At 42.5% G+C, this 72,089-nt stretch overlaps 1 protein-coding gene across 1 annotated transcript; it reads right to left on the reverse strand.

Annotated features, from left to right (window-relative positions):
* Positions 1-1,924: 1,924 nt before the first annotated feature.
* On the reverse strand, positions 1,925-46,478 carry LOC143783234 (CUB domain-containing protein 1-like). The gene is made up of 8 exons (XM_077271652.1): positions 46,442-46,478; positions 44,037-44,390; positions 31,822-32,181; positions 24,980-25,207; positions 22,449-22,838; positions 11,593-11,961; positions 4,819-4,903; positions 1,925-2,523 (listed from the first exon to the last, which is right to left on the reverse strand). The coding sequence occupies exons 1-8, from the start codon at positions 46,476-46,478 to the stop codon at positions 2,082-2,084; spliced, it is 2,265 nt and encodes a 754-aa protein (XP_077127767.1). The 3' UTR covers positions 1,925-2,081.
* Positions 46,479-72,089: the final 25,611 nt, after the last annotated feature.

Here is a 72,089-nt window from a genome sequence, read left to right on the forward strand (position 1 = left end):
TATTGATGTGTTTACCATTCGTTGTGTTATCTAATTAGAGTGACCACATCTCTATTATGAGTGGGGTGGTCTGGTATTGTTAGGCAATTGGCTTTTTTAAGTGTTTTTAAATTGTTTTTGGCTTGTAGTTTTGAATCAATAACATTTTCCATTTTTTTTCTAAGAGATCACTGTTTATTGCATACCTTTTTTCCTCTCCTTTTGATGTGTCTCCAGGATGAAGCTGATTTACAAAGTGTCCACTATGATCACAGCTTCAGTCCTGGAGCAAGTTCCATTTCCACAGCTTATGAGTGATCATGTGCTCTCCTCCCTATCTAGAGCTTACATGTGCCACTTTCCCTAAATTTGTATGCTTATTCCATGCTCTTCTTTTGGATTTGCCTTTAACGAGCCTTGTCATATGACTTAGGATAAAAGCCAAACCAGAATCTCAATTTGCAGACATGTTGTTTCAGGGTATTGCCCCTCATTATTGCAAAGCATAAGATCTAATTTGGCTAGGTGAGAGGCTTAAGACTGAGATCTAAGGGTTAACGCTTCTCCTTTTGCAGAGTGACAAGCCAGGCCTGGTATGTCAGAGTGAGGAGACTTCTATGCCATGCATGCTCATCTGAAAAATTAAATAAATGCCAGTCACCTAGTCAAATCAGATCTCATATTTGCAGTGACAAGGGGCAATACCCCAAAACACCGTGTCTGCAAACAGATTTTGGTTTGGCTTTTATCCCAAGTCATACATCAAGGCTCGATAAAAGGGATGATATTGACTTGTAGGATGGCTACATCCAATAGGTGGCACTAGAGTCCTAGTTCTCTTCTCACTGAACAGGCAATTTGCATATCTCAAACAGTGGAAGATAAAGGGAGAAAGCAGAAAGTTACAAAATACTGTAGCAAAACTTGCAGATGTGTGTCAGATTTTGCAGACCAGTTAGCTTGGTGAAGGATTTACATACGCTCTACAGTAAAAAATTGGTGGGAAAGTTTTAATGAACACTATTTAAAAAGTTGCATAAAATTTTGCATTGAGGAAACAATAACAATAAAAAAACTAAACGCAAAACATGAACAATACATGTGAAAAGTTAAGGCAATTGCAGGTGAGTATAGTAATGTGTTGCCTATCGTGACATTTTAATGGGCCACCATGCTTACATGACGGATTTTTACTTATGTGTGACTTATCAATACACAAGCCCATTAAACTGGAGACGTAGTGGAGGAACCAAGCATAATGGTAGACAAAAGCATATTGAAAAATGTATTTTGGAATTTTAAGAATATAATTTACACGTATATGTAAGCATGTCACACTTCAAGCCATTGACTCTTACAAAGATTCAGTCAAAGTAAGTCTTGAACAAAAAAATCCTAAGAAGAAGATGCGGAGCAGAAACCACTCAGGAGAACATAAGGTGATAATTGTTCTCAGGTCTTTTACACAAGCATTATATGGATGTCAAACTGGTCAGCCCATCGTGTGAATCTTGCCTTTACCTATAAATATTCTTTTCCGTTCACCAAATCATGTTGAGTTCTAGAAGTTTATTCAGGATTTCAATTTTTTTTTTCCTTCAGCTGAAAAATGAGTAGTCTACTGATAGAAATGGCTCCTGCCATAAGTTTTGCCTATTATAATTTGGAATATCACGTTAAAACCAATTCATTTTAGATATTAAAGTGGGATTAGTAAAACATGGTTGCTTTCTTCAAAAAACAGTGCAACATCTGTTCAATGGTTGTGTCTGGTAGTGAAGCCCAGCCCTATTACAGTAAATGGAGCTGTACTAAAAGACACATCTTTAGATATTTCACTATTTTATAAATTAAAAACAAAAATATACAACGTTTTGCTCCTTACGGCTTTTACTCGCTGTTCGTGGTGCCTGGCAGCTGCTGACTCGTACATTATTAACATTTCTTAGCGGACTGTTCTGTAATAACCGTAGCACCATGCTGTCCATAGGAGTCATTTCTCTGCTACAGGGTGCTCCCCGGATATAACGTACGTCTCCTGTGGATTGACTCCTCTGAGTCAAATAATAGCAAATAAATAATAGATGTCTTTTTTGGACTCATTAAATAGCTGTAGAGCCACTTCTTGAATCATCTATGTAGGGTAAACTAGTATCCTCATTTTCTACTGGCTGCCTTGAAATTGATTGAGAGAATACGTAAATCTCATTATCTTTCATTGAAAGAGCAAGGGGTTTATCCATTATATCTCCAGTCACACTTCCATCCTTTATTTCTTCTTTGGTGCTTCCATTAGGGAACGTGATTGGGGGAACAGGAGGGGCATCACCCATGGCGCCCTCAAATGGTCGATACACGTCAACCTCTGGGTCCGTGCCAGTGGTTTCTTGTAAGAGGTGGCCATAGACCATCGTATCATCAATGACTGCATAGATATGGGACTCGTTAGTCTTTCTTCCCTTCTTGAAAATGGCTTGGCGTCGAGGTGCTTCTGTGTTCACCTTGGAGTTGTATATACCCACAGGAGATTCAGTCTGCTTTTTCCTTTTAAAAAAAATAATCAAATATCAAATTTAAAAATACTTTGGCTTTCATGAATTATGATATTTCTACCTAAGTTTATTATATATGAGGATACAATAAAATAATGGCTAAAAGGACCTTTCAAAAATAGATAGTTTTAGATATTTTATTCCCGAAACACCAATGTGCTCATTTTTTTCCATCTTGAAATACATTGTAAACTAAACTTCATACTGTAGCCCCCTTAGTAAAGACCACAAAAAAATGTAACTAATCTCTCAAACAAGGATTTAAACCAAAAATGAGAAAAAAATAAAAATATACTCAGGGGACAAGTGGGAATAAATCTTGGCTCTTTCGACCTGGTGACAGGTACATTTTAAAGGGAACGAAAAATGCCTTTAACAAGCAGATGTGGGGTTAATTGGCAGTTTGAGGGTATGTGCACATGTTGCGGTTTTTGCTGCGGATCCGCAGCAGTTTTCCATGCGGTGTACAGTACCATGTTAACCTATGGAAAACAAAAACCGCTGTGCACATGCTGCGGAAAAAACCACGCGGAAACGCTGCTGTTTATTTTCCGCAGCATGTCAATTCTTTGTGTGGAATCGCCAGCGATTTTACACCTGCTCCATATTAAAAAAAACGCAGGTGTAAAACCGCAGAAGAATCCGCACAAAAACTGCAGAAAATCCGTAGAAAATCCGCGGCAAAAACGCAGTGTTTTTTCCCTGCGGATTTATCAAAATCAGTGTGGAAAAATCCACACAACAGTCCACAGCGTGTGCACATACCCTAATAATGTTTTGAACATGCTCAGCGCCCGCATTTAGAGCCCTACTGTGGGTAATAAATTAAATTTCCCCGGGCAGCGTTCGACATTCAGCCATGGGGGTAGTGTCAGCGTGGGGTCAGTCACCCCTCTGTGTATAGAGAGTCTGCTATAACTGCGCCCCTGGCACTGACTGACAGCAGACCCTAAAGCTAAGCCGCTGTCAGTCACCGTTCTCTAAGCACATAGCGGTGACTGAACCCACTCCGCACCACCCCTATGACTGAATGCCGACTGCTGCCAGGGGCATTCAATCCTGACAGGTGCTGGCTGTATATTTTGTGTTGAGGCTGAGAGTTTTCATTGTGTGACGAGATGTCATTTTTACTGGTACAATTTTGGGCAATACAATGTTAAACACAATGTTTTGATCTTTATTTCTTGCAGATGGGACATTGAGTGTGAAGACAAAAAAACATCATTTTTGCAGTTTTTTTTCTCTATAGAGTGTATACTGTAAGTGATACAGCAACATTATGTATTTGACTCTTTTTGCAGATTAAAATATTTTTTATTTTTTTACTTTAAGAAGGGGGGGTGGCAAAAAAAAAAAAAAAAAAAGTATTGCAGTGTATAGCGAAATTAACAATCCCTTTTGAACCCCATCCACAGGTGGACCTTTATAGGGGTACATACAGGAGGGGCCTTAGGTGGGCACCCTACTGCTAGAGCAACTCATTGGCATCATGTGATCCAGACGAAGAGGGGCTAATGGGCACCAGAACGTACTCCTACACCAACATTGACACCAATTTAGGCATTTAAGTGATTGAACAGCAGCAATTGTAGCTAGCTCTGATCTCTGATGTTAGAGGCAGGTGCCGACTGTATAGTGCAGCCAGCACCCGCCAGCTCCAGCAGCATGATAATTATGTTGTATAAATGTCATAGATTTTCATGAGAGATTTTACTGCAGATTTGCATTGAAATCTATGGCAGAATTTTTTTCTATTTACAATAGAAGTAGCAAACTGACTTCAGGACATCAAAGATCTTTGGAAAACAAAACATATGCCAAACGTAATTAGTCACAGGCAAGAATACGAGAATACTTTACTTGCCCCTATACCAAGATTTTATGAGGTAGGAATGGTAGTAGGGTTCCCCTGGCTAATAGGATATAGGGATGTGTGCGGGTGTGGAGGATTTTCCATCACTGCTCGCTACTCATCTTTCCAGTTACAAATGGAGATTTATCAAAACTTGATAAAATTACAAGTGGCATTCCCTATCCCATTTCAGAAGTTTAAGAAAATTAGACCTGTAGATGAATTGGCACTTTCTTGTAGTAGTTTTGATAAAACTTCTAATGAGCAGTACATATATGTGGCATGCCATCCAACATTAGTAGCACCACACACTATTTAGCATACCACAGATTTACACTGACAATGTGCAGGTTCTGGAATATTTTGAAAGTTGTAAATATTTCACTCTCATCTGACAGCATACAACAAATATATATAACCATTAAACATACTTACTTATTTTTGATGCAGCAAATTGTCGCGATTACGGCCAAAACTACAGCGATCGCTGAACACGCTGCAATCAGTATGATTTTTAAAACTGTAGAAAAAAAAATAAAAAGATACACAAGGATTTCATTTTTTATTATAGAAATTATATTATTGTCTGACACTTAATATACGATAGATATCGATGAATAATTTATTTGAATTTTAATGTATAGTTTTCTTTAATGGTCATGGTAATTTCAGAAAACTTTCCCTTTTTTGCACATTATATAGCAAATAAAATAATCTGCAAAACACTTAAAACTAAATAGTTTGCCTTAAAGGGAATCTGTCTGCAGTATTTTTGCTATGTAATCTGAGAGCAGCATGAGGCAGGGGCAGATACCCTGATTCTAGCAATGTATTACTTATAATTGCTGCACCCAGTAGTCAGTGTTCTCTGCTGCAGATCTAGCAGAGCTCAGTTGTTGAGCTGTGTATAACCCCGACCACACCACCGTTTTCTGTGTACATTGTACAGTCACTGAAAACTGCTACTCAGCAGTGGGAACATTGTTGGACTGGGAGACTGATACAAATGGGACAAGATTGATTGTATGGATGTAATAGATAGGTATCCCAGACATATATCGTGATCAATATGATTTCTTGCTTTAGAATATGAATACAAGGTTATTACAGGACAAACTATGGCTGCAGAAGGAGAATAGTCTAGTTTAAACTAGCTTTTATTGTTCACAAAAAAGGAGTACAATAACCTTGAAAAATATCAAAATAGTTGATAAGGCTACTTTCACACTAGCGTCGGTACGGGGCCGTCGCCATGCGTCGGCCCGATGTACGTTGTGAAATAAATGCACAGTGGGGGTAGCGGATGCAGCTTTTCAACGCATCCGCTGCCCATTCTGCAGTCCGGGGAGGAGGGGGCGGAGTTTCGGCCGCGCATGCGTGGTAGAAAATGGCGGACGCGATGCACAAAAAAAGTTACATGAAATGTTTTTTTGTGCCGACGGTCCGCCAAAACATGACGCATCCGTCGCACATCGGATGCAACGTGTGGCCATGCGTCGCTAATGCAAGTCTATGGAGAAAAAAACGCATCCTGCGGACAACTTTGCAGGATGCGTTTTTTCTCCAAAACGACGCATTGCGACGTACGTCACACGGTGCTAGTGTGAAAGTAGCCTAAGACCCTTGGAAAACGAACTAACTGCGCATGACCTTAAAAGGTAATCACGCGCTAGAAGCTTCTGGAAGTCTTCATTGCGCATGACAGTGCGTGATGAAGTATATAACTATGATTTTGTGAAGCAGACGTGCTGGCCGTCTTCATGTTTTCCCGGAATTTTCCTCCTCACTAAAATCGAGGTCCCTCCGATTGAGGAGTGATGCTATAATATCTAGTGTCGTATTGATGCTTATTAATTCCTATGTAATTTGTTATACGTTTATGACATGACTCTGAAAGTCACTATATATCCTTTAATTCATGCTTAAAATTGCTATTATATATGAATAAAATACTTTGTTTTACCACAAGAACTGTTCTCAGTTGTGCCTAACTTGCATGTTAGTGAGCGAGCTGTAGGTGTAAATGGAGTTGGTAAGACAGACTCAAGGCCAATTATCCAGTAGTGATAATCTCATGCTGACAAAACACTGATTGTATTGAAACAGCAAAACACAGCTTAATAAATAACACATCACTGTAATCAGGGTATCTGATTCTACAGTATGATTCTCTCAGATTATATATCAAAACCTGTTAACAGGTTTGTATTGAGATCATCATGCTGTAGGGGAATAGAGCCTGATTATAGTGATGTGTCACTTATTGGGCTGTGCTTCGCTGTTCCAATACAATCAGTGTTTTTTCAGCAGGAGATTATCACTACAAGACAACTGTCCTCCTGCCTCTTAAAGTACCTTCACACTAAACGATATCGCTAGCGATCCGTGACGTTGCAGCGTCCTGGATAGCGATATCGTTCTGTTTGACAGGCAGCAGCGATCAGGATCCTGCTGTGATATCGCTGGTCGTTGCTGAAAGTTCAGAACTTTATTTGGTCGTCAGATTGGCGTGTATCGTCGTGTTTGACAGCCAAAGCAACGATGCCAGCGATGTTTTACAATGGTAACCAGGGTAAATATCGGGTTACTAAGCGCAGGGCCACGCTTAGTAACCCGATGTTTACCCTGGTTACCATTGTAAAAGTAAAAAAAACAAACACTACATACTCACCTTCTGCTGTCTGTCACACGTCCCTTGCCGTCTGCTTCCTGCACTGACTGAGCGCCGGCCGTAAAGTGAAAGCACAGCACAGCGGTGAAGTCACCGCTGTGCTGTGCCTTACGGCCGGCAATCACAGTCAGTGCAGGAAGCAGATGGCAAGGGACGTGTGACAGACAGCAGAAGGTGAGTATGTAGTGTTTGTTTTTTTTACTTTTACAATGGTAACCAGGGTAAACATCGGGTTACTAAGCGTGGCCCTGCGCTTAGTAAACCGATGTTTACCCTGGTTACCCGGGGACCTCGGCATCGTTGGTCGCTGGAGAGCTGTCTGTGTGACAGCTCCCCAGCAACCACACGACTTACCAACGATCACGGCCAGGTCGTATCGCTGGTCGTGATCGTTGGTAAATCGTTTAGTGTGAAGGTACCTTTAGTCCAACTACACTCCCACCACTGATTAGCAGTTTTCTGTCAATATATGCAGCGCACCAGAGTCTTGGTCGTTGCAGTAGTGTCATTCTTCCACCAGGGGGAGTGATATTACGTCTGAAGGCAATAAAGGAGCTCTTCTGTACAGGTATCACAACCACACACACAACACACTTTATACTCCAGTCCACCAGGGGGAGCAAAGGTTCTATCTACTAGGCCACTCCTCACAGATAGGTAAAACTGGTGGGTTGGTTAGGAAGTTAGTAAGAGCCCGACGGAGTTTGGCAGAAGCTGGCTGGAGTGAGGTCCAGCCAGATCCAGACTGCGGTCTGAGGAGGACGAGGGTCCACGGAGCTGCGCCTGCCCCACGTGCGGCAGCATCCAAAGAGAGAGACATTGAAGGGAAGTGTGTTGCGGTGAGTGAGAAACGAAGGTATAGCAACAAGTGGATACCAGAGAGGCTAGTGGCCGGTGGCCGGAATACCGAGGGAGCGGCTGTCTCCGGGCCTTGCTCCGGAGACCGGCAGGACAGTCAATTCCAAGTTGGCTGCCCGACCTTAATACCTAGGAAGACACGGTGGCAACTTGTGGGGGTCAGGGCCTCTCTGGGGTCCCTATAAACAAGCCTCAGGCCATCAGTCATACGGGTTTTGTTCTATCCGACTAAGGGGAACAGTGAGAGGAGTAATAATAGTGAGGACCTCATTAGAGCTTATGCAAGTAGGGACATACTGTGTTACTGTGCGCATAGGAAGGCTATTGAATTCCACCTGGACAAGGAGACTCTGGATTTGCCTTCAGACCGGCTGGACTCTGCCTACCCCGTGATCTGGTGCCTTGGACTGTGGACACTGAAGCCTTCAGTAAAAGGTAAAGAGACTGCACCCTTGTGTCCTCGTTATTCACTGAGCCTCACACCATCCACCATCTACACTCTGGGAAGCCCTGGGGATATACTCACCTGTGGGGAGGTATACCATCAAGCTGCCATAACATCACCCCAGCGGACCCCTAAGCAGCGTCGGTCACCCTGACCGAATACCACAGGTGGCGTCACGAACACTTCCCCTTTAAAGACCTTTCCCTATTCCCATAAAGACTATTCCTTTTACTGGACACCCCTGAGGGCCACGGACCGGGTCAGCCACCGTGACATCCCCTGAACCGAAGGACCCGGTGCCGAGTACCCCACGGCCCTACTGGGGGCGATCCAACTATAATTCACAGGAAGCTGTGGGGATATATACACAGCTCTTTTGAGCTCTGCTAGATCTGCAGCAGAGAAAACTGATGCTATCACTACTACTGCACCCAATAAACTAAGTAGTAAATGGCTGGAATCAGAGTCAGTGTTCATATATCATGCTGCTGTCAGATTACATAGCAACAAATCTGCTGACAAATTGCCTTTCAGAGCGATTTGTCTCCCATCTGTAACTTGAATTACATCTGACAACACAACAGGCAATACATAGCATCTCTAGCAGCACTAACGGAGAAATGGATAAAGTTGACCAGCGATTTCTCATTTTTCCAACAAAATTTGCAAAACCATTTTTTCAGGGACCACCTTATGTTTGAAGTGACTTTGGGGTATTTTCTGTTATATTCACCCTCCATAGTGATACATTCTAAAAACTGCACTCTCCAAGATGCCCAAAACCACATTCAAGAAGTTTATTAACCCTTCGGGTGCTTCACAAGAACTAAAGCAATGTGGAAGGAAAAAGTGAACATTTTACTTTTTTCACAAAAAATTTACTTTGGAACCATTTTTTTTTATTTTCACAAGGATATCAAGAGAAAATGGACCATAAAATTTGTTGTGCAATTTCTCCTGAGTACGCTGATACTGCATATGTGGGGGTAAACCACTGTTTGGGTGCATGGCAGGGCTCAGAAGGGAAGGAGCACCATTTGACTTTTTGAACGCAAAATTGGCTGGAATCAATGGTGGCGCCATGTCACATTTGAAAACCCCTTGATGTACCTAAACAGTGGAAACCCCCAATTCTGGCTTCAACCCGAACCCCAGCACACCCCTAACCCTAACTTTAGCCCAACTCTAACCCTAATGGAAAAATGGAAATATTTTTTTTATTTCATTATTTTTCCTCCCCAACAAAGGGGGTGATAAAAGGGGGTTTATTTACTTTTTTTTTTTTTATTTTGATTACTGTGATAGTGTATCACAGAACCAATAGAAAATTTTTCCTATTGTTGCCAGGCGTCTGCTGGCAGACCTCAGAGGGTTCACTGTGCATGCGCCTGCCATTTTCTCCCACAAGACGACGCCGACAGCCCAGGGGACTTCACGGGGGCGTGCAGTGACACCACAGGTACCGGAAGGGGGGGGGGTGATCGGGGGACCCTATTTCTTTCTCCTCTGATGTACAATCACATCAGAGGAGAGAGAAATTAAATGGAAAATGGGGCTTTTTTGCGGTTGCTGTTATATCGGCGATCGCAACACCGGGGTCGGTAAAAATTGACCCGAATCATGTTCTCTGGGGTCTCAGCTACCCCCGGTAGACGAGACCCCGGATAAGTTAGAATGGCCCACTCTATCAATATATAAAATTAATCCGATTGGTAAACGGCGTAACTAGAAAAAAAGTCAAAACGCCATAAATACATTTTTTGGGTCACGGCAACATTGCATTACAATGCAATAACAGACAGACAATCAAAACATCGTATCTACACCAAAATGGTACCAACAAAAACGTCAGCTCAGCAGGCAAAAAATAAGCCCTTGCCCGGCCCCAAATGCCAAAAAACTGGAGACGCCACAGTTCTCGGAAAATGAAGCAATTTTTTTATTTTTTAAACTAAACTTTTGAAAAAATTTTCACCACATAAATAAAAAAAGAACCTATACATATTTGGTATCTATGACCTCGTAATGACCTGGAGAATCATAATGGCAGCTCAGTTTTAGCAATTTGGGAACATAGTAAAGAAAAACAAACACAATTGTGGAATTGCACTTTTTTTTGCAATTTCACCGTACTGGGAATTTTTTTCCCCGTTTTCCAGGACATGATATGGTAAAACCAATAGTGTCATTCAAAAGTACAAATCATCCCGCAAAAAACAAGCCCTCACTTCGACATATTGATGGAAAAAAAAAAAAAAAAGTTATGGCTCTGGGAAGAAGGGGAGCAAAAAATAGAAAAGCAAAAACAAAAAAGGGCTGCGGCGTGAAGAGGTTAGATTGCTGTTCATTCTGGGGCTGACCAGTCAAATGGGTGGTCCTAATCAGCGATTGACAGCTGTACATAGATCAATAATTACAGTAAACACTAACACTAAATAGAACCACCCACTTGACTGAAGTGCCCAGAAAAAGCTGAAATTTAAATATGTAAAGTTACACTGAATAATAATCATCCACTAAACATACATTATTCTGCTCAACTCCTCCTGCTATTTAACAAGATGCCTGTATATTGGACTGCATGATCTGTCACCAGGTTTTTGCTACCCCGTCTGAGAGAAGCATGATGTAGAGGCACAAACTCTGATTCCAGTGATGTTACTTACTGGGATGATTAGGGCAGTTTTGATACAATTGCGGTTTTATCTACTGTAACTCTACAAATTCACTGAATGCTGAGCTCTGATTGACAGCTTTCTGTGTACACTGTGCATAGGCAGAAAGATGCCAATCATTGGTAAGGGCGGAGTTATAAAAAGCTCATGAATATGGAGGATTACATGGCAGCAGGTTTACGAGTCCTTTGGTTATAATCTCCTCCTGATCAAACAGCAATTTTATCCAAACTACAGCAAGCAGCCCAGTAAAGTGACAGCTCTTCATAAAGGGTTTGTCTCTACGTCATATTATTCTCATTTTAGATGGTAAAAACCTGGTGACAGGTTTGTTACCTATACTGGAAAATACTGTATCTATCGGCTATTACTGGTCACAGAATTGTTGCAAGTGTTGCACTGGCTTTCTTGACTTTGCCTTTAGACCACAATCTGCTGGACCCTCCTAATGTTGCAGTTCTGTCAATTTCTTTAATGGCACAGCATGAACATGGGGTACAAATGTGATGCATCAAACTCTTAGACAAACCAATGCACTTGATCTTGTGGTTTTATCATACCTGGGGACACTTGGCTGAAGGTAATAGACCACGATAGTTTAAGCTTCTTTGATGATGACCATGGTTTGCAGTTGGAAATGTTCACCCAGAATGCAGAGTACATCTCCAACGCACCTGGTAGTTGTTGATCTTCTCTTCGTTCTATGCCTGACCCATCACCTATCTCTTCTTTTACTTTGACATACGCGTGGTTCCCTTCACAATTTATGTCCATCATGTCTTGTCCAAATTTTAGCCTCGCAAATTGTTTTTTAGGCATATTAATACTCCATGAAACAGACACATAATCTGGAAGCCCATAATCCCAGTGTGGTGTTTGTAGGTAAATGGTGTCTTCAGTTTTTGGAGACACAGTGAATATGCACTCCTCTGAAAAGAAAAAACAAAACACTAATGATTAAAACGCCAAATAGAATATAAATTATAGAAAATATTTAAAAAAGCCGAATAGAATATAAAATAGAAACTGTGTGTATTTTGAAAAAAATAAAGAAGATTGAAACCCTGTAATATAGAAAAATCAGTAGGACATTCCTGCATTATTAACAAGCATTGCCAAGAAAACATAAATATATCACTAGTAGTGATGAGCGAGTGTACTCGTTGCTCGGGTTTTCCTGAGAATGCTCAGGTGGTCTCTGAGTATTTTGGCGTGCTCAGAGATTTAGTTTTCGTTGCCGCAGCTGCATGATTTGCGGCTGCTAGACAGCTTGAATACATGTGGTGATTCCCTAGCAACCAGGCAACCCTCCACATGTACTCAGCCTGGCTAGCAGCCGCAAATCATGCAGCTGAGGCTACGAAAACTAAATCTCCGAGCACTAACAAATACTAGGAGACCACCTGAGCATGCTTGGGAAAACCCGAGCAACGAGTATACTCGCTCATCACTAATCGCTAGTAATTATATACCCATCAGACATCACATTAAAACCATCAAATCACCTTAAATCCATCTAATATTGTGTAGGTTCCTCTTATACTGCCAAAACAGACATTGAGACATGAATTCCACAAGATCTCTGAAGAGGTATTGTGGTATCCAGCATTTTTTTCTTATTTTTTTTTTTTTTTAAAGGGAATCTGTGAAATGGTTTTTGCTACCTCATCTGAGAGCAGCATAATGGAGGAAAAGTTGCCCTGAATCCAATGATGTATCACTTAGTTTACTGAGTGCAGCAGTTGTGACACAGAATTTTCAGAGGTAGCATGTAGCAAAGCTCCGAAGTTGCTCCCCCACCCACACCACAGCTTTCTGTGTACATCATCTATTGACAGTGAGCTGGTTATCAGAGAAAGGGTCAATGTACGGAAACAACAGCAGAGTAGTAAGTGATACATCCCTGATATCTGTGTCTTAGATGTACAGATGTGCTGTCCTCCAATTAAATAGCAAAAACCTGCTGACAGATTCCCTTTAAGTTGTGAGAATCAGGCTACAAGAACTTGTATTTCTGGCACATCCCACAGATGCTCAACTGGATGGAGACCTGGGAAACCAAGTCAACAACTTTATTTCCATATTCTCAAACTATTCCTGAACAATTTTTTCAGTTCGATGGGGTGAAATATATTGCTGTAAAAGGCCACATACATTAAGGCCATGAAGGGTGTACCCTGTCTGTGACAATAGTTGGTGTTATACATCAAAAGTAATGTCCATGTTTATTGCTAGGACCAGTCTGTCACAAGGGTGTCATGTCCCCCTGGAAGACCTGTAATTAGACGGTCATGTAAGGTAATGAATTGCAGGTCGTCTTTATAGTTGTTGCACTTTATGTCCCAATTTAAATGGATTTGGTTTAGTTTAGTGGTGCTGAAGAGATTAACAACCCTTTCTATGCTGGTCAGAAACATGTGTAACATCCCAGGAAGCCAGTTGTTACAGTGGTATTGTCTGCCTCACGGGGAGGGTGATGCCATGCCTGGAAGCGAGGAAGGATCCCTTTAACAGGTAACGAGTACATACAACACTGTTCTGACTCCAGGCCAGAAGTGGGAGCTCTGATCCAGTTTGTGAGTGGCTTCCCTATATATTCTGGCTGGAGGAGGAGTTAGGCATTCAGTCGACAGGAGAGCTGGAGCTGTGCAGACATGAGGTTCTGCAGCTCCTGTCAGAGCAGTCTGTGAGAGACTGTGAGGGGAGAAGAGGCGAAGGAGAAGAAAGCTACTGGGAGTGGAGCCGAGAGAGGGCTCACTCCAGAATCAGCGCAGGAACTGGAGGCCAGAATTCTGAGGTTGTGGGGGTAACTGTATGCCCCACAGCAGAAACTGGCGGGCAGGGGATTTCAAGTCGCCTATCCACCATTACATCCGAACACAGCAGCATATAGAGCCTGGAGTCACCGAAAGTAGGGACACCTGTAAAAAGGCTCAAGTTGCCTGCCATACAGATTTTGTCCTAGTAATAAGACAGAGACAAAGTGAAGACCTTGTGTGAAGCCTTAGGCAGCAAGGGACTACAATACAGTGCAGTAAGGAAGGCTTCCAACCCCACCTGGCTAGGGGGATCCTGAATCGCTTCCAGGCTGGCCAGACCTCATCATCACCTGTGATACGTACCCTGGACTGTGGCTGCATACGACCAGTAAAAGGTAAAGAGACAGCAACCTTGTGTCCTCCAATTCTTTCCGGCACTACACCATCTGTTATCTTTGCCTACTACACCAGGAGCCCTGGGGACTAAGCTTCACCTGTGGGAAGCTATACCATCCCTGCTGCAATATCATCATCACCAGTGGACCCCTTTAAGCAGCGTCGGTTGTCCCTGACCGAATACCACAGGTGGCGTCACGAGCACTCTTTATTTTCTTACAAACCATCCTTTTTAAAGACCTTCCCTTTAACTTGGACGCCAAGGGCCATGAACCGGGTCACTGCCACCGTGACCACCCCCTTAATGACCACCGGACCTGGCCAGAGTACCTCAGGGTCCGAGCGGGTGCTCCACATGCAGCTCCATTTCAGCTGCTTATGATCTAGTCATTACTTATAAAAACTGGTCAGACCTTCTTTTCCCTGCCGGTGAAAGATTAGTCTTCCTGTGCTGTGTGCTAAAGCTAAGTGGTTGCAGTAGAGTTGTTGTAATCATGTTCTGTGGTTTGATGTTGTAAATGTGTGTTTATCTCTTGGTCCCTGTTCCCATTTAGTTTATTCCTCCCTGTCCATATCCTCATCTCTATTGTTGGTTAGTGCTCTTGTATGGTAGAGATTTTCTGTTATTCTTGTTTTGTCTTTGCATTTTGTTTACCTTACATTTCTGTCCCATGCCTCATGGGGTGGGGAGGAAGACCGAAGAGGGTTTAACAGGAGTATAGTAAAGTCGGAGACTTAGGGTATGTGTCCACGTTCAGGATTGCATCAGGATTTGGTCAGGATTTTACGTCAGTATTTGTAAGCCAAAACCAGGAGTGGGTGATAAATGCAGAAGTGGTGCATATGTTTCTATTATACTTTCCTCTATTTGTTCCACTCCTGGTTTTGGCTTACAAATACTGACGTAAAATCCTGACCAAATCCTGATGCAATCCTGAACGTTGACATACCCTAAGGCTACTTTCACACTTCCATTGTTACGGGGCCGTCGCAAACCGTCGGCCCGACGTACGTTGTGCTAAATTTAGCAGTTTTACAACGCATCTGCTGCCCATTGTGATTTCCGGGGAGGAGGGGGCGGAGTTTTGGCCACGCATGCGCGGTCAAAAATGGCGGACCCGTCGCACAGAAAAAGTTACATTGAACTTTGTGTGTCGCGGCCGCCAAAACACGACGCATCCATTGCATTGGCCATACGTCGCAATGCGTTGCTAATGCAAGTCTATGGAGAAAAAACGCATCCTGCGGGCAACTATGCAGGATGCGTTTTTTTCTCCAAAACGACGTATTGTGACGTAGGCCATAAGACGGAAGTGTGAAAGTAGCCTTAGGCCTCTGAGACATGGCCAAGGTAAGGAAGACTGAAACCCAACCACCTCTGACCAAGACACAGGAGTTGAAACATCAAAACTGGGTCAAGAAATATCTGAAGACACGTTTTTCAAAGATTTTAAAGGACAGATAAAAATGAGAGTGACTCTTTATGGATAAGGTGCATGGGCCAGTGGCTGGACCTCCACTGCGACTCAGGCACGAGAAAGGTGGCGGTGGGGTACTGCTATAGGCTGGAATTATTAAAGATGAGCTAGCTGGACTTTTTTGGGTTGAAGACTGACTAAAAATCAACACCTAAACCTACGGTCAGTTTTTAGAAGACACTTTCTTCAAGCAGCGGTACAGGAAAAAAATTCTGCATATTTCCAGAAAAACATGAACATAAATTGAGTACTCCACTGCTTGACTAGCTAGTAAAAGCCTTAAAGATGAAACAATAATGACATAACCCCTTCCTCACCTGAGCCAAACCTTATAGAGAACTTGTGAGCCCTTCTTAAATGGGAGAGAAGAAAAGTCACCTCTTTGACAGTGTCTGGGAGGCTGTGGTTGGTGTTGCCCAAAAAGTTGATAGTCAACAGATTAAAAACGTGACAATAGATGGAAAACTTATGACTTATTGAAAAGATTGGTGGGTATATTGGTCACTGATATTACTTTGAAATGTCAAATGTATTTTTGTACATTTTGGAGCTTGGTTATTATTCTCACTTTACATTTTTCATTTAGTTGCATAATAATTCTGCACACATGAATATTCTCCTAAGACAAAACATCACTTTTATTTTTATAAATATTCAAGTTTCTGAACCTTTTTTTCATGGATAGCACTGTAGTTGTTCAATAATAAAATTAACTCTACTGTAGCTCTTATTCTCGTCCGGACTATTTTAAACACTCTACTAATCAATCTCTTTCTAAACGCTCCCCTCTCCAATCTGTCTTCAATGCTGCAGCTAGAATCATATTCCTCACCAACCGTTACACCGATGCCTCTACCCTGTGCCAGTCATTGCACTGTTTACCCATGCACTCCAGAGTTCAATATAAATTTATCACTCAACCACAAAGCGCTCCACGGTTCAGCACCACTCTACATTTCCATCGTCTCAGTCTACCACCCTTCCCGTTCTCTCCATTCTGCTAGTGACCCAAGATTAACATCCTCAATAATCTGAGCCTCCCACTCCTGTCTCCAAGACTTCTCGTGTGCTGCGCCAATTCTTTGGAATGCACTACCCAGGACAATTCGATTCATCCTTAATACCCAGTTTTAAGCGTGCCCTAAAAATGCATTTCTTGAGACTGTCATAACCGCCTCAACATATTTATCTATCAATGTTTTGCCCATTTAAATTTTTCTTCAAAACCAGGACCCTCGTATCAGCTGTTCTGAAAAAGACATGCATTTAATAGCCCTCTGTGTCTGTACTTTTACACATACTGGTTGGTTACCGGATCATGCAGCATTACATGAACACCCTATTTATTATATTGATGGCTGGACTGTACAATGCAAGCATTTGTTACCGTCCACCTTTAGTGTCTCCCCTATTTCCTCATAGATTGTAAGCTTACGAGCAGGGCTCTCATTCCTCTTGGTATCTGTTGTTTATGCAATTATTGTTATTCTGCAATGTCTGTTATTGTCTGTACAAGTCCCCTCAAAAAATGTCAAGTAACATAGTATTTAAGGTTGAAGGAAGACTTTAAGTCCATCTAGTTCAATCCATAGCCTAATATGTCGATCCAGAGGAAGGGAAAAAAAACCCATGCGGCAAACACTAAGCTCTACATTGGGGGGAAAAAAAAAAATCCTTCCCAACTCCACATACGGCAATCAGACTAGTTCCCTGGATCAACGCCCTATCAAGGCATCTAATATGTATAACCTGTAACATTATACTTTTCAAGAAAGGAATCAAGTCCCTTCTTAAACTTTAGTAATGAATCACTCATTACAGCATCATACGGCAGAGAGTTCCATAGTCTCACTGCTCTTACAGTAAAGATTGCGCATCTGTGATTATGATTAAAGGTCTGCGAGTAAAAAGATCATCAGAAAGGTCTTTGTACTGTCCCCTCATATATTTATACATTAAAATAAGATCACCCCTTAGTCTTCGTTTTTCCAAACTAAATAGCCCCAAGTGTAATAACCTATCTTGGTATTGCAGACCCCCCCAGTCCTCTAATAACCTTGGTCGCTCTTCTCTGCACCCGCTCCAGTTCAGCTATGTCTTTCTTATACACCGGAGACCAGAACTGTACACAGTATTCTAAGTGTGGTCGAACTAGTGACTTGTATAGAGGTATAATTATGTTCTCCTCATGAGCATCTATGCCTATTTTAATGCATCCTATTACGGTATTTTATTTGCCTTTGCTGCAGATGCCTGACACTGGCCACTAAATGCGAGTTTGTCGTCCACCCATACACCCAGGTCTTTTTCAGTGACAGTTTTGCTCAGTGTTTTACAATTAAGCACATAAATTATACATCTTATTTCTTCTTCCCAAGTGCATGACCTTACATTTATCCCCATTAAAGCTCATTTGCCATTTATTAGCCCAAGCTTCTAGTTGACATAAATCATCCTGTAATATAAAATTGTCCTCCTCTGTATTGATTACCCTGTAGAATTTAGGGTCATCTTCAAATATTGAAATTCTACTCTGTTTGCCCCCTACAAGGTCATTAATAAATATGTTAAAAGTGCTGCGGAATATGTTGGCACTTTAGAAATAAAATTATTATTAAAATGAATCACTAATAAATATTAATAAAATTAATCAAAAGTACAAATTGCCTAATCATTTTCCACACAGAGTAATCATCACAATTTGGTCCCTGTCAAGAGCTTTTTTTCTTTTTTTAGGGAGCAGTGATCAAAATAAAAAAATTATATATTCTGTTGTGATTTTGCAGTGTATGCTAAAGGGACTGTCACCCCAAAAATCGTACCTGACCTAAGCCCACCGGCATCAGGGGCTGGCGGTCACTGTGCAGTCCAGTCCGATGGGCGTCAGGAGGTGCTGGACCCGGATCACATCTTCATTCGATGACGTCCTCTTCTTGTCTTCTTGCAGCGGCTCCGACGCAGGCGTGCTTTGTCTGCCCTGTTGAGGGCAGAGCAAAGTACTGCAGTGCGCAGGGTCTCTGACCTTTCCCTGCGCCTGAGCACTGCAGTACTTTGCTCTGCCCTCAACAGGGCAGACAAAGCACGCCTGCGTCGGAGCCGCTGCAAGAAGAGAAGAAGAGGACGTCCTCGAAGGAGGAGATCGGGGGCCGTCGGAAGGTGAGAATAACCATATTTTTTATTTTATTATTTTTAACATTCTATCTTTTACAATTGATGCTGCATAAGCAGCATCAATAGTAAAAAGTTGGTTACACTTGTCAAGCACTATGATTGACAAGTGTGAACAACCTGTCAATCACTTTTCCAAGCGATGCTTCAAATTGCTTTGGAAGTGCAAGCATTCTGCAAGCTAAAAACGCTTGTGTTTTGCAGGAAAATGCATGCAAATTCCGCATGCGTTTTACCCACGGCAGGGAGTTGCAGAAATGCTATGGACATTTCCGCAGCATTTCTGCAACGTGGGCACATAGGCTTAGGGGGCCGCCCCTTTCTGAGATGCTTCAGACTGCTGCTGGAGATGAGATACTTGTACTGCTTCACGGTAGAAACAACCGTGTATATCTGTCAGCATTGTTTGCATTCATTTTTAGGGTTCTGAGGTCTCAAGTCTAAAAAAATAAATATAATCATAGACCATTTCCCTCTATAATGATTCAAACTCCTAAATTTATTTTGAGCTGTTGACTATATACATTACGACAATATAATGGGGTACAATGGTGTGCACTCAGTCAATTTTGGACGAGGTGCTAGTGTCACGGACTGGAAAGTCCTAGTAATCAAATATTATTTGGAAGACACTGCACACTCTAGTGATAATTTATGCAAGATAATATGAGTTTATTTAGACATAACTCAATATAGGTAACACATGGGAGCACATCTACAAACATTGGATAAGCGACCTAATATAATAACACAACATGACGTTTTGACTCTCCCGAGTCTTAATCATACCATCGCTTAGTATGCTGATAATGATACGCAAATGTAGCAACTCCTTGGTTTTGGATATGTGGGTAGTGCTAGTTGCTGTTAAGGTAAACACAAGCCAATGGCTGTACGCTGCCCTGTGTGTGGCACCTGTGTGATTGTCTTGAATAGCGGCGCTTTTCTTCCGATTATCCCACTCCCGATTTTGGCTTAGAAATACTGATGTAAATTAGTGACCAAATACGCAAAGTGTGCACGTGGCCTTAGATGCGGGTCCTGGCTGAAATACATAGCCCTTACCTGCTAGGTAGGAGGGGAGTTCTCACCCCATACACCCGCAACCAACTATAAACTTGCTTGTTAGACAATACCTGCATATGTTGCGGGTGTGTGAGGGGACTCAAACATATTTTTTGAACACGACAAAGACACTTGGTTAGTACACGAGAATGCTCGGATAACACCTTACCCGAGCACGTTCGCTGATCACTACTTGCAACCTTTAAACCCCCCCCAAAAAAAAACAAACAACTCTTACAGGGCACACTGCATTCTGTGTTTATACGCTAGTACATTAGTCACTATTGCATTACTTCCCAATCCAAGACAGTCTGGTGTCACTGGGAAGGGACTGCAGTGGTGCATTCAGGGTACAGAGTGTACAAATTTTTTTTATTGCGCACAAATCCTACAAGAAATAAATGTGTCCTTGAAAATAGGAGAAAAAATGAGTCAAAATTAGCCCAAATTAACATAAAAAGTTTATAATTTATTGAATTTAGATAGTAATGACTAAAACATACATTTAGCATACAGTAAATAATGATACATGGGATTGTGCAAAGTGATCAATCCCTAGGTGCAACCAATAGTCCAGGTATACAGACGGGACACAAATATCTCCAATCACAATAAGGGTTACCCAATAATTTCCCCTAAACCATAAGGCTCGTATCTAGCACATGGAGTAAACCTCAATATTAAAAGGCTATGCAAGTTAGAACCACAGAGTACCATGTGCCCGGTCTACACTGACCATAACATATCCTAAGGGAAAAAGGGAAGGGGAATGGATGTATTAATTACCCATATTGAGCGAGGTGTCCGATCTGCGTCCTGGTACCGTACCCCAACGCGCATACGAAGTGGTAGAAATATCTAAACATGGCCGGAATATCCTTGATAATGGGAAGTGAACCTGACAGGAGGGAGCCAACCGTACAAAGTACAGCCTAAAGCCAGAAAGCGCTGTGGGTTGTGGGCCCAAGGAAGATAGGAAAGGAGTGGGACTGAAGAGGCAACACGCAAGTTGGTCCTGGAAGCATAGGAACAAGACTAGGCTGACTAGGTCGGGGCACAGGTACTACTGCAGAAGTGTGCTATAGAGAGGCGGAAAGAAAATAATATGGAGATGGAACATTCAAGCAGTTTACGCAGTTTAAATTACAAGTACTTTGCAAATGCTATGCCGCCACTCAATCGTTATACCTGTACCTTTGTGCAAAACAAAAGATAACGTAAACACAAAAGTCTTGCTAACAATTCTATATACACTATACCAGTTTCAACAGAAAAGAATGTTCTTTTTCAATAAAGTGTACTGAGCTCTTCCTTTTTTATTGCTTAAATTGGGAGTGCTTATACCATCATGCAGTATGTGACCCAAGTGATGGATATAACCCTATCACGCGCACACCTACAAAGAAACCCTTTGTACTGGTGCCTGGGGTTGCAGCACTACACCTTGACTCGTGCAACCTTTACAGGTCATCAATATCTGATTGGTGGGGGTGCCAAGCGTCAAACCCTCACCCATCAGCTCTTCCCAGCACCGTCTGGAAGTGCTCAGTAGCGGATCTACACAGCACAACTCAGTCAATGTTATAATCAACATGGTCGGGTACTGCACATCTGCCTGCTATATTATTGACATAGCTCTGCTATGTCGCTTTGCAACTGAACACTTCTAGCTGACTCCAGGAACAGCTGATTGGCAGGGGTGCATTCACAGCGATCAGATATTGATGACCTATACTAAATGATAGGACATCAACGTAAAATTCCAAGACAACCCCCTTTAATATTAGATTTTGCCTATAGCATCCAGTAATGCAGAGTAGATCACCACGCTATAGTCTACACATCCTGTTTAGTTACTAGTCTGCAAATCCCAAGAGACTTAAAGCGGAGACAATGAGCGCCTGGATGGATCAAGGTATGACTTTCAAGGCCCATGGTGTTGGGGATTATAGGTTGAATGATATAACATAGCATAAAATACAAAACACACATTTCGAAAGCTTACAGCTTTGTTCATATGGACATCAGTAATATTTATGACATTGACCTGAAGAAAGCTGTATGCTTTCGAAATGTGTGGTCTTTTTACATTATGTTATATGATTAAACATATCTCCAATACAACAGGCCACAACAGCTATATCTAGTTCAATTTAGTAACCCAATATGTCCATTTTCAGTCTCCTGGAACTTTAACTATGTTGAGTGACTGATGTTTTTTTCTATTTGGTTCATCAGAGAGAAGCTGCCTATGTTATGAAAATCACTGAGTTGGAAGTATGCCATGTCGAATACTCCTCATAAACGAGGTGGGCAACCTAAATCATAAGCCAGTAATTGATAAAATCTACTACCTTAAAAAAGTAAAAAAAACAAAAAAAAAACAAAAAACAAAACAAAACAGCAGCACCCCTCTTTGTTACTGGTCTGGACATATTTGCAATTTCCTCCAGTAGACATAGCATAGCAAAGCCTTAGGCAGTGGAATGGATCCTGGAGTTTTTACCACATCAAATTTTAAATATGCAATATTTAGTAGCAGTACTATACCTTTAATGAACGATACAAAAGACACGTAGAGGTCATGGGTGGTCAGTTTTTTGGACTCTCCATTACTTGGCATATTTAAGGTGATCGTAACATTATCTCTCAGCTGAATCTTTTCAATAGATCCATTAGGACAAAAAGTGCCAATTTTAAATTCCTGTTTGTTAGTGGAACTCAAGATGTCATATGTAAACCCTGCTGCCGTCATGTTGCACTTTTTATCTACCGCATTCTGTTGTAGATACATGGACTTGGATACGATTTCAGTACTGATATATTCCGGAGCAATCAATTTCCAAGTGTAACTCTCCAGCCGCACAGGAAAATCAATAAGAGACGGTGCGATGTTAAGGAGCATGTTGGATATTTTACAGATGGTGAGATTCCAGCATTCTAAAAACACACAAAAGAGAAAGAAAATGATATACTCTGTACTGTGGACTGTGGGTCTAACTAAAATTACGTTCATTTACAACATGTGTAAAGCGGCAACATATATCGTGGCATGTAAAAGTTTGGGCACGCCGAGTCAAAATTCCTGTTATTGTGAACATTTAAGCAAGTTAAAAAAGTAAAAGATGACATTTCCTTTGTATTTTTGGCAAAAAAGAGATTATAATAAAACATGTATACACACAGCACATATACACACTTGAAGACTTACTAAAGGAAAAAATGGGCAGATGCAAAAGTTTGAGAACCCTTCATGCTTAGTTCCTAGTAGCACCCCCTTTTGCAACTATCAGAGCTTGTAAACTTTTTTTTTTTGTAGCCAGCCAAAAGTCTTAATTCTTGTTTGAGAGATTTTCATAAATTCTTCCTTGGAAAATTCTTCCAGTTCTAAGATTTCTAGGTCAGGTCATCTTACATGCTTTGTTGTTTTGAGGTCTAGCCACAGATTTTCAATAATGTTCAGATCTGGGGACTATGAGGGCCATTGTAAAGCTTTCAGCTTGCGCCTTTTGAGGTAGTCTATTGTGGATTTTGATGTGTGTTTAGGATCATTATCAATTTGTAGAAGCCATTCTCTTTTCAACTTCAGCTTTTTTACATATGTTATTTCCAGGTGTTTTGTTTGCATCAAGGATTTGTTGAAATTTCATGTAATCCGTTCTTTCTTCTCTCGGTGAAATATTCAGCGTGCCTTTGGCTGCAACACAATGCCAAAGCATGATTGATCCACCCCCATGCTTAATGGTTGGCGAGAGTTCTTTTCCTGAAATTCTGTGCCCTTTTTACACCACACATATCTTTCATCATTGTAGCTAGAAGAGTTCTATTTTAACTCATCGGTCCACAGTACTTGTTTCCAAAATGCATTAGGCTTGTTTAGGTGTTCTTTTACATACTTCTGATGTTAAATTTTCTGGGGAGGATGCAGGAGATGTTTTCTTCTGATGACTCTTCCATGAAGGCCATATTCGTGCAGGTGTTTCTGAACAGTAAAACAACGTACCACAATTCCAGAGTCTGCTAAATCATTCTGAACGTCTTTTGAAGTCAAGCGGGGGTTCCTATTTGCCTCTCTAGCACTAGTATGAGGAGCTTTCAATGAAATCAACTGCACCGGTTAACTGACATTTCTTAATTACATTTTGAACTGAGAAAAGGGCAGGCTTTTCCTGCTTTGTGGGCCTCCACCTTTTTCATTTTCAGAGTGCTACACAGTTGGTTAGAAGAACCCATGGCTGCTGTTTTGTGGCACAAGGCTAGAGGAGGCTGGGTTTTTATAAGGCTGGGAAATTTGTATCACCTGGCTTTTCCTAACAATGATAGTGAACAAGCCATAACCATCACAGGCTAATTAAGGTATGAAACCGTGGTCAAAAGTTACCTGAGCACACAAATCCTCAAATGAGCCCAAACTTTAGCATCAGTCCATTTTTTCTTTTGTAATTTTTAAAATTGACAAAAAAGCAATATATATTTATGTTTGCCTAAAATACAAAGCAGGTGTGCCAAAACTTTTATATGCCACTGTATAATGAAAAAGGCCCAGTAATTTCACTCCTTACCAATGTACACTGACTTTTTTTTTTATTTAAAAAAAAAAAAAGGGGGGGAAAAGCTTCTCTAAACCTGGTTTGGTTACTTTCTGTACCTATGTATGACTATAATGCAGCTACACCATAAAAAAATGGCTTTAAATGAACAGAATAGGTCCAATTGACATCAGGAGGACCTGATGACCATTTCTGAGGATTATGGCTATCTGTATTTAGCCACATAGTATGTTAATGTTACTGGGGAAGAAACATCACACTAAACTGTTGCCTAGAGGTTTCCATTAGTCTAGTTTTAGCATAATGTGGCTCTTTTTGAGGTCCCAGCAGATGGTTAATGCCTACTAGGGCCAGTTTGTTTCTCACAAGACTACAGTAATGCAAATGCCTGCACCCAGTACCAACAATAAATAAAATGCAACAACATCACCATTTTCTATTCTCCATATATCCAAACATATATTTATTTAAATAAATTGACTGGTAAATTCAGCATCGCACAACAATGTAGTAGGTAATCCATTTTCCTACCTATTTTTTTTTCCGCCGTTACTACCAGGCTTTTAAGATCGCCACAAAGAAACGAGATTTTGTAGTATTTTGCTTCATCAAGCACAAGCTCGGGAGAGCATTGTCCGAATGCCTTACAGATGACACACTCAGGAGCAAATGTGCGCCCAAGTGCTCTCTTGCCTATACGCACAACAAGGCCGCTTTCTTTTGTCAAATCCAGATGATATAGTTCGTCTGAGGATACATCTGAAAACACAAACATATAAATTATACAATATTAAATATAGGTTAAGAGCCACCAAAATAAATTCTGCTTTATACAACTGATAATATACTGTGCTTAAACTGCTCTAAATAATATTTGGATAAATGGAGAATTCCTAAAGCATTACTTAATAAGCCATAATTAATTCCCTACCAAGTCTTACTATGAGAAAGTTATAAAACGTTGTTGTTAGTGGACAACTTTTTGTTCTGTATTTTATTACAATTTTATACTAGATTTTACACACATAAAAAAAGTTATGTATAAGTAATTAAACTTGGAGATAAAAGTGGATGAAAGTAAAACTGCGCTGCCGAAAATCCAATATACAATAGTATACCAGATGAAGTATGGATTCGGTTTTGTCAACGCTTTTAGAGGGGATTATACCTCCACATCAGGACAAACCAAAAATGAACCACATTGTTTTGACCTCGAAACACGTTGACAAATAAAACCGCATCCATACCACATCCGGTATCCTTTTGTATATTGGATTCTCGACAGCACAGTTTTACATCCACTTTCATCTCCAAGTTTGCTTCCTATCTGTTTGATGGACCCGCAGCAGCTCTCTTTGCTTACAAAATAACAAAGGGGTTGTGACTGTCACAACTTCTCACCCCCTCCAGTTGAGTAATCCTGTTTTACTCTTTTTTTTTTTTCTTTAGTAATCCTGATAAGGTCCCATTGCGCTTATTGAGATTCCAGTTTTTATCTACACACATATATAAATAACTAAATTTATTAATGTAAATAGCAATTCACTTATAAAATAATAAAGTCCACACATGCTAGTAAATTAAGTGAAACCCACAATGATCACAAAAATAACTTGAAACTAACAAAAAAGTTTTTCAATTTAAATCTATTGAATATCAACAAATGAAAATTGAACATTGCTTTTGAACTGTAGTTCAAGAGAAAATTAAAAAAAAAAAATTAATTAACATGGCCTGGATAAAAATAATGGCACTCCTAGAAAAGACTGAAAATAATTTGACATGTTAAACTACCGGTAAGTTGTGTCCTGTAATTAGCTGCACAGGTAGCTGAAAAATTGATCAGTCAGTCTGCCTATTTAAAGGGTGAAAAGTAGTCACTGTGCTGTTTAGTATCATGGTGTGTACCAAACTACGGATCAAAGGAAGCGAAGGACACATTAGCATGAACATTATAGACAAACATGTTAAAGGTTAAGGTTACAAGACCATTTCCAAACAATTGCACATTGTATTTAGAAGTTTAAGGTCTATGGGACTGTCAACCTCTCTGGACATGGCCGTAAAAGGAAATGAATAAACTGAAGAAATGGATAAAACAAATAGTAACCAAGGAGCACAGAACAACTTTCAAAGAAGTTAGAGGTAAACTACAAGGTCAAGGTACAGAAGTATCAGATTACACCTTCCATGATGGTCTTGGCCAAAATGGACTTTAACGCAGACAACCAAGGAGGAAACTACTTTTGAAAGCAAAATCAGTAAAAAGCTATAATGGAATTTGCCAAATACATATTGACAGGTCACAAAGCTTCTGGGAGAATGTCATTTGAGACAAAACTGTACCTTTTTGGCAAGTCACATCAGCTTTATGTTGTTAAATACAAAATTTAAGCATACAAAAAAAAAAACACCATTGTACCTACTGTAAAACATGAAGGAGGCCCAGTTATGTTTTGTGGCATTAGTGTTGCATTTAGGTGTCTTGAACCTGTGCAGGGTACAATGAAATCTGAAGACTATCAATGCATTGTGGAGCAAAAATTTGCTGATCAGTGTTAGAAATGTTGGACTGAGTCACAGGTCATCTAATAGGATAATGTCCCAAAACACAAAGCTAAAACCATCTAAGAATGGCTAAGAGCAAAGCCTTGGACTTTTAAGTAGCTTCTATGGCCCATGACCTACATCCTATTGAACAACTGTGAAAGGAGCAATTTGCTTACGATAAGTGGGCTAAAATACTTGTGGACCAGTACAGAAGGCTCATTGAAAGTTGCAGAAATAATTTGCTTGCAATGATTGCCACAGAACTTCGTTATGCACCAAAATATTAAGTTATAAGGGAACAATCATTCTGTCCAAGCCAGTTTATTAATTTAATTCTTTCGGTTGAACTAAAAGCTAAAGCAACATAGGATTTTCTTTATCTGATATTTAGTAAATTTCAATTGAAAATTACTTTTTTCAAGTTATTTCAGTGACCATTGTGGGATTGTCTTACTTTAACAGAGGGGTATCAACAATGTTGTCCACATGTCAGTACTTATTCTATTTTATAAGTAAATTACTATCACATTATTACATTAAAGGGAACCTGTCACCCCCAAAATGGAAGATGAGCTAAGCCCTCCGGCATCAGGGGCTTATTCTGTAATGCTGTAGATAAGCCCCCGATGTATCCTGAAAGATGAGAAAAAGAGGTTAGATTATACTCACCCAGGGGTCGGTCCCGTTGTGGTCCAGTCCGATGGGCATCGCGGTCCGGTCCGGGGCCTTCCATCTTCTTACGATGACCTCATCTTCTTTTCTTCATGATGCAGCTCCGGCGCAGGCGTACTTTGTCTGCCCTGTTGAGGGCAGAGAAAAGTACTGCAGTGCGCAGGCAGCGGGAAATGTCAGAGAGGCCCGGCACCTGCGCACTGCAGTACTTTGCTCTGCCCTCACCAGGGCAGACAAAGTACACCTGTGCCGGAACCGCAGCGTGAAGACAAGAAGAGGAAGTCATCCTATGAAGATTGGAGGCCCGGATCGGACCGCGACGCCCATCGGATCGGACCGCCCGCGTGAGTATACTCTAACCTCTTTCTCATCTTTCAGGTTACATCGGGGGCTTATTTACAGCATTACAGAATGCTGTAGATAAGCCCCTGATGCTGGTGGACTTAGCTCATTCTCCATTTTGGGGGGTGACAGGTTACCTTTAATGACCAATTTGGACAATAATGTGATATCAGGCTGCGCTGTTGTAATGAAGAATCCTTAGGACCAAGATCAGTTAAAAGGTTTTTTTTTCATCTCCACAGTATGTTCTAATATTGGACTAGTGTCTTTTAGCAAGTGAAAAACAAATTGCAATTGTTTTTTTTTCCACTTGAAAAAGTCGCTAGTCCAGCATTGAAATGCGTTGTGGGGATAAAAAAAAAACGTTTAACTCATCTTGGTCCCAAAGATTCTTCATTAAAGAATATCGTATTATTGTCCAAATTGGTCAACTATTCTGGAGATCATCCCCCAACCATGAGGCAGCAGCTGAAATATTCAGGAGTTCATAGGAGTTGCACATAACCTGCATAGGGGAGAACCTTCCTTTTACTTTCCTTTGCACCCAAGAGGGTGTCACTCAATTATCTTGTTCGCTTTATATTCAGTAAATGCACTCAATACTTAGTCGGGGCTCCTTTGGCATCAATTACTGCATCAATGCGGTGTGGCACGAAGGCAATCAGCCTGTGGCAAAGCTGAGGTGTTATGGAAGCCCAGGATGCTTTGATAGCAGCATTCAGCTCTTCTGCATTGTGGGGTCTGGTGTCCCTTATGTTCCACTTTACAACAACCCATAGATTCTCTATGGGGTTAAGGTCAGGTGAGTTTGCTGGCCAATCAAGCACAGTGATACTGTTTTTAAACTAGGTTTTGGTACTTTTGACAGTGTGGACAGGTGCCAAGTCCTGTTGGAGAATTAAATTACCATCTCCAAAAAGCTTCTTGAGAGAGGGAATCATGAAGTGCTCTAAAATTTCCTGGTAGACGGCTTTGCGCTGACCTCGGTCTTGATAAAAAACACTATCTATACTAGCAGATGACATAGTTCCCCAAACCATCACTGATTGTGGAAACTTCACACTAGACATCAAGCAGCTTGGATTGTGTGCCTCTCCACTCTTCCTCCAGACTCTGGGACCTTGATTTCCAAGGTCTAGTGTTAAGTATCCACAATCAATTATGGTTTCGGGAGTCATATCATCTGCTTGCGTAGGCCCACTGTTTTATCAAAACCAAAGTCAGCACAGCCATGTGCCAGGAAATCATAGAGCACTTCATGCTTCCTTCTGCCGACAAACTTTTTGGAGATGGAAATTTCATTCTCCAGCAGGACTTGGCACCTGTCCACACTGCCAAGAGTACCAATACCTTAAAAATCACTGTGCTTGATTGTATGCTTGTATCACTGTATATTGATTGTAGTGCTTGTATCACTGTGCTTGATTGGCCAGCAAACTCACCTGACCTTAACCCCATAGAGAATCTATGGGGTATTGTCAAGTGGAAGACAAGAGACACCAGACCCAACAATGCAGACAAGCTGAATGCTGCTATCAAAGCAACCTAGTCTTCCATAACACCTCAGCATTGCCACGATTGCCTCCATGCCACACCGCATTGATGCAGTATTTGATGCAAAAGGAGCCCCGACCAAATACTGAGTGCATTTACCGAACATACATTTCAGTAGGCCAACATTTCAGATTTTAAAATCATTTTTTCAAGCTGGTGTTATAAAGTATTCTAATTTACTGAGATCATGACTTTTGGGCTTTCATTGGCTGTAAGCCATAATCATCAACATTAACAAATAAACACTTGAAATACATCACTATTTGTAATGACTAATATACGAGTTTCACTTTTTGTATTGAAGAACTGAAATAAAATAACTTTTTGATGATATTCTAATTTTGTGAGGTGCACCTTTATATCTTCTTTAATCCTATGACTTAACCTCACCCAAAATTGTGTGCCATGGGAGAATTTGTAATGGCGCTAGCGGGGATGTCATTTAGGTGAAGTGAGTTCATTGGCTGTGAACTCCCAGGACCTTTCTGACAGCACTAGAAGCGTGAGAATTTTCTCACGCTTGTGGTGATGTCAGACAGGTTACAGGAGTTCACCATGAGACACTGAGCAGGGGTAGCAGACAATGCTCAGTGTCTCTGCTGGATGGCAGGCTGTATGGTCACATCATGCAACCATGCATCCAGCCATCTAGAAGTAGCAGAGCTAGACCAGTCATGGGACAAATGGATTATTGTCTTCTCAGCGGACAGGTGAGGAATATTGTTGTTTGTTCTTTTAATTCTCTTGCAAGGAACAATGGCTTCATTGGAATGGGCGATGTTGTAATTATGGTTTAATTAAGATTTATTAAAGGAGTGTATCATTCTTTCAATTAAAAGACTTTATTCTGGGTTTGTGTGTTTTTACACAATATGACAATGGGGTTAGTAATGGAGGTGTCTTATAGACGCCTCTAGATTACTAACCTCAGGGCTTGATGTCACCTGACAATACAAAGGTGACATCACCCCTCCAACTATAACACCACAAAGCCACCATATCAGGGCAAGTGGGAATAGCGAGGCTAAGTGCCAGAATTGGCACATCTTATAGATGCACCTTTTCTGTCCTGGCTGAGAGCTGATGTTTTTAGCCTGGGTGGGGCAGTATCCATGGCCCCTTCTTAGGCTATTAATATCAGCCTGCAGCCATCTGCTTAGCCATGGCTGGTTATTAATTATAGGGGGACCCTGCCTCATTTTTTGGGGTGTCTCCCATTTTAAATAGCCAGTAAAGGCTACGTATCTTAATAGCCTAGGAGGCTCCATGGGTATTACCTCCTTCCTAGGCTATAAACATCTGCCCCCAGCCGTCAGCTTTCTCTCTGCTGGTTAAGAAAGTTACGAGTGAACCCACACCATTTTTTTCAAAAAAATAATCTTAATAATTGAATACATGTACAGTAAGCTGAATACGCACTGTACTAACTGTATATGTCACTGACATCTATATATCTATTCTATGTGTATATACTGTATGTAATCTAGCTATTCTTTCCTGTCGGCTCTCGCTGTGAATTTATTGAACGCGGCTGCTGAATTTCTGGCTTTTCAAAGGTCATCAGTGTGTAGAAATTGGACAGCACTCGAATGGTCCGAGTGTTGTGTGATTTTTTCTCGCACCCATTGACTTCTATTGCTCAATGTGAATCAATTTCCGATTACAATTGCAACATGCTGTGATTTGTTTCCAGTCCGATCGTGATCTGATACGAGCTGGAAGAAAAAATGCAGATGAACACACAATGATAGAATAACACTGGTCCAAATGCAATCTGATTTTTAATCGGATTGCATTCGTCCAATTTCATCGCAAGTGAGAAAGAGCCCTAATGGCGCCAACCTGACAGTGTCTGTAGCTTACTGAGCACAATCCTGCTGACAGGTTCACTTTAAATTACATGATGGCTGCTGAAATGCTCTGCAGATCAGTGGGGATGCACATGGTCCAGAGACCAACACTAATCCCTCAAAACACTTGTGGGACTTGCGCTGCTTAGGAACCAGGAGAGCTCTGCTGCTGCCCAAAAGCGCACATTGAGTGGTGTCCCGGCTTAATAGAAAATCATTGAGTCCATTCTCCAATCTCTGTACTAGCTCATAAGAAAATCATAAGAGAACTTTAGACTTATTTGGAGGAATTAAATTGAGCAGCAACAAAATAAATATATACTGGCAAAACACCAACATTATAATATAGTGAATATTCTTAGAATACTGGTATTACAACTAATGTTAGGAAAAAAAATAACTTACTTCCTCGAGTTTTATTTTGCACAGTGATGGTAAAGTTCAAGCTTAAGTCTGAGTGACCAACTATCTGTTGATCTACCTCACAGTTTGCCAACGATAAATTGAAGTTCCCAGGTATATTCGCTGGCTGATTTTCTGTCAGTGTTGACCCAGTGTATATTGGTAGGTAGTAGTATACACGCTCCTCCCTTTTCTTACATGTAGGGCGAGAATAATTGAGAAAGTGCACAATGGCCGCGTGGTTTTCAGGCAGGATGAATTTCCAGGTCATTTCTTCATTCGTAGGGAACGGGTCAGGGTAGTTTGCAGACAGCAGATTTACAACTGACTCTTGACGGAAAGTGGATTCAACAATACTCAATCCTGTAAAAAGAACATTCTGTCAGTACATCATGTTAGATGTAGTGTCAAAATACTGCTTCCCAAAGCCTTATTCATGGACATCTGAATGAGGCCAAAAGATGGGGGGCAGCCATTGAGTTCAGCAGGCCTCCCTGCAGATGACAAGAGAAAGGTCAGGCAGCTGCATATCAACATGCCCAATCCTTTCGTATCATATTCAGAGTATGGGAGTGGATAACGTTCATCTCCTTATTCAGAACACATCCAAGCTCGAATGAGGCAAGTGTTCATGTGTATTGAGGTATAATCATCATATGATTTCTCTCATCTGTGTGCTGCCTGTCTTTAAGATGGACAGCACCTAACCAATAGTGTTTAACCCCTTAACGACCAGAGGTATTTTTGTTGTTGCATTTTCATTTTTTGCTCCCCTTCTTCCCAAAGCCATAACTTTTATTTTTTTTGTCAAAAAGGCCATGTGAAGGCTGTTTTTTCTGCGGGACGAGTTGTACTTTTGAACGACACCATTGGTTTTAACATATCACGTACTGGAAAATGGGGAAAAAAAATCCAAGAGCGGTGAAATTGCAAAAAAAAGTGCAAACCCAGTTTTTTTTGTTTTTTTTTACCATGTTCACTAAATGCTAAAACTGACCTGCCATTGTGATTCTCCAGGTCATTACGAGATCAAAGACACCGAGCATGTATAGGTTCTTTTTTATTTAAGTAGTGAAAAACAATTTCAAAGTTTGATAAAAAGAAAAAAAAAAAAGTGCCATTTTCTGATACCCGATCTGGGCTTGACTGAGAGCTTATTTTTTTGCATGCCAAGCTGACATTTTTAGCTATACCATTTTGGTACAGATGCGATCTTTTGATCACCCATTGTTGCATTTTAATGCAATATTGTGGCGACCAAAAAACGTAATTCTGGTGTTTTGACATTTTTTCTCATTACGCCACTTAACGAGACTAGAAGCTGCACTACTTTGATCGGCTCTGCTACATACAGGCGATGATCAGATCGGCCTGTATGTAGCAGAAATGCTCACTAGCTATGAGTGCCGACCACCAGGCGGCGCTCATAGCAATCTAACTATGACAACCATAGAGGTCTGTTGGAGACATCTGGTTGTCATGCCAACCTATTGGTGACCCACGATCACAAGACTGGGTCACCGGTGGGCAGGTTTAGTGACGCGCTTTCGTAAAGGGCGAGTTAACAGCCGCGAGTGGATCGCGATTCCACCCACAGCTATTGCGGGCACATGTCAGCTGTATATATCAGCTGTCATGTGCCCGGAAAGGTGCAGGCTCAGTGCCTCCGTTTCTTAGGTTAAGAAAATAAATTGGCATCAATGCAGAAATATTGATCAGTTAATGGACACAGAATGGTCAGATTTTGGTAAGACAAAAGTTTTGTCGCTCACAAATAGTGATGTGATATTCAAACAAATAATTAACTCAAAATACAAACATATGTTGCATAACATTGGTAAATGAAGTTGTGGTGCTATTAAGAGTCATATTTAATATTTTGTATGACTTGCATGAGCTTGAAGGACTGCATCCATGCAGTTCAACAATGATTCATACAATTTATTAATGAAGTCATCAGAAATAGCAAAGAATGCAGTCTTACATGCCTCCCAGAGCTCATCTAGATTCTTTGGTTTTGTCTTGCAAGCTTCCTCTTTCATCCTAACCCAAACATGCTCAATGATGTTCATGTCCGGTGACTGAGCTGGCCAGTCCTTGAGCACCTTGATCTTTTTTGCCTGGAGGAACTTTGTTGTAGAGATGTATGAGATGGAGCACCATCCTGCTGCAGAATTTGACCCCTGTTATGATTTGGAATATAAGTGGTAGCTAATACTTCTTGATATTTTAGGTTATTGATATTGCCTTCCACCTTGCAAATGTTTCGCACACCCCCATACTGAATGTAGCCCCAGACCATGATCTTTTCACCACCAAATTTAAATGTTTTCTGGGTGTATTTTGGCTCCATACGGGCTCCAGTAGGTCTCCTGCAGTATTTGCGGCGGCTGTGGTGTAATTCTACTGAAGATTCATCAGAGAAATCTACCTTCTGCCACTATTTCAGCGTCCATCTGTTTAGCAGGCTGTGGGACTTAAAAAAAAAAACAAAAAAAAACGTGTGGTATTTGCAATTTGCCTTTTGTTTAGTGCTGGCTTCTGGGCACTGATTCAACCATGGAGGCCGTTTTGAGACAAAATCCTACAAACTGTTCTAGTTGACACAAGGACTTGAGGTCACCAGGCCTGTTGGAGCTCTGCTGCAGTGGAAGAGGGGCTTGCTTTGGATTTTCTAACCAACAAACATTCCTCCTGAGCAGTTGTCTAGCGGGGTCTGCTGGACCTGGGCTTGTCAAACACATCTCCAGTCTCTTCAAATCTTTTTTTTAATTCTTTGTACTTGACGCTGAGACACATTAAAGTTGACAGCCACCTCTGCAGTGGATCTGGTCTTCAGCCCCTTGATAATCCAGGCTTTGGTCGCAGGGTGGATTTTTGGCATGTTGTCAGAGCTCAAGTTGCAGTTCAAGTGAAGGTCTGGGGTGCTGGGTTTCTTTTTATACACACACACACACACACACACACACACACACACACACACACACACACACACACACACACTAATTAACCGATCATTTACTGAGCACTAGTGATGAGAGAGTATACTCATTGCTCGGGTTTTCCCGAGCACGCTCAGGTGATCTCTGGGTATTTGTTAGTGTTCGGAGATTAAGTTTTCATTGCCTCAGCTGAATGATTTACAGCTATTAGCCAGGCTGAGCACATGTGGGGGTTGACTGGTTGCTAGCGAATCCCCACATGTAATTAAGCTGGCTAATAGCTGTAAATCATTCAGCTGCCTTAAACTTAAACTCCGAACACTAACAAATACTCGATCACCCGAGCATGCTCGGCAGGCTCGGACTGGCCCACCGGAGAACCGGAGGATTCTCCGGTGGACCCAGGCACTGACACCTGCTGGCATACTTGCCAGCAGCTGCCTAGGGCCCCCACTGCTTCAAGGGCCTTATGGGCGTGGAGAAGCGTGAATACCATTTTTTTTTAATAGCTGGCAGCGTTAGCCGCAGGGTGAGGCTAACGCTGCCCGCATGTAAAGCCCCACCACCGCACCACACACACGCACCGTCTGCACCACATACACAGGCACACAGAGTCAGACACACAGCACAGTTCACCTTCTGGTAGCAGCAGCACTTCCTGGCGTCCTGCTTCCTGTCTGAGACAGCCCAGCTGGACGACATCATTATCCAGCACGCTGTCTCACACAGAAAGCTGCCGGCAAAGAAGAGGCTGCAGGGAGGTGAGCTGTGCTGTGTGAGTGTGCCAGTGTCTGTGTGTGAGTGTGCCAGTGTGAGTGTGCCAGTGTCGGTGTGTGAGTGTGCCAGTGTCTGTGTGTGAGTGTGCCAGTGTGTGTGTGAGTGTGGCTGCGTGTGCGTGCATGCGTGAGTGTGCCTGCGTGTGTGTTTTGGTGGGGAAGCACAATGATATTGGTGGGGGATGCAATAGTGCAGGCGATGGGCAATGATGGCGGTGGGGGGAGACAGTGATGGAGATGATGGGCAATGATGGTGGTGGGGAGACAATGATGGAGGTGATGGGCAATGATGGAGGTGATTTGGCAATGATGAAGGTGATGGGCAATGATGGAGGTGATTAGGCAATGATGGAGGTGGGGGAGGCAATGATGGTGGGGGGAGGCAATGATGGAGGTGATGGGCAATGATGGCGGTGGGGGCAGGCAACGATGGAGGTGATGGGCAATGATGGTGGTGGGGGAGGAAATGATGGTAGGGGGAGGCAATGATGGAGGCAATAGGCAATGATGGTGGTGATAAGCAATGATGGTGGGGGAGGCAATGATGGCGGTGATGAGCAATGATGGCGGTGGGCCAGGCAATGATGGAGGTGATGGGCAATGATGGTGGTGGGGGAGGCAATGATGGAGGTGATGGGCAATGATGGAGGTGATGAAATGGGCAATGATGGTGGTGGGGGAGGCAATGATGGAGGTGATGGGCAATGATGGTGGTGGGGGGAGGCAATGATGGAGATGGTGGAATGGGCAGTGATGGGGTGGTGGGGGAGAAGGCAATGATGGAGGTGGCGATGAGGACAATGATGGGGGTGGAGAGGGGCTGCATTATACTTTGTGAGGGGGGCTACATTATATTCTGTGGGGGGACTGCATTCTTCTCAGGGGACTACATTATATTCTGGGGGCCTACATCATACTATATGAGGGGGCTACAGTATACTTTATGGGGGCTGCATTATATTCTGTGGTGAGGCTGCATTATTCTCTCAGGGGACTACATTATATTCTGGGGGGGCTCCATATCACTATATGAGGGGTCTACAGTGTACGCTATGGGGGCTGCATTATATTCTGTGGTGGGGCTGCATTATTCTCTCAGGGGGTGACATTATATTCTATGAGGGGGCTACCCCTCTATGATTCTACCCCAACACCTGCTACATAATTAAGACATGTACTACCTTATATTATACCCTGATATTAGTATGTTTTTCCACACAATTGGTGGTCTTGTATTTCTAGGTAGCTGCATAGTGGGCCCCAAGAATGATTTTCTCTGGTGGGCCCAAGGTGCTCCAGTCTGACGCTGGTGCTTGGGAAAACCCGAGCAACGAGTATATTCACTCATCACTACTGAGTACAGGTGAGGATGTAAACTAGGATTGGGTGCATTATATGACCAGGCAACAAAACTTTTGTCTTGCCAAAATCTGACCATTCTGTGTCCATTAACTGATCAATATTTTTGCATTGATGGCGATTTATTTTCTTAACCAAAACCACATTTCGCAGGGTTTCAGCTTTCAAAAGAATAATGTATACAACCAATGGATGAATTTAACGTCAAGTTATAAGTAGTGTTGAGCATTCCGATACCGCAAGTATCGGGTATCGGCCGATACTTGCGGTATCGGAATTCCGATACCGGTATTCCGATACTTGCCGCGTATCGGATACCGGAATCGGAAGTTCCCAGATTCAAAATGCACAAATTCAGCCAATGAGAATGATTTCAAGTGTGGGCACATCCTGTTCAGCATGGAGGGCATGAAACTACTGGCATGGCTGTGATTGGCTGCTGAAATGATGTCATGATGCAGTTTAAAAGTCGCTGGTGCCATTTTGCGATCACTCTGCTGTGAATTCAGTTAGTGACAGGACGCTGTTTGCTGACTGAGGGACAGTTTAGAGATAGCGATTTGCTTCTTTGTGCTTTCCAAAGGCTAATTTAGCAACCGCTGTGTTCACCTACTATTCACCTTGCTTTTGCCTTGTAGCGCTATTTTCACAGCGATCTGCAAGGTCTGTGTGTTTGTGTGTGTGTGAGTGCAGCCCACTCTCTAGTCTGAGTGCAGCCACATAGGCCATCCATAGCTGGTTGTATTCAGTTCAGGGAGGGTGGTTCATTGCCTCATACTGTCCTTTTTTTTTTTTTTTCTTTTCAAGTAGTGTAGTCTGCTGCTCATTACTACTGGAAGTACTTCGAAAACTGTTTCTGATGAAGGTCTTGTGATTAGACCGAAAACGTTTAAATTTTTGAACTGGATGCACTTAATAAACGAATTGTTCACCTTTCATCGTTGCATATAAGAGCGCCTGAGTGCCAAGTAATGTATTGCTAGCAAAAAAACCAAACAAAACAGGTGTGGGATTGCACTTTTTTTGCAATTTCACTGCACTTGAAATTTTTTCCCAGTTTTCTAGTACACGACATGCTAAAACCAATGATGTCGTTCAAAAGTGCAACTTGTCCTGCAAAAAACAAGCCTTCACATGGCCATATTGATGAAAAATTAAAAAGTTATGGCTCCGGGAAGAAGGGGAGCGAAAAACGAAAACGCAAAAAGGCAAGGTCTTGAAGGGGGTAAATAACATTTGCCATATGACTACTTTACATCTGCATCATTTTTTAAACATTTTTTTTTGCTAGGAAGTTAGAAGAGTTTTTTTTATTTTTGCCAACAAAAATTATAAAAAAAATAAAAATAATTTGTTTTGTAAGGACCACATCACATTTGAAGTGATTTTGGGGAGATATATATATATATACACACACCAGAACATACCAAACAGATGACACCTCTCCAAAAACTGCACCCTCCAGGGTAATCAAAACCACATTTAAAAAGGTTTATTAACCATTCAAATACTTCAAAGGAATTAAGGAAATGTGGAAGGGAAAAAGAAAAAAAACAACATCCTACCTTTTTTTATTAACAAAAGTTTACTTTAGTCCTTACCCTTTTACAAGGGTTAAAGGAGAAAATGACATTCCTCCGGAGTACGCAGATACCCCATATGTGGGGAAAAACAACTATTTGTGTACGGCAGGGCCCGGAAGGAAAACCGCACAGTTTGACTTTTTGAACGCAAAAATAGTTGGAATCGAGAGCCAAAGCCATGTTGCGTTTGGAGAGCCCCCGCTGTATCTAAACAGTAGACCCCCCCCCCACACAAATGACCCCATTTTGGAAACTAGACCCCAAAAGGAATTTATCTAAATGTGTGGTGAGCCCCTTCAACCCACAGGTGCGTCCCAGAAGTTTATAATGTTGAACTGTGAAAATGAAAAAAATGTTTTTTTCCCACAAAAATGTTGGTTTTGCCCCAATTTTTTCATTTCACAAGGGTAACGGAGGAAAATTGACCATACAATTTCTCCCAAGTAGGACGATACCCCATATGTGGTCAAAAACTACTTTTGAGGCAGAGTACAATGCTCAAAAAAGAAGTGCCATACTGGAGTTCAGATTTTGCTGTAATGTTTTGAGGATGCCATGTCACATTGGCAGAGCCCATGAGGCATCAGAACAGCAGAAACTCCCCATAAGTGATGTCATTCTACAAACTACACCTCTCAATGAACTCATCTAAGGGTATGTGTCCACCTTCAGGATGGCCGGCGGTTTGGCTATGTGCACACGATGCAGATTTGGTGCAGAATTTTCTGCACAAAATCTGCACAAAATCTGCATCTTCTGGCAGAAAACGCACCTGCGTTTTTTATGCGTTTTTTTAATGCGTTTTTAGTGCGTTTTTTGCAGTGCAGTTTTGGTGCAGTTTTTTAGTGCGTTTTTAGTGCGTTTTTTTATGCTGATTTGTCAGCTTTTTAAAGCTAAATAAAGAGATTAAAAAAAAAAAAAATTACGTGATGTCATTTCCTAGTCCAACCTCTTCTCAATCTCCATTTTGGAAAGCCATAACCACTTTCTGACAGGCCTCACCATGAGTGCTGGTAATGAAGAACACAGGGAAGAAAGTAGCCCACAGCATGTTACTTCTGTGTGGATACGCAGGCCACAACGCCTCCAGATGATTGGGGTTTTACTGGAGTATCTGAACCAGCAAAGATTGCAGGTAAGGCTAGGTTCACATTAGCGTTGTGCGGCGCAGCGTCGGGCGCTGCAGCGGTGACGCATGCGTCATGCGCCCCTATATTTAACATGGGGGCGCATGGACATGTGTTGCGTTGCGTTTTGTGACTCTTGCGTCTTTTTTGGTGTTTTTTCCCATGCGTTTTGATGCGTTTTCGGCAACGCATGCGTTTTAGGACGCGTGCGTTCATTTGCAGAAATGCAACCTGTAGTAATTTCTAGCGGCGTTTGTTTGCCGCAAAAAAACGCATGCGTTTATTTGCGGCAAAAAAAATGCATTGCTGTCTATGTAAACGCATGCGTTTTTAAGCACATGCGTTTGTTTGCGTTAAAAACGCATGCGTTTTTATAGAAAAAAAACTGAAAACAAACTGAAAAGCCACCCACCACCATCAAGGTGATAAAGGGATCCAAACCCTAACCCTACCCCTAACCTCACCCCTAACCGTTTAATGAACATTTTCTGACATAGTGCCACGTATTTCAGTCACGTTTAATGAACATTTTCTGAGTCATAGTGCCACGATATTTAAGTGCCACGTATTTAAGTGCCACGTATTTAAGTGCCACGATATTTCGGTGCCACGTATATAAGTGCCACGTATTTCAGTGCCACGTATTTCAGTCACGTTTAGGGTTAGGGTTGATATTCATAGCCTAGAGAGGGGCCATGGATATTGCCCCCCCCCCAGCTACAACTACCAGCCCGCAGCCGCCCCAGAAATGGCGCATCTCTAAGATGCGCCAAATCTTGCGCTTAGCCTCTCTCTTCCCACTCCCGTGTAGCGGTGCGATATGAGGTAATAAGGGGTTAACGTCACCCTGACATTGTAAGGTGACGTTAACCCATAATGAAGAGGCGTCTATAAGATGCCTATCCATTATTAACCCCTAAAAAAAAATTGGCGTAGGCTCCCGCCCAATTTTCATGTCCAGAAAGGGAAAGCCAGCGACTGCAGGCTGCTAATTTGTAGCCAGGGAAGGGGTTAATCTTCCCAGGCTATGAATATCAGCCCACAGCTGTCTGCGTGGCCTTACTGGCTATTAAAATAGGAGGACCCCTAGGACTGCGGGCTGATATTCATAGCCTAGAGAGGGGCCATGGATATTGCCCCCCCCCCCGGCTACAAATACCAGTCCGCAGCCGCCCCAGAAGTGGCGCATCTCTAAGATGCGCCAAATCTGGCGCTTAGCCTCTCTCTTCCCACTCCCGTGTAGCGGTGGGATATGGGGTAATGAAGGGGTTAACGTCACCTTGACATTGTAAGGTGACATTAACCCCAGTTAATAATGGAGAGGCGTCTGTAAGACGCCTATCCATTATTAACCCCAAATTACTGAACACAAAAAAAAAGACACAGGAAAAAGTATTTTAATATTCTAAATTTTACCATACTTACAAATCTCTTCCTGATCTGTAGTCTTTTCCGACGTAGTCCATTAATATTGAGTGTCCCACGACGATCTGCCATGGAGAACAGCCACACCAGGAGATGTGACTGCTCTCCATGGCTGCCAAAACACACTGACAGGAGCTAAAGCTCCTGCAGTGTGCCTGCACATGCGCGAGTTTACCGGCGTTCAATGAACTCCGGGACTCTCGCTTTACGACACTACGGCAATTGAACTGCTGTAAAAATTTTCAGCAAAGTGAGCTCCCGGAGTTCATTTAGCTCCAGGAAAAGAACGGGCAGCTCCGATACACTGCAGGAGCGATTAACTCCTGCAGTGCATCACCGGAGGACGTCGTGGGACAACCTATTAATGGATTACGACGGAAAAGATTTATTTTTATTTTTTTTTTTGTGGGGGGAGAAGAATGATCGAGGAAGGTGGCCTTCGGGGACGTATGTGGTGAGTATGTACTACATGTTATATGTGTGTTTGTGTTTTTAACCCATTGTAGTCAGTCGCCTGACGATGGGACAACTCTCCCATCATCACATTTCGATGGGAGCAGTAGTCCCACCCGACGAATGACTACAATGAGTCACTACTGACAGACAGACACACACACAGACAGACACTATACATACCATTTCTACCATACGCCTCACATCGATCCCCATCCGACTGTACGACTCCATTTTCACTACACTCCGCCCACACACTTCCTCCTCTGACGTCACTTCCGTCTGCTGCGGTTTTGACACCCAAATCCGCATAAAATCTGCAGATGGTATTTACATCTGCAGTTTTTATGCGGATTTGACCCACAGAATGGGAGTCAATGGGTGCAGAAACGCTGCAGTTCTGCACAAAAGAAGTGACATGCACTTCTTTGAAATCTGCAGCGTTTCTGCACGGATTTTTCTGCACCATGTGCACAGCTTTTTTTTTTTCACATTGATTTACATTGTTCTGTAAATCACAGTGCAGTTCTGCAGCGTTTCTGCTGCAGAAAAAAACGCTGCAGAACTGCACTAAATCTGCATGGTGTGCACATACCCTTAGGACGGAGCTGCAAAGCTACTCAAGTATGTAATTCGAGCAACCACGATAATCGATGTATTACCAAGCACCCTGATGCAAACGCGAGCAGTGAGAACTAGCGCTCAACACCAATCATATCGTAATAATTTTTTTAACTTTTAAAAACCCTAATACAGTGATCAAAAGGTATCAATAGGAAAAATCCCTAATGTGGCTGGGTGTAGGCCACGTCCGCCAAGAGGAGGCAAAGGGCCAGGAGACACATCAAAAGGGGCCGGGGGATGGCAGAGGTACCGGGGGAAGGGTGGGTTGGGGTCATCATTTCTCTCTCCTTTGACATGCATCTTATAGCCCTGATCGTGTTCTCCAAAGTCTCTGCTTCCTTTGATAGTTTCAATCATTTTTACAATGACTGAAAACCTTAAATACTTCCATCCCTCCTGGTCATTTAATAATCGCACAAATGTACAGCTTAGTACATAAGAGCTCTTGCAACTGCGATTAGCCATTCACCTCTATGTCCATCACATCACGAAGACGGATTGCTACTCATTGGAAGTGATATACAATATCAAATTATATTGTGGTACAAGATTTGCAAGAAAAATCGATGTGGATACCTTTCTCCCAATGATGACAAAAGTATTCTCGAAGTGATACCATTATTGGATAACCAAACATATACAGCTCTGGCAAAAATTGAGACCACTGCAAAATGTTCATTTTGTCTGAATTTTTCTCTATATAGGTATATATTTTGGTAAAATGGAAATTGTTCATTTATTCTATAAACTTCTGATAGCATGTCTCCGAATTTCCAAGCAATAAATTTGGTATTTTTTTTCTGACAAAGAAAAATGGTCAAAATAAAAACAAACAGTGCTTTCAGACCTCAAATAGTAACATAGTAACATAGTTAGTAAGGCCGAAAAAAGACATTTGTCCATCCAGTTCAGCCTATATTCCATCATAATAAATCCCCAGATCTACGTCCTTCTGCAGAACCTAATAATTGTATGATACAATATTGTTCTGCTCCAGGAAGACATCCAGGCCTCTCTTGAACCCCTCGACTGAGTTCGCCATCACCACCTCCTCAGGCAAGCAATTCCAGATTCTCACTGCCATAACAGTAAAGAATCCTCTTCTATGTTGGTGGAAAAACCTTCTCTCCTCCAGACGCAAAGAATGCCCCCTTGTGCCCGTCACCTTCCTTGGTATAAACAGATCCTCAGCAAGATATTTGTATTGTCCCCTTAAATAATGCAAAGAAAACAAGTTCATAATCATTTAGAAACAACACTAATAATGTTTTAACTCCGGAAGAGTTCAGAAATCAATATTTTGTGGAATAACCATGATTTTTAATCACAGCTTTCATGCGTCTTGGCATGCTTTCCACCAGTCTTTCACACTGCTTCTGGCACAAAAATTTCAGCAGTTCTTTGTTTGATGGCTTGTGACTATCCATCATCCTCTTGATTACATTCTAGAGGTTTTCAATGGGGTTCAGGTCTGGAGATTGGGCTGCCCATGACAGGGTTTTGATGTGGTGGCTGTATTTTCTGGTTAGCCAATACAGAAAATGAATACTCATTGGAAGCAAACTAATTCAAGATGCATTTGATGATCTTTCTTTTGTGCCATGAAAATGTTACATCCCTTAAATAACTTTGCCACATTTTTATGTCATAATCACACACACACACACACACACACACACACACACACACACACACACACACACACACACACACACACACACACTTCAAAACTGCATTAAAAAAATGTTTGGGGGTGTGAGCTGAAGGGGAGGGGGACTTTTCATTGAGCCCAATATGTTAAAAAAAAGTTTTTGTAATCCTGCAAAACCCTAGTAATCATAAGAATGAAATATTATACAACAGTAAAGTTAGCAGAATTCAAAGGAAAATATTTGAAATATTTTGATGTTCCTTCAACACTTACCGTACTTCTAATGGAAGATCTGTTTGCAATGCTAATTCCAGGATCTTTGATATTAACATTCCACGGCAGACTTAAAGCAATAGCTCCTCTTTCTTGGACTTTAATACGGGTGACAGTACCATTCTGGCAGAAGGTCCCAATGGAACAGGATGAGTCATGAGAATAAGTGCTGATCTTGTAGCTAACAAGGTCTGGACACAGGCTTGATGGATGTATCTGTCTCAGGGATGGAGTAGGGAAGCCTAGTACAAGGCCATTGTTTGTGGAAGTCAAGATGTTCCAGGTGTAAGTCCGATTTAAGCCTTCTAAGTTTGGAGGCTGTAGACTAATATTCAATGGACACACACGAGAGCTGCAATCTAAATATGACAGGAATCAAACATACATATCACTTTTAATGTCTGAGCATATTCTTTAAAGGGGTTGCCCCAAGGTGGCTAACCCTAGCCCTAGCCCTAACCCTAACCCTAGCCCTAACCCTAACCCTAATGGGAAAATGGAAATAAATACATTTTTTTTATTTTTTTATTTTTCCCTAACTAAGGGGGTGATGAAAGGGGGTTTGATTTACTTTTATAGCGGGTTATTTAGCGGATTTTTATGATTGGCAGCCGTCACACACTGAAAGACGCTTTTTATTGCCAAAAATATTTTTCGCGTTACCACATTTTGAGAGCTATAATTTTTCCATATTTGAGTCCACAGAGTCATGTGAGGTCTTGTTTTTTGCGGGACGAGTTGACGTTTTTATTGGTAACATTTTCGGGCACATGATATTTTTTGATCGCTTTTTATTCCGATTTTTGTGAGGCAGAATGATCAAAAACCAGCTATTCATGAATTTCTTTTGGGGGAGGCGTTTATACCGTTCCACGTTTGGTAAAATTGATAAAGCAGTTTTATTCTTCGGGTCAGTACGATTACAGCAATACCTCATTTATATTATTTTTTTATGTTTTGGCGCTTTTATACGATAAAAGCTATTTTATAGAAAAAATAATTATTTTGGTATCGCTTTATTCTCAGGACTATAACTTTTTTATCTTTTTGCTGATGATGCTGTGTGGTGGCTCGTTTTTTGCAGGACAAGATGACGCTTTCAGTGGTACCATGGTTATTTATATCTGTCTTTTTGATCGCGTGTTATTCCACTTTTTGTTCGGCGGCATGGTAATAAAGTGTTGTTTTTTGCCTCTTTTTTTTTTTTCCTCACGGTGTTTACTGAAGGGGTTAACTAGTGGGGCAGTTTTATAGGTTGGGTCGTTACGGACGCGGCGATACTAAATATGTGTACTTTTATTGTTTTTTTTTATTTAGATAAAGAAATGTATTTATGGGAATAATATTTTTTTTTTTCTTTATTTAGGAATTTATTTTTTATTTATTTTTTTACACATGTGGAAACATTTTTTTTTTAACTTTTTTACTTTGTCCCAGGGGGGGACATTACAGATCGGTGATCTGACAGTGTGCACAGCACTCTGTCAGATCGGCGATCTGCTGTGCAGGGCTGCAGGCTTACCAGCGTCTGCTCTGAGCAGGCACTCAGTAAGCCACCTCCCTCCCTGCAGTACCCGGATGCCGCGGCCATCTTGGATCCGGGACCTGCGGCGAGGAGGGAGGAAGGAGACCCTCGGAGCAACGCGATCACATCGCGTTGCTGCGGGGGTCTCGGGGAAGCCCGCAGGGAGCCCCCTCCCTGCGCGATGCTTCCCTACACCGCGATCATGTTTGATCGCTTAGTGCCGGGGGTTAATGTGCCGGGGGCGGTCCGTGACTGCTCCTGGCATACAGTGCAGGATGTCAGCTGCGATATGCAGCTGACATCCGGCCGCGATCGCCCGCGCTTCCCCCGTGAGCGCGGCTGATCGCGTATGACGTACTATCCCGTCGGTGGTCATACGGGCCCACCCCACCTCGACGGGATAGTACGTCAGATGTCAGAAAAGGGTTAATGTCACCTTACAATAGCAAGGTGACATTAACCCCTTATTACCCCATATCCCACAGCTACACGGGAGTGGGAAGAGAGGGGCTCAGTGCCGGAATTGGCGCATCTTACAGATGCGCCATTTCTGGGGCGGCTACGGACTGGTATTTGTAGCCGGGGGAGGGGGCAATATCCTTTGCCCCTCTCTAGGCTATGAATATCAGCCCACAGCTGTCTGCGTAGCCTTTCTGGCTATAAAATATAGGGGGACCCTACATCATTTTTTGGGGGGGTCCCCCTATTTTAATAGCCAGTAAAGGCTACGCAGACAGCTGCGGGCTGATATTCTTAGCCCAGGCTACAAATATTGGCCCCTGGCCGCCGGCTTTCCCCTTCTGGCGCAGAAAATTGTGCGGGAGCCCATGCCGTTTTTTTTTTTTTTTAAATTAAAACGCTCATTAAGGCCTCTTTCACACTTGCATCGGTACTGGTCCGTCTCTATGCGTCGCGCCGACATACCGACGCATGTTGTGAAATTTGTGCACGACGTTGACAGCAGATGCAGTTTTTCAACACATCCGCTGCCCATTCTGAAGTCCGGGGAGGAGGGGGCGGAGTTTCAGCTGCGCATGCGTGGTAGAAAATGGCGGACGCGACGGACAAAAAAGGGTTCTCCTGAACATTTTTTTGTGCCGGCGGTCCGCCAAAACATGACGGATCCATTGCACGACGGACACGACATGTGGCCATCCGTCGCAATCCATCGCTAATACAAGTCTACAGGTAAAAGACGCATCCTGCGAGCACATTTGCAGGATCCATTTTTTTCCTAAAATGACGCATTGCTAAAAATGCAAGTGTGAAAGTAGCCTTAGAAACATCGGCCTTTCTATTATATATCTATGGATATATCTATAGATATATTTATAGATAGATATACAGTTAGGTCCATATATATTTGGACACAGACAACATTTTTCTAATTTTGGTTATAGACATTACCACAATGAATTTTAAACAAAACAATTCCGATGCAGTTGAAGTTCAGACTTTCAGCTTTCATTTGGGGGTATCCACATTAAAATTGGATGAAGGGTTTAGGAGTTTCAACTCCTTAACATGTGCCTCCCTGTTTTTAAAGGGACCAAAAGTAATTGGACAGATTCAATAATTTTCAATAAAATGTTCATTTCTAGTACTTTGTTGAAAACCCTTTGTTGGCAATGACTGCCTGAAGTCTTGAACTCATGGACATCACCAGACGCTGTGTTTCCTCCTTTTTGATGCTCTGCCAGGCCTTCACTGCGGTGGTTTTCAGTTGCTGTTTGTTTGTGGGCCTTTCTGTCTGAAGTTTAGTCTTTAACAAGTGAAATGCTGCTCAATTGGGTTGAGATCAGGTGACTGACTTGGCCATTCAAGAATATTCCACTTCTTTGCTTTAATAAACTCCTGGGTTGCTTTGGCTTTATGTTTTGAGTCGTTGTCCATCTGTAGTATGAAGCGACGACCAATCAATTTGGCTGCTTTTGGCTGGATCTGAGCACACAGTATGTCTCTGAAGACCTCAGAATTCATTCGGCTGCTTCTGTCCTGTGTCACATCATCAATAAACACTAGTGACCCAGTGCCACTGGCAGCCATGCATGCCCAAGCCATCACACTGCCTCCACCGTTTTTTACAGATGATGTGGTATGCTTTGGATCATGAGCTGCACCACGCCTTCGCCATACTTTTCTCTTTCCATCATTCTGGTAGAGGTTGATCTTGGTTTCATCTGTCCAAAGAATGTTCTTCCAGAACTGTGCTGGCTTTTTTAGTTGTTTTTTTTAGCAAAGTCCAGTCTAGCCTTTTTATTCTTGATGCTTATGAGTGGCTTGCACCGTGCAGTGAAACCTCTGTATTTACTTTCATGCAGTCTTCTCTTTATGGTAGATTTGGATATTGATATGTCTACCTCCTGGAGAGTGTTGTTCACTTGGTTGGCTGTTGTGAAGGGTTTCTCTTCACCATGGAGATTATTCTGCGATCATCCCCCACTGTTGTCTTCCGTGGGCGCTCAGGTCTTTTTGCATTGATGAGTTCACCAGTGCTTTCTTTCTTTCTCAGGATGCAGCCAAACTGTTGATTTTGCCACTCCTAATATTGTAGCAATTTCTCGGATGTTTTTTTTTCCTGTTTTCGCAGCTTAAGGATGGCTTGTATCACCTGCATGGAGAGCTCCTTTGACCGCATGTTTACTTCACAGCAAAACCTTCCAAATGCAAGCACCACACCTCAAATCAACTCCAGGCCTTTTATCTGCTTAACTGAGAATGATATGACGAAGGGATTGCCCACACCTGTCCATGAAATAGCCTTGGAGTCAATTGTCCAATTACTTTTGGTCCCTTTAAAAACAGGGTGGCACTTGTTAACGAGCTGAAACTCCTAAACCCTTCATCCAATTTTAATGTGGATACCCTCAAATGAAAGCTGAAAGTCTGAACTTCAACTGCATCTGAATTGTTTTGTTTAAAATTCATTGTGGTAATGTCTATAACCAAAATTGAAAAAATGTCGTCTCTGTCCAAATATATATGGACCTAACTGTATCTATAGATACATAGATGTATCTATCCATATATCTGGCTGCTTTCACACATCCGGTTTTTGCCGTCAGGCACAATCCGGCGAGTTTTGAAAAAAACGGATCAGTTTTTTTTCTGCCGAATCCGTTTTTTTCTCATACAGTTGTATTAGCGCCGGATTGCGCCTGATGACCACACGTTTCATCCATTTTTTGCCTGATCCATCAAAAAACCTGTTTCCTCCGGACGGAAAACACATACATAGGAACGGTTTTTCTGTCAGGCGAAAAAATGCACAGCGACAGATCCGGCAAAAAACAAATGAAACGTGTGACCATCAGGCGCAATCCGGTGCTAATACAACTCTATGAGAAAAAACAGATCCAGCAGGAAAAAAAAAACGGATCTTTTTTTTCAAAAGTTTTGAAAAAAAAGATCCGTTTTTTCTGCTGGATCCATTTTTTCTCATAGAGTTGTATTAGCGCCGGATTGCGCCTTATGGCCAGACGTTTGATCCGTTTTTTGCCTGATCCGTCGCTGTGCGTTTTTTAGCCGGACAGAAAAACCGTGGTCATCAGGCGCAATCCGGCCTCTAATACAACTGTATGAGAAAAAAACAGAACCGTTTTTTTCAAAACTCGCCAGATTGTGCCTGACGGCAAAAACCTATGTATCTATAGATGTATCGATCTATAAATATATCTATAGATAGATATATCCATATATAATAGAAAGGCCGATGTTTCTAAGGCAACTTTCACACTTGCCTTTTTAGCAATCCGTCGTTTTAGGAAAAAAATGGATCCTGCAAATGTGCTCGCAGGATGCGTCTTTTACCCGTAGACTTGTATTTGCGATGGATGGCCACACATCGCGTCCATCGTGCAACGGATCCGTTGTGCTTTGGCTGACCGTCGGTACGAAAAAAGCGTTCAAATAAATGGTTTTTTTTCCGTCGCGTCCGCCATTTTCTACCGCCATGCACGGCCGAAACTCCGCCCCCTCCTCCCCGGACTTCAGAATGGGCAGCGGATGTGTTGAAAAACTGCATCCGCTGCCCACGTCGTGCACAAATTTTACAACGTGCGTCGGTACGTCGGCCAGACGCATAGCGACGGACCCGTACCAACGCAAGTGTGAAAGAGACCTTAATGAGCGTTTAATTAAAGAAAAATGGAAAAAATCAGCATGGCTCCCGTGCAATTTTCTGTGCCAGAGGGGGAAAGCCGACAGCCGGGGGCCAATATTTGTAGCCTGGGCTATGCATATCAGCCCACAGCTGTCTGTGTAGCCTTTACTGGCTATTAAAATAGGGGGGACTCCCCCAAAAAATGACGTGGGGTCCCCTATATTTTATAGCCAGAAAGGCTACGCAGACAGCTGTGGGCTGATATTCATAGCCTAGAGAGGGGCCATGGATATTGGCCCCTCCCCGGCTACAAATATCAGTCCGCAGCCGCCCCAGAACTGACGCATCTGTAAGATGCGCCAATTCCGGCACTTAGCCCCTCTCTTCCCACTCCCGTGTAGCAGTGGGATATGGGGTAATAAGGGGTTAATGTCACCTAGCTATTGTAAGGTGACATTAAGCTGTGTTAATAATGGAGAGGAATCAATAAGACACCTATCCATTATTAATCCTAGTGTTGTGAAAGAGTTAAAAAAAATAAAGACACAGCCAGAAAAAAGTATTTTAATATTCTTTATTTAACCATACTTACCCTACTTCAGCGCCTGCAAAAACCTTAAAATAATAAACCGTATACTACCTGTCCACCGTAGTCCAATTAATAACGAGTGTCCCACGACGATCTCCCCTATAGAACAGTGACATCGGGTGATGTCACTGCTCTATAGGACCTTCAGTGACACACTGACAAGAGACAATGGCTCCTGAAGTGCATCACTGAGAGGTTACAATAGTTCAGAGTCTCACCTTATGGCATTTGCTGCATGGGAAATTTCTCACAAAGCAATGCCAAAAGTGAGACTAGGGACTATTTTTTTTACAGTGGCAGAGGAATACAGTATGGAAGAATACCTTCCTCCCGTTATTGTATTCCTGGAGCCCCTAGAGAGCGGTTGCATCAGCTGATGCTGCTGTTCTCCATGAGAGATCGTCGTGGGACACTCGTGGATTTCTGCGGATCAGGGAGTATATCGCTTGTTTGTTATTTTCATATTTTTTACAGATGACACTAGCTTTGGGGAACAAAGTGACAATTGATGGTGAGTATGTAATCTGTTATATGTACTATATGTCTATATGTATTGTAAGAATCATGTCGGTCTGGTAGTCGGGGGCAGGTATATCTCGCCCAGGTATTTGTCCTATGTGAATTAGGCTGCTCAGTATCTTCAGGATAATGATGGGTTAATGAGTGCAGGAATAAAGGATGACCGGCTGAGGGTTTCCGGCGTCAGCCTGGGGCACACAGATTGCCTGTCTGTGTGAGACAAACGTGAGTGAGAGCTGTGCTCAAGGACTATGTGTTGTTAGCTGGGTGGGAGATTCCCCCCCAGTTGTTAGATAGCAGCGTATTTGTTTAGTTAGTGCCGGACAGGCTAGGATTTATTTTTATGTTTTGTTTTTTCTATGTTGCTTTCACTTTAATAAACCTGACCTAAGGTCAGCCAACTTGGAAACCTGCTGTCGCCTTAGAATTCAATGCACAAACCACGTGACCTTTGACCCCAGCAAAGGCGATCCCGGAGTGTTTTGTCACAGTATGTATTGTATGTAATGTATGAATCTATTGTATGTAGTATGTATGTAGTATGTATGTAGTAGGTATGTATGTATGTTATATGTAGTATGTATGTATGTAGTATGCATGTAGTATGCATGTAGTATGTATGTTGAATGTATGTATGTAATATGTATGTAGTATGTATGTAGTATGCATATAGTATGTTGTATGTATGTTGTATGCATATTGTATGTATGTAGTCTGCATGTAATGTATGAATGTATTGTGTGAAGTATGTATGTATTATGTATGTTGTATGTATGTGGTATGCATGTACTATGTATATAGTATGTATGTAGTATGCTGTATGTATGTAGTATGTATGTAGTATGTATGTAGTATGTATGTAGCATGAATGTAGCATGAATGTAGCATGTTATATGTATGTAGTATGTATGTATGTATGTATGTATGTAGTATGCATGTCGTATGTATGTATTATGTTGTATGTATGTAGTATGTACATATGTAGTATGTACATATGTAGTATGTATGTATGTATGTATGTATGTATGTATGCATGTATGCATGCATGCATGCATGTAGTATGTATGTAGTATGTATGGCCCGCACAGACCCCTGGCAGGCCCACACAGACCCCTGGCAGCCCGCACAGACCCCCGGCAGGCTCATACAGACCCCTGGCAGCCCGCACAGACGCCCGGCAGGCTCATAAAGACCCCCAGCAGGCCCGCACAGACCCCCGGCATCCCGCACAGACACCCCGGCAGGCCTACACAGACCCCCGACAGGCCCGCACAGACCCCCGGCAGGCCCGCACAGACCCCCTCATGGTCCCGCACAGACCCCGCCCGCACACACAGACACGCAGTCTCCCCCCACGCACCGCCCACACTCTTCCCTGTCATGGTTCCCAATGGCAAGGGAATGTCAGAGAACATAAATAACAGAACAGCTCTTGGGTGATGGAATCTCGAGCTGACCGTGAGCTAAACCTACCACACAACTAACAGTGGCCGGGTGGCGTACCTACGTTTTATCCCTAGACGCCTAGCGCCAGCCGGAGGACTAACTAACCCTAATAGAGGAAAAGACAGACCTGGCTTACCTCTAGGGAAATTCCCCCAAAAAGGAGACAGAAGCCCCCCACATATATTGACGGTGAGTTCAGAGGAAAAGACATACGCAGTATGAAGGTAGGTTCAGCAAAGCGAGGTCCGCTTACTAGATAGCAAGAAGATACAATAGGGAACTTCACGGTCAGCTGAAAACCCTATTAAAGTACCATCCCGAAATTACTTTAAGACTTATGTGTCAACTCATGACACCGGAGTGGCAATTTCGGCCCACAAGAGCTTCCAGCTACAGAAAAATAACATAACTGTGAACTGGAACAAAAATGCAAAACAAACTTAGGACTAAGAGTCCAACTTAGCTGATAGTAGTCTAGAAGCAGGAACATGCAACAGAAAGGCTCTGGTTACATTGATGGCCGGCACTAGAATAACTGAGCAGCAAGGCTAAATAGGATACACCCATATCCTAATGGAAACAGGTGAACAGAGAAAGTGAAGCACACAAGTCCAGTACCACCAGTGACCACCGGGGGAGCCCAAAAACCAAACTCACAACACTTCCCCCTCCGGAACTGGATGTGCAAAAGAAAGAAAGGACTTATTTTCATTCCGATATTTGTGTCCCATTGATTTGCATTGGTTTCCGGTATCGGGGATACCCGATATTTTTTGGGTATCGGTCCAATCCAATCCGATCTGATATTTCCCGATATCGGTAGGTATCGCTCAACACTAGATAAAGTGGTACAGTTGCTCACTATCTTGAACTTAACCCTTTCACCTGTTGGCGAATTTCTGTTTTTTCATTTTTTCTTCCTCTTCTTCCAAGAGCCATAACTTTTTTTAAAATTTTTCCATCCATATGGCCATATGAGGGTTTATTTTCCGCTAGACGAGTTGTACTCTTGAATAATACCATTCATTCTACCACATAGTGTACTGGAAAATGGGAAGGAAAAATCCAAGTGCTATGAAATTGAAAAGAAGTGAAATTAGGCTAGTTTCACACTAGCGTTTGCAGCAGCAGCGGAGGGCTGCGGACTTCCTCCATGAAGCCCCGCCCTCGGCCGCAACTCCGCCGCTAGCTCCGCCTATTTCCGCATGCGGCCGGCATGCGGCCTGTGTACATATAGTTAACATTAGGTGCGCAGGTTGTGCCGCAGTATGCGGATGCTTCCGCATGCGTCATTTTGACCATGCGGCGACCAGCGTACAACGCAGCTTGTAGCAATTTTTTTTTTCCGCATCGTCAAAACGACGCATGCGGAAGCATCCGCATACTGCGGCACGACCTGCGTACCTAATGTTAACGATAGGTACACAGGCCGCATGCCGGCCGCATGCGGAAATAGGCGGAGCTAGCAGCGGAGGTGCGGCCGAGGGCGGGGCTTCACGGAGGAAGCCCGCAGCTGCTGCAAAACTGTGAAACTAGCCTTACAAAAGTGTTTTTTTTATTTTTTTATTTATTTATTTATTTACCATGTTCGCTATATAGTAAAACTGACCTAGCAATATGATTGTCCAGGTCAGTGCAATTACACAGATAAACAGACATATATATATTTTTTAAGTGGTAAAAAAAAGTGAACATTTGTAAGAAAAAATTTGCTTTTGTCAACAATTTCTGAGACCCTTTTCATTTTTGCAGATATGGGGCTGTGTGAGGGCTTATTTTTTGTGCCCTGAACTGATGTTTTTGTTGATACCATTTTGGGGTAGATACAATATTTTGATTGCATCTTATTGCCATTTATCGATTTATTTTATATTTTGATAGATCGCACATTTCTGAACGCAGCGATACCAAATATGTGTATTTTTTTGTTTTATTTTCAATGAGGCAAAAAGGGGGGCGATTTGAACTTTTTATTTTTCATAGTTTAAAAAATTATTTTTCATTTTTCACTGTATTTAACCCCTTCACCACCTTATGATTATCTGTTTTTGCGCTTTCATTTTTCCCTCCCCTTCTCCCCATAGCCACAACATTTTTTAAAAAAAAATTCTGTTAACATGGCAGTCTGAGGGCATGTTTTTTGCAGGATGAGTTTTACTTTTTACTAAATTTTACTATATAGCATACAGGGGAAAAAATTCTAAGTGTGGGGAAATTGAAAAAAAAGTGCAATTCCACAATTTTTTTTTTTATTTACCATGTTCACTAAATGCTAAAACTGACCTGCCATTTTGCTTCTCCAGGTCATAACAAGTGCGCAGATAATAAATAGGTATAGGTTCTTTTTTATTTACCGTAGGTGATGAAAAAATATCTTAAATTTGTAAGTAATCATGTTGCTATTTTCTGAGACCTGCAGCATCTCCACTTTTTGGGATCTGGGGCCACGTAGTATATAGCACAGCCCACGTAGTATATAACACAGCCCATGTAGTATATAACACAGCCAACATAGTATATAGCACATCCGCGTAGTATACAGCACAGCCCACGTAGTATTTAACAAAGCTCATGCAGTATATAGCACAGCCACGTAGTATATAGCACAGCCACGTAGTATATAGCATAGCCACGTAGTACATAACACAGCCCACATACTATATAGCACAGCCACGTAGTATATAGCACAGCCCACGTAATATATAACAGCCCACATGGTATATAGCAGCCACGTAGCATATAACACAGCCCATGTAGTATATAGCACGACCACATAGCATATAACATAGCCCACATAGTATATATAGCACAGCCACATAGTATATAGCCCAGCCACATAGTATATAGCAGCCCAAGTAGCATATGACACTGCCCACGTAGTTTATAGCACAGCCCACATAGTACATAGCTTAGCCACATAGTATATAGCACATCCACGTAGTATATAACAGCCCACTTAGTACATAACACAGCCCACATAGTATATAACACAGCCACGTAGTGTATAACAGAGCCCATGCAGTATATAACACAGCTACGTAGCATGTAACACAGCCCATGTAGTATATAACAGTCCACACAGCATAAAGCACAACCATGTAGTAAATAACACAGCCATGTAGTATTTTGCACAGCCCAAGTAGTATATAGCACAGCCCACGTAGTGTGCAGCACAGCCCACGTACTATATAACACGTAGTATATAACAGCCCATGTAGTATATAACACAGCCATGCAGTATATAACACAGCCATGTAATATATAGCACAGCCATGTAGTATAAAGCACAGCCATGCAGTATATAACACAGCCGCATAGTATTTAGCACAGCCCATGTAGTATATAGCGCAGTCATGTAGTATATAGCGCAGCCATGTAGTATATAGCACAGCCACGTAGTATATAACAGCCCACGTAGCATATAGCACAGCCATGTAGTATATAGCACAGCCCGCATCTCCCCCCCTCCTGGAGAATGGCCCCACAGTCCAGTACTCACTGTTATAGTAAAAAAAAAAAAAAAAAACACACCTCACCTCTCCTCGTACCCCCTCCATGCTGCTCCCTGCTCCTGTCTTAGTGGCTGTATTGCCTGGCACACAGTGAGTGTGCGATGATGTCATCGCGCACCCGCAGTGTCAGAGGCAGAGTGGGGAATGATGGGAGAGGGAACGTCAGCTGACGTTCTCTCCTCCATCATTGCTTTGAACTGTACCAGCAGATGCCGGTATAGTTCAATGCCGCGGCGGCGGGGGTCAGCGCTGGCGGCAGGCAGGCCCCCTGCCTCACAGAGGCCCCATAGCGGCTGCATGATGTGCCGCTAGCTGTGGGACCCTAGGGAAGCGGCAGGCCCTAGGCAGCTGCCTGCCCCTAATGCCGGCCCTGCCTGCAGGGGCCCCCCGGAGCCTCAGTGTACCGTACCGTGAATGGGCCCTCCCATCTTGCCAGGGCCCCGGCACCTGCTTGGGTGCTTACAACGGCTCTGGTCTCCATCATGCCCCATCTGTCTCCATCCTGTCCCATGATCCTGAACCATGTGTCTCTATCCTGCAACATGTCACATGGTGCACGATCATGAGGCAGGATGGAGACAGATGGGGCAGGATGGAGACACATGGTCCATGTGTCTCCATCCTGCCGCTCAAACATATTGGGGCTTGCCGCTTTCAATAAAAAAAATAAATAAAAAAAAACGCTTTCCCCTTACCTGGCCACGGCCAGCCGCCGCCGTCCACTCCAGGCATTTCAAGTGCGTAGGCTGGTGACATGCATGCTTACGTCAGCTGCCAACCTCCTATTTGCTGGTGGCTTTTAATTATTGGTCCGCACGGCTATAGAGTTTAACTGAACCTGCGTCTCAGTCCCAGGTTCACTTACTGCACTGGCAGAAGCCTGCCGCTGGGGCCCGATGAGCAGAAGAGACGGGGCCCATTGCGGGCCCCCTTGGCTCATCGGGGCCCATATGCCAGTCAAGGCAGTAAATCCCTGATGGCGGCCCTGCCTAAACCTAATATTTATTGAACATGCCTCTCCTAGGTAACAACACTTCTATTCTTAATGTAAATTATACAATAAAAACTCCCTTGAGCAATCCAACTAGATAATAAGATATCATGACCTCACAAAATACAGTGAAGTAGCTGCAATTACAGGGTTTTTTGGTAAATAATGACATATTGCTAGAACCTAATTCCTGGGACCCGCACCAATCCTTAGAACAAATGGGACCCTGGTCCTTCATATCATTTACCTGCATAGTATTGCACCTATCATCTGTGCAGGGAATTACAACACATCTCCATGTGCTTAAATGGTGGCAAAGGAGAGTAGCATATAGTAATATTCACTATAGTGCAATAATACCATCATGTCCCTTTAAATTATCAGTGACTTCTGTCACCATGGCAATAAACAACTAGTAGGATTGTTAGATTTGAATTTGAATAAAACACAAACGTCAGTTATGCTCAGTCTGTTCTATCTCAGCAGAGAGTGAAGACGGACACGTGCGGCCACAGCGACATTTCAGGTATAAACCTGTTAAAGGGACATGAAACGGGGAAGGAAGAAAGTAATAGAGAATATGGTTGTCCTCACTTTGTGTTCATCTGCTGATCCTGCACGATCGTGAAGCAGTCATTCTTCTCTAAACCCTGCAGAGAACAAAAGGGTTAATCCCCTGCAGAGTGTCGCAGGTCTCCTAAGGGTAGGCCATTAATATTAATGTATCGGACCACCCCTTAAGAAGGTGTTTCTACAGTGACGTAAGCTGGACACAGTATATCGGTAACTGCAATTGCTTGTATATGAAAAAACAAATGCAAATATCACCATGATCTAATATCGGGAAAACACCTGTAGAATCTAAATTCTTTCAACGCTCATGTGAATTCTAGGAGGGGTGTAGTTTCCAAAATGAGGTCACTATGTGTTCCTCAGGAGCAATGCAAATCCAAAGAGGCTCTTGAAAATTGTTCCAGCAAAATATTCTGTGCTACAAAAGCCAAAAGGGGCTCAGACCCGTCTTAGCCTAACTGGGCTAAGACGGGTCAAAGGAGAGTAGCATATAGTAAAATTCACTATAGTGCAATAATACCATCATGTCCCTTTAAATTATCTATGACTTCTGTCACCATGACAATAAACAACCAATAGGATTGCTAGATTTGAATTTGAAAAAAAAACACAAACGTCAGTTATGCTCAGTCTGTTCTATCTCAGCAGAGAGTGAAGACAGAAACCTGCGACCACAGCGACATTTCAGGTATAAACCTGTAATATTATACAAGTGACGGCTGATTATCTCATCACATATTCACACAGAATAACCCGAGATGTTCTGTTACTAATTGTTCTTATTTACCCCAATACTTCACATACAGACATGTACATGATGAGGAGCCGGCGGCTGATGCTCCGCTGTCTCCATTTGTCACATCTTATTGGATGGGCCCAATATTTAACATCAGCTCCGTCCTCCATAGAGAACGGCGCCTGCAGAGCAGAGAATGGACCGAAGTCGATTATTCCGAATATTCCTCCATATACAGCACAGAATAATGGGGGAGGGCAGATATTGGATATAGAACTGTCATATCCTGCACATTGCCCAATGTTGCCTTTGCCCCGGCAATGCCTCCTAAACATACAGACGGTGTTTCCCAAAGTTTCCAGTAACAGTACACCCTGGTCAATGAGCCCAAAACCTATTCCGACTGTTCTGCTATTTTACAGGATTTTTATAGATTTCGACACGAGTGAAGACCACAGTGAGATCATGTGGACCGGACCTTCATCCTGCGTTGGATCCGGTGAGATTCCTCACACTGTTAGACGACCATTCTCTGTGCTGTGGTCAGACGTGCTCCTAGCACTTAGTGGGATGGTTATTAATATGGTGATCAGTAGTGCCGCCCTGTCACATCCTCTCTGTATGGTTATGGGTGATCCTTATGTTTGGTTCTTTTCTCTGCAGATGATATCACACCGGAGGAGGCATTCAGAAGACTGGCCTTCTGTATGAAGTTTCTGCCGTCACCCCTCTACAAGATGGAGGTTAGTGAGAAGATTATACCGCTGCCTTTAATTTTACAAGGGTGTATAGGAATGTCTTATTACATGAGTAACTTTATCTGCTGTCTTCTAAGCGCCTCATGCCGACCAGCCCAGAAGCCCAGAAGAAATATACAACAAGGCATGAATCTGAAGAGCAGCCTGCACCATCCATGAAGACCAGGATCACAGAACAAGAAGCAAGGGCAATGCGGGCTAAAATACTGTGTATGGACCTGGATGAAGAGCAGAGAACCCAAAAAGAAGAAAGGAAGAAAAAAGAGGTCAAAATCACAATTAAGATCGGCGCCAGAAGAGAGACCACAACAGAGGCAAGAAGAAGCAGCAGGACAGAGGCCAGCAGAAGCAGCAGGACAGAGGCCAGCAGAAGCAGCAGGACAGAGGCCAGCAGAAGCAGCAGGACAGAGGACAGAAGAAGCAGCAGGACCACACAGTGCCACATCCTCCAATATATCAACCAGTATTTGAGAGGAAAGAAGAACATCATCTGGACAATCCTGCTAGGACCTCTCAGCCGATAACATCATATACGGCAAATACTGGGAGGTAAGTATAAAAAAAGAATAGTAATAAGAGAGGTATAATATTATTAGTAATAATAATAGTAATAATAATACATAGCAGCAGTATATTAATATTAGTAGGACAAACTGTAATAGTACCTATCATAGTAGTAACAAAAAGTAGTAATTATTGTAAAAAACAGTAGGAATAAAAATGTAAAAGTAATAATATTAGTAGTTATAACAGCAGGTTTGATGTAGCAGTAAGTAACATAGGGACCTTATTATTGTAGGGGCGTACCATTAATAATAATTAACAACAATATAAAAAATTTGCTACAGTAGTATAAATAGGATATAGAGAAGTAGTTGCCATAACAAGGTAGTCAGATAGTATTAACCACTATTCTATTAATATAACACAATATACACATTTCATAGAATTGGGCGGCTTGATCCAGGGTTCTAGGGCTGATCGCCTTTTCCCGGGGTCAAGAAGGAATTTTTCCCTTTCAGACACAGATTGGCTGAAAGTGTCCAAGGGTTTTTGCCTTCTTCTGGATCAAAGGCATACACATAGTATAGTAGTAATATTTATAGTAGAATACGTACCATAGTCGTTTTATACTAATAGCAAAAAAATAATTAAAGCTGCAATGGTAGAATATTTATAATAAGGAAGAAAAATTACAAAAAGCATAAAATAATCATAGTAGTTCTTAAACAAGTATTCTAATAATAAAATATAGTAATTTTAGTTTCAAGATTAGAAATTACATTACTTAAAATAGAAACAATAATAAATAAACAATAGATAATGTGGGATATTAACAACAATAATACTAATAATAATAATAAAAGAGTAGTAATAATAATAACCATAGTATGAGTAGTAGGGTTTGATCCAGGGTTCTAGGACTGATCGCCTTTTCCCGGGGTCAAGAAGGAATTTTTCCCTTCAGACACAGATTGGCTGAAAGTGTCCAAGGGTTTTTGCCTTCTTCTGGATCAAAAGCATATACATAGTATAGTAGTAATGGTAAAATATTTATAATAAGAAAAAGAACAAAAAGCATAAAATAATTATAATAGTTATTCAATTAGTATTTTAATAATAAGCATATAGTAATGATTTTAGTTTTAACATTAGAATAAACATTACTTAGAATAGAAACAATGATAATAAAAAATAAATAATATTAGATAATGTGGGAGGATAATAATAACTATAGTATTAGTAATAGGGTTTGATCCAGGGTTCTAGGACTGATCGCCTTTTCCCAGGGTCAAGAAGGAATTTTTTCCCTGAGTCACAAATTGGCTGAGTGTGTCCAGGGTTTTTTGCCTTCTTCTGGATCAACAACATTAGACATAGGGGCTTTATTAATACCTGTTAGTGTAGTGTTAGTGTAGGGTCCCATCTGAAGAGGTCGCCTTGTCGTTGGCAGATGGGCTCGCACAATTTGATCAAAATGTGCGCTAACAACCTCACATTTCTAGGAGCTGTGTAATAAATATGGCCGTTTACATATTTGCGCTGGCAGAATTTTGTTGCCTCTTTTCTTTCTTGCTTTTGCATTGCGACTACAGCAGCTGCTCCTGCACATTTATTTCAGTTTGTTTGTGTTAGTTTACTTTCTTTCTTTAACACCTTTAGACATTATGACCTTACAACTAGTTAGTAATAATTTAAGTGCGGATGTAGGGTAAAATTGGTGATAATTTTAGATACTGAGAGAAATTATGCTACAATTCGTGTTATTTTATGTTTTTAAGAAAACCACATTCACACCTTTCCTTTATGCTTCCAAGTTTGATATCAAAGGCACCATATGAACATTTATATTCATGTTCAGCTTTTGATTCTTAGCTAGGTCTGCCTGATCCCTACAGAAATGTCAGTAGTAAACAGACAAACCTCACATGTAACACCCATTGTCCGATGCATAACTGTAACAAGTAACCATACAGCCCAGCGCTGGAGTTATACTCTACACTATCTTCACATTCAGAAGTAGGACACCAAATACTCTCCTCTGTCTAATATGTCTTGCCCTCCACAGTTCTGGATTGAAATGGGTTGTCTGGTGTAAAGCGCCACTCTTCTCTTTAGGCTGTGTTTGGTATTGCAATAATAAATGTATTGTAATTCAAAGGAAGAAGGAACAAACATTGCTGGACAAATCATCAGCAATCTGAAATACGCAGGCTATTTAATATTGATAGTAACAAGCGTAGATGGACTTATGGACTTGTTACGGTGTGTCCAGATGGAAAGCTCAACCGGGGACTTTTACTCAACACAAAGAAGGCAAATATATTATTGACTACTGACAGGTACAACCGGACACATTTGAGATAAACGGCGACAAACTGGAAGTTGTAAAATACTTCCACCTACTCAGATCGATGATCAGTCAAGATAAAACGACAACACCAGAAGTGAATATCTGTCTAGCTATGGGCAAATCAACAATGAAGACACTGGACAAGGTCTTCAAATCGAGGAATATTTCACTGGCGATGAAGACATGGCTTATACATAGTTTTATCTTTTCTGTGGTAACGTACAAATGTGAAAACTGGACGATGAAGAAGCAAGACAGAAGAAGAATCAATGCCTTTGCAAATGTGGTGCTGGAGAAGGATGTTATCAATACCAGGAATGGCAAGAAGAACAAACAAATCAATTTTGGAACAAATGAAGCCGGACACGTCACTCAAAGGACCCCTCAGCAAGCTACGACTTGCCTACTTTGTTCGCTTCGTATGATGTGCCTAATCACTGGATAAGGACATCATGATTGGAAAAATAGAAGGAACAAGGAGAAGAAGAAGAACCCAATGGCTTGATACAATCAAGATAATGGCGGAAAAGACGCTGGTGGACCTATCTAGGCTTGCACAAGGTCGATCTCCGTACAGATTGTTCATCCATCAAGTATCCATTGCTCCAGACTGAGCTGAAGGCCATGAATTAATAAATAGTGATATATTGTAGCTATAAATTCAATAGTAGAGGTGACAATGTTATGGTGGTACAGCTGTATCATATAAGAGGGGTGACATATCTGCAGTTATTTGGCCGTACAATAAAAGGGAGGAGGTGATGTCACCACTGTAGTGATACAGCTATGTAATAAATGGGAAGAGGTGATGACAAAACCACCAAACATAGAACTTACAGTGTCCAAATAGTCACAAACGCTCCCTCCTGACATCACATACAAACACATTGCTCTTGTCAGCCATTAAAAAACCCTGCCACCTAGGAGAAGTAGCTTCCCTATCAGTCAATGTCTGAACATTAAGCTTTGTGATGACCAGAGATAAGTTCCTGGCCAAAAACTGACTCGGGGCAAACCAGCGTACATTCCCAGTATGGAGCTGCCAATAAGACGGCATATTCAGCTGGTTTCTTTATGGAAAACCAGTGCTTCCCTCAAACTAGCAATGTTAGATGTCTTAGAAAAGCAGTTTGTGTAAGAAATTGCTGAGGTTATAACAGACTAAATAGAAATCTGCAATACAGCATAAAATAGTGTCGTAATAGAAGTGTAATGGTGACACAGTGTCAGACTTCTGTAAAGAAAGACTCAGGAATGAGCAGAAACATTGCAATGATAGATACAAGTAGTGTTGAGCATTCCGATACTGCAAATATCGGGTATCGGCCGATATTCGCTGTATTGGAGTTCCGATACTGAGTTCCGATACTTTTACGATATCGAATACCGGAATCCGAAGTTCTCATAGTGCAATGATGCACTATAATGGAGTTTGGGCGGTGTGTGGGTGGAGACTGCGAGTCTGTGTGTGCGGGCGGGGTCTGTGCGTGACTGTGGGTGGTGTGTGTGGGCCTGCCGGGGGTCTGTGCGGCTTGCCGGGGGTCTGTATGGGCCTGCCGGGGGTCTGTGCGGTCTGCCGGGGGTCTGTGCGGGCCTGCCAGGGGTCTGTACGGGCATGCCGGGGGTCTGTACGGGCATGCCAGGGGTCTGTGCGGGCCTGCAGGGGGTCTGTGCGCGCTGCCGGGGTCTGTGCGGGCCTGCCGGGGGTCTGTGCGGGCTGCCGGGGGTCTGTGCGGGCTGCCGGGGGTCGCTGCCGGGGGTCTGTGCGGGCTGCCGGGGGTCTGTGCGGGCCTCTCGGTGGTTGTGTGTGCATGCATAGTCCGATGGGACTAAAAGTCCCATCGGGCTATGCCTTCTACAATGACCGTGATTGACACATTAGCCAATGATGGGACAGTAGTAGTCCCAGCATCCGGCTAATGTGTTGAATGTAAAAAAACAAAACACAAACATACGTACTACATACAACATACAACATACATACTACACACTACACACTACATACATACTACATACTATATAAATACATACTACATACATACATACTACATACATACAACATACTACATACAATACATTCATACATTATATACATATAGACATACAGTATATTTAACATAAATTGCATACTCACTATCACTTGTCACTTTGTTCCCCGAAGCCAGTGTCATCTGTAAAAATATTAAAATAACAAACAAACAATATACTCCCGGATCCGCAGAAATCCACGAGTGTCCCAAGACGATCTCCCGTGGAGAACGGCAGCATCAGCTGATGCGACCGCTCCCTAGGGGCTCCAGGAATACAATGACTAGAGGAAGGTATCCTTCCGCACTGTACTTCTCCACCGCTGTTAAAAAAAATAGTCTCTAGCCTCACTTTTGGCACTGCAGTGTGAGAAATTTCCCACGCAGCAATTGCCATAAAGTGAGATTCTGAACTATAGTAACCTCTCAGTGATGCACTGCAGGAGCCAATGTCTCCTGTCACTGTGTCACTGAAGGTCCTATAGAGCAGTGACATCACTCGATGTCACTGTTCTATAGGGGAGATAGTCGTGGGACACTCGTTATTAATTGGACTACGGCGGACAGGTAGTATACGGTTTATTATTTTACGTTTTTTGCAGGTGCTGAAGTATGGTAAGTATGGTTAAATGAAGAATATTAAAATACTTTTTTCTGGCTGTGTCTTTATTTATTTATTTTTTAACTCTTTCACTACACTAGGATTACTATTGGATACGCGTCTTATTGACGCCTCTCCGTTATTAACCATGCTTAACCCCTTTACCCCCAAGGGTGGTTTGCACGTTAATGACCAGGCCAATTTTTACAATTCTTACCACTGTCCATTTATGAGGTTATAACTCTGGAACGCTTCAACGGATCTGGGCGATTCTGACATTGTTTTCTCATGACATATTGTCATTCATGATAGTGGTAAAATTTCTTCGATATAACTTGCGTTTATTTGTGAAAAGAACGGATATTTGGCGAAAATTTTGAAAATTTCACAATTTTCCAACTTTGAATTTTTATGCCCTTAAATCACAGACATATGTCACGAAAAATACTTAATAAGTAACATTGCCCACATGTCTACTTTACACCAGCACAATTTTGGAACCAAATTTTTTTTTGTTAGGGAGTTATAAGGGTTAAAAGTTGACCAGAAATTTCTCATTTTTACAACACCATTTTTTTTTTAGGGACCACATCTCATTTGAAGTCATTTTGAGGGGTCTATATGACAGAAAATACCCAAGTGTGACACCATTCTAAAAACTGCACTCCTCAAGGTGCTCAAAACCACATTCAAGAAATGTATTAACCCTTCAGGTGTGTCACAGGAATTTTTGGAATGTTTAAATAAAAATGAACATTTAACTTTTTTTCACACAAAATTTATTTCAGCTCCAATTTGTTTTATTTTACCAAGGGTAACAGGAGAAAATGGACCCCAAAAGTTGTTGTACAATTTGTCCTGAGTACACTGATACCCCATATGTGGGGGTAAACCACTGTTTGGGCACATGGCAGAGCTCGGAAAGAAAGGAGCGCCATTTGACTTTTCAATGCAAAATTGACTGGAATTGACATGGGACGCCATGTTGCGTTTGGAGAGCCCCTGATGTGCCTAAACATTGAAACCCCCCACAAGTGACACCATTTTGGAAAGTAGACCCCCTAAGGAACTTATCTAGATGTGTGGTGAGCACTTTGACCCAACAAGTGCTTCACAGAAGTTTATAATGCAGAGCCGTAAAAATAAAAAATCATATTTTTTCACAAAAATGATCTTTTCGCCCCCATTTTTTTTATTTTCCCAAGGGTAAGAGAAGAAATTAGACCACAAAAGTTGTTGTGCAATTTGTCCTGAGTACGACGATACCCCATATGTGGGTGTAAACCATTGTTTGGGTGAAGGGCAGAGCTCGGAAGGGAAGGAGCACTATTTTACTTTTCAATGCAAAATTGACTGGAATTAAAATGGGACGCCATGTTGCGTTTGGAGAGCCCCTGATGTGCCTAAACATAAAAACCCCCCCACAAGTGACACCATTTTGGAAAGTAGACCCCCTAAGGCACTTATCTAGATGTGTTTTGAGAGCTTTGAACCCCCAAGTGTTTCACTACAGTTTATAACGCAGAGCCGTGAAAATAAAAATTCCTCTTTTTTTCACTGAAATGATTTTTTAGCCCCCAGCTTTGTATTTTTACAAGGGTAAGATAATAAATTGGACCCCAAAAGTTGTTGCCCAATTTGTCCTGAGTACGCTGATACCCCATATGTGGGGGGGAACCACTGTTTGGGCGCATGACAGAGCTTGGAAGGGAAGGAGCACCATTTGGAATGCAGACTTAAATGGATTGGTCTGCAGGCGTCACGTTGCATTTGCAGAGCCCCTGATGTACCCAAACAGTAGAAACCCCCCACAAGTGACCCCAAATTGGAAACTAGACCTCCCAAGGAACTTATCTAGATGTGTTGTGAGAACTTTGAACCCCCAAGTGTTTCACTACAGTTTATAACGCAGAGCCGTGAAAATAAAAATTCCTCTTTTTTTTCACAGAAATGATTTTTTAGCCCCCAGCTTTGTATTTTTACAAGGGTAACATAATAAATTGGACCCCAAAAGTTGTTGTCCAATTTGTCCTGAGTACGCCGATACCCCATATGTTGGGGTAAACCCCTGTTTGGGTACACGGGAGAGCTGTTTTACTTTTTCAACGCAGAATTGTCTGGAAATGAGATCGGATGCCATGTCCCGTTTGGAGAGCCCCTGATGTGCCTAAACAGTGGAAACCCTCCCAATTATAACTGAAACCCTAATCCAAACACACCCCTTACCCTAATCCCAACGGTAACCCTAACCACACCCCTAACCCTGACACACCCCTAACCCTAATCCCAACCCTATTCCCAACCGTAAATGTAATCCAAACCCTAACCCTAACTTTAGCCCCAACCCTAACTGTAGCCTTAACCCTAGCCCCAACCCTAGCCCTAACCCTAACCCTAACCCTAGCCCTAACCCTAGCAATAACCCTAACCCTAGCCCTAACCCTAGCCCTAAACCTAACCCTAGCAATAACCCTAGCCCTAACCCTAGCCCTAACCCTAACGGGAAAATGGAAATAAATACTTTTTTTTTTTTTCCCTAACTAAGGGGGTGATGAAAGGGGGTTTGATTTACTTTTATAGCGGGTTATTTAGCGGATTTTTATGATTGGCAGCCGTCAGCCGTCACACACTGAAAGACACTTTTTATTGCAAAAAATATTTTTTGCGTTACCACATTTTGAGAGCTATAAGTTTTCCATATTTTAGTCCACAGAGTCATGTAGGTCTTGTTTTTTGTGGGACGAGTTGACGTTTTTATTGGTAACATTTTCGGGCACATGACATTTTTTGATCGCTTTTTATTCCGATTTTTGAGAGGCAGAATGATCAAAAACCAGCTATTCATGAATTTCTTTTGGGGGAGGCGTTTATACCGTTCCGCATTTGGTAAAATTGATAAAGCAGTTTTATTCTTCGGGTCAGTACGATTACAGCAATACCTCATTTATATCATTTTTTTATGTTTTGGCACTTTTATACGATAAAAGCTATTTTATAGAAAAAATAATTATTTTGGTATCGCTTTATTCTCAGGACTATAACTTTTATATCTTTTTGCTGATTATGCTGTATGGCAGCTCGTTTTTTGCGGGACAAGATGACGCTTTCAGTGGTACCATGGTTATTTATATCTGTCTTTTTGATCGCGTGTTATTCCACTTTTTGTTCGGCGGTATGGTAATAAAGCGTTGTTTTTTGCCTCTTTTTTTTTTTTTTTCTCACGGTGTTTACTGAAGGGGTTAACTAGTGGGGCAGTTTTATAGGTTGGGTCGTTACGGACGCGGCGATACTAAATATGTGTACTTTTATTGTTTTTTTTTATTTAGATAAAGAAATGTATTTATGGGAATAATATTTTTTTTTTCTTTATTTAGGAATTTATTTATTTTTTTTTTTTTTACACATGTGGAAAAAATTTTTTTTTACTTTTTTACTGTGTCCCAGGGGGGGACATTACAGATCGGTGATCTGACAGTGTGCACAGCACTCTGTCAGATCGGCGATCTGCTGTGCAGGGCTGCAGGCTTACCAGCGCCTGCTCTGAGCAGGCACTCGGTAAGCCACCTCCCTCCCTGCAGTACCCGGATGCCGCGGCCATCTTGGATCCGGGACCTGCAGCGAGGAGGGAGGTAGGAGACCCTTGCTGCGGGGGTCTCAGGGAAGCCCGCAGGGACCCCCTCCCTACGCGATGCTTCCCTACACCGCGATCATGTTTGATCGCGGAGTGCCGGGGGTTAATGTGCCGGGGGCGGTCCGTGACCGCTCCTGGCATATAGTGCAGGATGTCAGCTGTGATATGCAGCTGACACCCGGCCGCGATCGGCCGCGCTCCCCCGTGAGCGCGGCTGATCGCGTATGACGTACTATCCCGTCAGTGGTCATACGGGCCCACCCCACCTCGACGGGATAGTACGTCAGATGTCAGAAAGGGGTTAATAGCACAATAGCAAGGTGACATTAACCCCTTATTACCCCATATCCCACAGCTACACGGGAGTGGGAAGAGAGTGGCTTACAGATGCGCCATTTCTGGGGCGGCTACGGACTGGTATTTGTAGCCAGGGGAGGGGGCAATATCCTTTGCCCCTCTCTAGGCTATGAATATCAGCCCACAGCTGTCTGCGTAGCCTTTCTGGCTATAAAATATAGGGGGACCCTACATCATTTTTTGGGGGGGTCCCCCTATTTTAATAGCCAGTAAAGGCTACGCAGACAGCTGCGGGCTGATATTCTTAGCCCAGGCTACAAATATTGGCCCCTGGCCGCCGGCTTTCCCTTTCTGGCGCAGAAAATTGTGCGGGAGCCCATGCCGTTTTTTTTTTTTAATTAAAATGCTCATTAAGGCCTCTTTCACAGTTGCATCGGTACTGGTCCGTCTCTATGCGTCGCGCCGACATACCGACGCATGTTGTGAAATTTGTGCACGACGTGGACAGCAGATGCAGTTTTTCAACACATCCGCTGCCCATTCTGAAGTCCGGGGAGGAGGGGGCAGAGTTTCAGCTGCGCATGCGTGGTAGAAAATGGCGGACGCGACGGACAAAAAAACGTTCTCCTGAACATTTTTTTCGTGCCGGCGGTCCGCCAAAACATGACGGATCCGTTGCACGACGGACGCGACATGTGGTCATCCGTCGCAATCTGTCGCTAATACAAGTCTATGGGTAAAAGACGCATCCTGCGAGCACATTTGCAGGATCCTTTTTTCCCAAAATGACGGATTGCTAAAAACGCAAGTGTGAAAGTAGCCATAGAAACATCGGCCTTTCTATTATATATCTATGGATATATCTATAGATATATTTATAGATAGATATATCTATAGATACATAGATGTATCTATCCATATATCTGGCTGCTTTCACACATCCGGTTTTTGCCGTCAGGCACAATCCGGCGAGTTTTGAAAAAAACGGATCAGTTTTTTTTCTGCCGAATCCGTTTTTTTCTCATACAGTTGTACTAGCGCCGGATTGCGCCTGATGACCACACGTTTCATCCATTTTTTGCCTGATCCATCAAAAAACCTGTTTCCTCCGGACGGAAAACACATACATAGGAACGGTTTTTCTGTCAGGCGAAAAAATGCACAGCGACAGATCCGGCAAAAAACAAATGAAACGTGTGACCATCAGGCGCAATCCGGTGCTAATACAACTCTATGAGAAAAAACAGATCCAGCAGGAAAAAAAACACGGATCTTTTTTTTCAAAAGTTTTGAAAAAAAAGATCCGTTTTTTCTGCTGGATCCATTTTTTCTCATAGAGTTGTATTAGCGCCGGATTGCGCCTTATGGCCAGACGTTTGATCCGTTTTTTGCCTGATCCGTCGCTGTGCGTTTTTTAGCCGGACAGAAAAACCGTGGTCATCAGGCGCAATCCGGCCTCTAATACAACTGTATGAGAAAAAAACATCCGTTTTTTTCAAAACTCGCCAGATTGTGCCTGACGGCAAAAACCTATGTATCTATAGATATATCTATCTATAAATATATCTATAGATAGATATATCCATATATAATAGAAAGGCCGATGTTTCTAAGGCAACTTTCACACTTGCCTTTTTAGCAATCCGTCGTTTTAGGAAAAAAATGGATCCTGCAAATGTGCTCGCAGGATGCGTCTTTTACCCGTAGACTTGTATTTGCGATGGATGGCCACACGTCGCGTCCATCATGCAACGGATCCGTTGTGTTTTGGCTGACCGTCGGTACGAAAAAACGTTCAAACAAATGGTTTTTTTTCCGTCGCGTCCGCCATTTTCTACCGCGCATGCACGGCCGAAACTCCGCCCCCTCCTCCCCGGACTTCAGAATGGGCAGCGGATGTGTTGAAAAACTGCATCCGCTGCCCACGTCGTGCACAAATTTTACAATGTGCGTCGGTACGTCGGCCAGACGCATAGCGACGGACCCGTACCAACGCAAGTGTGAAAGAGACCTTAATGAGCGTTTAATTAAAGAAAAACGGAAAAAATCAGCATGGCTCCCGTGCAATTTTCTGTGCCAGAGGGGGAAAGCAGACAGCCGGGGGCCAATATTTGTAGCCTGGGCTATGCATATCAGCCCACAGCTGGAATCAATCAGACACCTATCCATTATTAATCCTAGTGTTGTGAAAGAGTTAAAAAAAATAAAGACACAGCCAGAAAAAAGTATTTTAATATTCTTCATTTAACCATACTTACCCTACTTCAGCGCCTGCAAAAACCTTAAAATAATAAACCGTATACTACCTGTCCACCGTAGTCCAATTAATAACGAGTGTCCCACGACGATCTCCGCTATAGAACAGTGACATCGGGTGATGTCACTGCTCTATAGGACCTTCAGTGACACACTGACAAGAGACAATGGCTCCTGAAGTGCATCACTGAGAGGTTACAATAGTTCAGAGTCTCACTTTATGGCATTTGCTGCATGGGAAATTTCTCACAAAGCAATGCCAAAAGTGAGACTAGGGACTATTTTTTTACAATGGCAGAGGAATACAGTATGGAAGAATACCTTCCTCCCGTTATTGTATTCCTGGAGCCCCTAGAGAGCGGTTGCATCAGCTGATGCTGCTGTTCTCCATGAGAGATCGTCGTGGGACACTCGTGGATTTCTGTGGATCAGGGAGTATATCGCTTGTTTGTTATTTTCATATTTTTTACAGATGACACTAGCTTCGGGGAACAAAGTGACAATTGATGGTGAGTACGTAATCTGTTATATGTACTATATGTCTATATGTATTGTAAGAATCATGTCGGTCTGGTAGTCGGGGGCAGGTATATCTCGCCCAGGTATTTGTCCTATGTGAATTAGGCTGCTCAGTATCTTCAGGATAATGATGGGTTAATGAGTGCAGGAATAAAGGATGACCAGCTGAGGGTTTCCGGCGTCAGCCTGGGGCACACAGATTGCCTGTCTGTGTGAGACAAACGTGAGTGAGAGCTGTGCTCAAGGACTATGTGTTGTTAGCTGGGTGGGAGAAGCCCCCCCAGTTGTTAGATAGCAGCGTATTTGTTTACTTAGTGCCGGACAGGCTAGGATTTATTTTTATGTTTTGTTTTTTCTATGTTGCTTTCACTTTAATAAACCTGACCTAAGGTCAGCCAACTTGGAAACCTGCTGTTGCCTCAGAATTCAATGCACAAACCACGTGACCTTTGACCCCAGCAAAGGCGATCCCGGAGTGTTTTGTCACATTGTGGTGGAGAATGCGGGCAATTACGTGGCACAGGCGACAGTATGGAAGACGTGGTGAAAGCCCTAGTACAGTCCACTGCCGTACAGCAGCAGGCCACTGCTGCACAGCATGAAGCTAATCGCTTGATGGCCGCACAGCTGAAGGAGTTAATGGACATGACGGTTGCAGACCGCCAGCTTCTCCAACAGGTGGCGCAGCGCCTGATGAGCATGCCTGAGGTGGACCCGGAAGCAGAGACCCGAAGGATCCATTTGAGTCGGTACTGGCAAAAGTTGACTGCAGAAGATGACGTCAAAGCATACCTGACAACATTTGAGCGGACAGCGTTGAGGGAGAAGTGGCCGAAGGCACGATGGGCCGATTTGATTGCTCCGTTTCTCTCCGGCGAGGCCCAAAAAGCTTACCATGACTTGGACCCGGAAGTCGCTCAGGACTTCGAGAAACTGAAAGTGGAGATCCTGGCCCGGCTGGGTGTAACGACGGCTGTCCGTGCACAGAGGGTACACCAGTGGACATACCAGCAAGATAAACCGGTGCGGTCTCAGATGTTCGACCTGATCTGCTTGACAAAGAAATGGCTGCAACCCGAGGTACTGACAACACCCGAAATAATCCAGCGGATTGTCTTGGAC

Source organism: Ranitomeya variabilis, chromosome 6, assembly GCF_051348905.1.
Source record: "Ranitomeya variabilis isolate aRanVar5 chromosome 6, aRanVar5.hap1, whole genome shotgun sequence".
Classification (NCBI taxonomy): domain Eukaryota; kingdom Metazoa; phylum Chordata; class Amphibia; order Anura; family Dendrobatidae; genus Ranitomeya; species Ranitomeya variabilis.

Bases quoted from the DNA above. Each gene is read 5' to 3' on its own strand.
- LOC143783234 (XM_077271652.1), bottom strand. From the start codon at position 46,478: ATGTCGGCGCGACGCATAGAGACGGACCAGTACCGAT. The intron at 44,391-46,441 runs GCAAGTGTGAAA...TGTCATATTTAG, and splicing joins AGAGACGGACCAGTACCGAT to ATTGCAGCTCTCGTGTGTGT. The intron at 4,904-11,592 runs GTATGATAAAAC...TTTTTTCTACAG, and splicing joins CTTCAGCCAAGTGTCCCCAG to TTTTAAAAATCATACTGATT.